General features: G+C 49.1%; 1 protein-coding gene across 1 annotated transcript; it reads left to right on the forward strand.

Moving 5' to 3' along the window:
- The first annotated feature begins 801 nt into the window (after positions 1-801).
- Hs1bp3 (HCLS1 binding protein 3) lies at positions 802-32,763 on the forward strand. Its single transcript, XM_021178846.2, has 7 exons — positions 802-882; positions 5,121-5,286; positions 8,785-8,992; positions 11,150-11,381; positions 25,030-25,187; positions 26,419-26,554; positions 30,735-32,763. Exons 1-7 carry the CDS (start codon positions 851-853, stop codon positions 30,988-30,990), a joined length of 1,188 nt encoding a protein of 395 aa, XP_021034505.1. The 5' UTR covers positions 802-850; the 3' UTR covers positions 30,991-32,763.
- Positions 32,764-71,314: the final 38,551 nt, after the last annotated feature.

Genomic DNA, 71,314 nt, shown 5'->3' on the forward strand with positions numbered 1-71,314 from the left:
TGCGCACGCGCACACACACACACACACACACACACACACACACACACTAAAACGGGAACATAATATGTCCCTTAAGTGCTTCTGGTGTGGCCCAGCATCTGCAGCTACTTATCACTGGAGAGAGCAAGGGACAGACAGCAGTTTGTACCTGTCACCTGGCCCTGGTTTCAGTCTCCTGAGCCACGGGCAGAAGACAGGAAACAGCAGGTATGGTCTCTCTCATTCTCCTGGGGTAGAGAGTTGAGTACATTCCCAGGGGATCCACTAAGCCAGAGACATACAGAATAAAATGTCCAAGACCTCCTCCTCAATGCAAAGCAAGCCAGGCCAAGACCAAGAGTACATGTTTGAGGGGAGGGAGAGAGGAGGGGGGGGGGCAGAGACAGAGACAGAGACTGAGACAGAAAGAAGAGGTGGAGGGGACAGGAAACCTTAGGAGAAGAGCCCGAAAGGAGGGTTGTATTCAATGACAGCCCACAAGCCTGAAGGGACAGAGTTGACTGAGTGATTGACTGCATAAGTGAAAATGACCCCAGGGAGAGAAGAGAGTGCTTTTGTAGCTAGCCTGGAGAGAAACCTGAAAACTAGCGGCTGGATTCCTGTACCGTTAGAGGTTAAGCCAATACTAGGATTAAATGGCATGAGGTGGCTATGGGGGACCTAGGGAGGGAGGAGCAGCAGGGATAACCTCTCTACTCCGAGGCCACAGACACTGCGATGTGCACAGCCGCTGCCACCAGGGGGCGGGCAAGGGCTGGGGAGATGGCGCTGCGCCGGAGCAGGGCGGGGCGGGGACGCAGCGACGCCCAGGACGCCAGATCCCGTGACCGTCCGCCAGCCCGCAGCCGACATGCAGTCCCCGGCGGTGCTCCGCACCTCCAGGTGAGCCAGACCCCCAACATGCACTATCCAGACGTCCCAGCAGCTGACGGTTTATCCCGCTGCACCGCACACTATCCTGCTGGCGTGTTGGCGCGCCGTCAAGAGTCCCCGTTTTACAGACAAGGAAACTGAGGCCCCCTAAAGGATCAAGCACTCACCCAAGTCTCCAGAAAAGCCTGGGATTAGCGAGATAGTGCTGGCTGGGACAGGGCCCAGCTTCCTGTCCCTGCGTGTGTGTGTGGGGGGGGGGGGCGGATTTCTTCCGGTCCCCCAAACCTTTCTGCGCTAGCTTTGTGAATAGCTCGATGCTAAGCACCAGGGACGAGGTGAATAAAACAAGGTGTCCCTGGAGGTGATACGCGCACCAAAATGACTGGTGCTGCGGGAGGGGGCGTATTACGTTCTGTTGGCAGGGCAACACACTGCTGCTGTTGAACCCCAACTACGCAGAACTAAGACCCTGGCAGTTATTGCTGGAGAGAGCGCAGGAGCTTCCTCAAAGGGGTCAGAGCAGTGTGCGACCACCCAAGGCCATACTCACAGCTAGGGTGAGGCTTGGAAAGGCTTGTGGGTAGGGTGGATGTCCTACTCCTTCCTCGATTTTTAGGTAACTCTGAAATGATGAACTTTAAGGATAATCGTATACTCTGCCTTTATTCCCCGTATACAAACTCTAGCCAAGATGGGCAAACGGGTGCTTACCCAACACAAGTTCAGTTGTAGTCCCAGCTCCCTGGTTAGAAAAGTATGGTCCCGTACATACGCCCTGATCTTGAAAGCTGCTTGCTCTCCTTGGTGTGGTGAGGCCGCAGGCCACATCCCCATAAAAGAGATGTTCCTATGACCCCGTGAGTTGTTCCCTTTCACAGAGCCTCAGTTTCCCTTCCTGTAGAGAAAGGTTCCATCTAGAGAGATAGGAGTACAGGAGCAGTAAATGTCCCTGTGGGCCACCAGACTGTGACTGTGAGTTTGGTGCTGCTGCCTAGGAAGGGTAGTGGTGGCTTCCCTTGGTGCTAGCATGCCCGCGGGTGTTAGCAGGCATAGTGTGCTGCTGATGGTGAGGGTGGAGGAGTCGTGCCCTGTCCACCATTCTGATAGTCACAGCAGACCCAAGGAGCTTGCCTTTGAGGAGCGCAGCCACCTAAGTAAGCACTGAAGTGGCCCTGCACCCAGAATCAGCTGGAGTTTCCAGCCTCCTCCTGCGCGGCATCTCTGGGCTTCATGCAGTATCCACCCAGCAGGTGTTTTCTCGGGATCCCTTCGATGCTAGACACCAGTCCAGGTTCTAGGATACAGTAGGGAGGCTTTGGAGGGAATGGCTGGGCAGCGAGAAAACATAAGCTATGTCGAGGGTAGTAAATGCTGAGAAGGAAGCTGAATGATGGGGAGGCAGGTCAGGTGACAGACATGAGTTTTATACTATGTGGTCAAGGGATATCTTTCGGAGAGATGGCAGGTGAACAAGCTCTTGAGAAGTCTCACAGTGGAAAGGACTATAGGAAGGAGAGCTTGCAGTGTGTGCTCAGCAGGAAAGACAGAAAATCCAAAGGCCAGTGTGCTGATGTAGAGGGAGCCTGGAGACTGTGAGGTGTCCTGCAATGGAGAAAGGCCATGAGGTTTCATTCTGAGTGCAGTGGGAAACATAGGCAGCCTGGCCATGGGAGCAAGGGGACAGAGAACCCGTGGCTGCTGCACCCATGTCCTTCAGGCACCGGCCGGAATCCACGTGGACAGTGGCGGAGTGGCTGCACGGAGGGGAGGGAGGAGGGGCTGCGGCCTGTTTAGGTTCTCTGTGTATTCTGAATGATGAACTTTGGGGTCTGGAGGATGGTAAGGTTGGCTGTCAGCTGATGGGCTATACTGTCCTGAGCGCACTGCTTCCTGGGATAGGGAGTGGGTAGAACCAGGGAACCAGCATTTGTTCAGATGGGTTTGTTTTAAAGCATGATTGACGATCAAATGGAGATGCTAGGTAAGTAAGAGGCGAGATGTTTGGAGGGAAGAGTCTGGACCATGGGTAGGAATTGGGCCGCCCTTGGCTCTGGATGCTATGGAAGGTCTTGAGTCTGGGTGAGGTCATTGGAGGGCAGTGTGAGCCAGATCAGGCTGAGCCTTGGGGATAAAGGATGCATAAGAGATCTGTAGCCACATCACAACTGAGCCGCTTGGTTTAGGACACAAGTGAGTATACTGTGCCTGTGAGTATATCCTACCAACCGCTTGCTTTTGTGATAAGATAGCATGCAACGCTTGAGATATTATGCTCCCAGGCTTCTGGTTGAGTGACCCAAGTGTATCTTTCTTGCGCGTTCCAGAGTGATGCTTATACTGTCTGGGGACCACTTCTTGCGAACTCTATGTCTGGATGAGGCGGTGTTCCCAGGCTTACTGCTCTTGCCTAAAACTCAGGAGTCAGGAGTCTTAGGGAAGGACGGGGGAGCATAATTGTGCCAATCCAGGAGGGATAAGGAAATATAATTGTGTCGGGGCACAGGAGCAAAGGAGCTGATGAACAGGGCATTTTAAAGGAAGCTGAGCCCTAGGCATGAAGACAAGGGAGCCAAGCTGGAGATGGAGAGATTCACTTAGATGGTAGAGCCGATACAGGGGCTCTAAGGACAGGGATAGGGTGTGAGTTCAGTTCCTGGTGTGGTTGTCTGTGGGAAACCTCCTTGGGAGGTTCCAAGTGGGGCTTGACAACCCTCTGCCATCTTCTACCATTCAGGGTGATCAGCCTGCATTCCCTGCCCAATCCCTCAGCTTCATTGCCCTGACAAGCCTGAAGAAAAAGTGCCTCATTTCCCTATCACAGCTAGCAAGGCTGCCTGGGATTGCTCCCTGAAACTCTGACAGCAAAGATAAGCTACTTCCTGTTGGAGCCTTTGTTCCTATCAGTTAGGTAGAACCACCTGCTGGGCGTGCCGGCTGCTTTCTCCACACCTTAGCCTCTGCTCCCATACCCCTTCTTGTCCTTGTGACAGTCTAGCACTTCAGACCCTGGATACTGAAAACTTCATTCAGCCTCAGAGAGCACTCTCATTTGGCCATTGGTTAAGAAGTGGCCTGGCTCGGGGGCTCAGGGATTAAGAGCACTGGCTGTTCTTCCAGAGGAGTTCAACTCCCAGTACCCACGGGGCAGCTCACTGCTGTCTGTAACTCCAGTTCCTGAGTTCCAATGCCCTCTTCTGGTCTCTGAGGAGACTACATTCATGCAGACAAAGCTCCTGTAGGCATAAAATAAAATGTACAAAAGAGAAGTGGCCTGGTGTAGTGTCTCTCATCTCACAGCATGTGTCTGCTGTGGATGCCTTTGTGATGCTTCGCCAGATGCAGCCAACTCAAGCCGGCAGAGGGATTCATGCTTGGAATGCGAGTATTCCTGTGTGTACAAGGCTGTACAGTCCCTGGACACACACACACACAGACACATTGCATATTTCATGCTTTTAGCATGCTGTCCCAGTGTGACAGCCTTGTTCTCAGGCCTGTGTGTGTGTTTGTATGTATGTTGTGTTGCATTAAAAACACTCCATGGGAAAAGGGGGATGGGGGGTGGGGGGGGGACTGGAGAGATGGCTCAGTGGTTAGGAGCACTGACTGCTCTTCCAGAAGTCCTGAGTTCAATTCCTAGCAACCACATGGTGGCTCACAAACCATCTGTAATGGGATCTGATGCCCTCTTCTGGTGTGAATGAAGAGATCAACACGTACTCACACATAAAATAAGTTTTTAAAAAAAACCAAAAAACAAAACCCTCCACTCACTCCATGGGCTCTGGTAGGTCCTCACTGCTCTCTGAGAGCAAAAGGATTGGCCAGCACATCCTTGCAGCCCAGAGAGCTTGCTCTGACTGTACTCAGGCAAGGCTCTCTGTCCCCTAAGGATATCCAGAGGAGGAAGCCACTGTTTCCCTGCAGCCTCTGACATCATTCCAAGCTGCCACTGAATGCTCTGGTTAAAGGCAGATGGAAGCATCTGGCCTTTTGAACCTTGCTGCCTTCAGAACTGAGGAAGTACGTCTGTCCAGATTCCCTAGAGGGCTTCAGTCCTGCTCTGTCTTCTCAGACTCAGGCTCCTCTCTTGGTCTACGTACCCCTAACCCCTCAGAATGTAAGGACAGACTGACAAGGACACAGCTGAATGACCCAGCACCTGGAGACTGGGCCCCACTGACCACCTCATTGGTGAAGCCTGCTAACTTGCATTTGATCCTGACCTGCCTTCCTTTGCTTTACAGACAAGTTCAGAATGCGCACACAGGCCTCGACCTGACTGTCCCACAGCACCAGGAGGTGCGGGGTAAGATGATGTCCGGCCATGTGGAGTACCAGATCCTGGTGGTGACGCGGTTAGCTGTGTTCAAGTCAGCCAAGCACCGGCCCGAAGATGTCGTCCAGTTCTTGGTGAGCAAGGGACCCTAGCCATGGTGCTCTGAGGGTGCCCAGGCAGGTATGTCTGCCTCTCCGAGGAATGACACTTCTCTATACCACATGGGTCCAAGGTCTGGAGTGCTAGACTGTGTGGGATGACAGGAACGCCAGAGTAGACCTGCGCCTAGAGTCCACAGCAAGGCAGACTTGCAAAGAGGCATAGAGGGTGACAGAGCCTGGGAAGGTGTAGAGGGACAGCCTAATGCACTTTGAAGAGAAGATGCTGGCAGCATCTTGGAAGAGGCGAAGGGAGGACGATGGTTTAAAGAGTGTATGTATGGTAGCACTGGATGGTGGTGGCGCACACCTTTAATTACAGCACTCAGGAGTCAGAGGGAGGTGGAGCTCTTGAGTTCAGGGCTAGCCTGGTCTACAGAGTTCCAGGAAAGCCAGGGCTACACAGAGAAACCCTGTCTCAAGAGCATAGATGGTGTTAAACAACAGGAGAGGTGGGAAGACTGTCCCAGAAACAGGACTCGGGTTGGGGTGGCATGGGAGGAGACAAGGGTAGATGACTTGCAGGGTTCAGGTTGAACCTGGACGTGTCTTGCGGCCATGTAGTTTTAAGCAGGGAAGTGACAGTCCTGCCTGCCTTTAACCAGAGCATCTAGTGACAGCAAAGCACTGGGGGCCAAGAGACACTTGGTTCTGAGGACACCATAGTAAGCCTCCATGCTGGGAGCCCGCAGAAACAGCAGGCTAAGAGACAAGGAGAGGAGATGCTTACAGTGTGCACAAGGCCGAGATCAGCCACACCGGCCAGGAGCACCTTAGAGGCTGTGGTGAGCGTGTAGTACTCACCCACTGGGCGGGCATGGGAAGCCCAGCATAGGAGTGGTACTTAGGTATCAGCTTTGAGGCCCTGTTAAGAGCTGGGAGTGGGTGAAGCTACCCAGAGAGCAGAGGTGGAGAGACGGGAGAAATGCTGAGATGATGTCCTGAAACACCAGCCAGGCCAATGACGACAGCTGGGGCAGCCATCAAGGCAGAAGGGAAGGCTGGCAGGCTGAAGGCAAGGAAGCTAAGGGAACAGAGAACTTCAACTAAACAGTGTAATGGGTTCATACATTTTTCTACCCTTTGGCCTCTTATGGAAGGGATCCAGACCTGGTGAGAATGAAAAACAGGCCTCAGGATCTTAGGCTAAGGTAAAATGAACCAAAGTCCTTTAGTACCACAGGGGAGTGGCTGCAATGGTTTGGTTGGGCACCTCCAGGCAGCTCAGAGAAAAGGAAAGGATAGAATATATATCATGAGTCACTCCCCCAGTGCTATTTTTTATCTGATTGCTCCTTAGACCAACTCTTGATTGAACCCAGGTGGACCGTAAGCCACGGTTCTGGGTCTGCTGCGTTCTAGTGTGGCTCTTCTGTGAGGGGCCAGTTGCAGCTCCTGGTGGTCGGAACGTGAGCTCAGGTACACCCAGTGATTCTGGGCTCTGAGGGAGAGAGGCAGCATCCTGGGAGCCCTTGGGGTCCAGCGCAGCCTGTTCTGTCCTGCACAAAAGGCTGGGTGAATGAAAGGTCACCTGTCACACTGCCACACGCCACATTAGTGCTGCATGGTCCTAAACAGCGATGCCCACGCCCTGTGGAAAGCATGTTGGGGCGTGTACAGAGTATGGGTGTGCACATACATGCAGGGGCCTCACAGACCTGAGAGGGCCAGGGAAACTCATTTGCTTACGCACACACACACAGTGGTATCTAAGGGTGTAGGCCAGAGTTATGCTTCCAGGTCTGTGGTCCCCCTAGAATTGGATGAGTTAGCTAAAAGAATTAGTGAGCCTTTTGTGTCTGTGCCTTAGGAGGATATATGCTTCTTAATAGAAGCAAGCATTTAGTTGCTAGCCATGAAATGAAGCCAGCCCCCAGGCAGGAGCACTGTGCCTGAGGTCTGGCAGACACCCTGCGTATCTCATTACACAGATGTGTGTGTATGTGTGTGTGTGCGCGTACGTGTACATGTACGTACATACGTACCTATTAGAGGACAGAGGCAGCGTCGTGCTGGCCCAGTGCTCTGCACTGCCTGCCACACAGAGCCATTCGATCCTTCTGTGTCCCCACTTAGCTCCCTGTTGTCCTTGCCGTGTTTGCTGTTGGCTGCCTGATGTTCTGCCTAGCACACAAGTGGATGAGAGCCCTGGATGGTGCCAGGAGCCTGGGCTTAAAGCTCCCTCTCTGCCCCTCACAGGGCCTGGCTTGTGGGTCTGTGGCCTGAGCCTGCATGGAGCAGTTAGGCCAGCAGGGGGTGCTCATCCCTCACTGTGGCCAGGCTGCAGCTGCCTGATCCTCAGATCAACTCAGGAACTCCAGCCTGAGCACCCAGCTGGTGCACCAAGAATCCTCCGTACCCTTTCCCTGGGAGTTCTTTCCAGGAAAGTTCCAGAACCAGGCTCTTGTGTTCAACTATGGACAGCAGCTACCTATCCCAGGGGACCCCCCCCCACTTGGAGGTTTCTGGGGTTCCACCCCCACTGCCACTATACAAATATCTCCTGGGTTCTAAGACCTTAACACTGGGTGGTGTGTTGGTTATTGAGATGTGGCCCACAAGGAAACCACCATGCCTTTCTGAGCCCCCAAATGATGGGGACATCCACAGTCTGCCACACACTAGCATACATACCCAAGGTGGTGCAGCCAGGCCTGGAGGAGTGGGCAGGCGGGCCATCCATGCCTTCATTCTTAACGTTGCCACATATTTCCTGGGGAGATGGGCCTGGCCTCCAGGGAACCACCAAGGAGTTCAGGACTGAGATAAATGGAGGGTGTTGGTGAAGGCTGTGGCATAAGGCAAGTGACTTTTGTCTGAGCTCATACGGATTGTACAGATCCCGGCAATGGCGGGGCTATGGCTGCTCACCACACGGCGTCCAGAGCCAGCTGGGGATTTCTGTGTCAACAAATGCATGCTCACGGAGCTGTGGGGAGGTAGAGGAGGCAGATTCGACCCATCGGAGCAGCTATCCTGTGATTTACAGTAAACCAAGTACCACCTTCAGAGATGCAAGGGACACCTGGGACCCCTTGGCGGCAGCAGCAGGAGCTGTGGTCTGCTTCACCCAGACCCCTATGCACCATTGACTCCTGCTAACCTTACTCAACCTCTGTCAGGAAAGGCCCCACCTGTCCTGTTCTGGGGAAAGGTCACACAGTGCTGTCACAAGATGGCCTGACATCGGCCAGGTGCCAAGCTCACTCTACTCAGGTTCAGAAAGCCCAGAATAGGCGGAGGCCAGGTTCAGGTCCCTGTGTCCTTTACATGAGCCTGCAGGGGTACCTTAAATCACTCCATTGTTGTGTCCTTCCTTTGGGACTCTGAGATGTCCCTGGGGAAGAGATTGGGGCTGGGAGGGGTATAGAGGGCCAGCAGGCAGGCCTGCTCCAGGCACATATCTGGTCAGGGTGAGGAAACTTCTCAGCCTTGGTTCTTCTCTCAGGAAACCCCATGCTCCTCTCATTCCAGGTCTCTAAAAAATACAGCGAGATCGAGGAGTTTTACCAGAAGCTGTACAGTTGTTACCCAGCAGCCAACCTGCCCCCGCTACCTAGGAAGGTCCTGTTTGTCGGGGAGTCTGACATCCGGGAGAGGCGAGCCATGTTTGATGAGATCCTACGCTGTGTCTCCAAGGATGCCCAGTTGGCAGGCAGCCCAGAGCTGCTAGAATTCTTAGGTACCCAAGGTTTTGTCCCATGTCCGTGAGGTCTCTGCATCCCAGAACCCACCTCACCACTGTGACTCAGTGGGAGGCCCGTTACCACCCTCCATGGCCTTCGAGCTTTAGCAAGGATATTTAGGGAGTTGGGCCTCGATAAGCCCCTGGGCTGAATGGTGAGCGGGAGACCCAGCCCACAGAGTGACCTCACCATGTCCTTCCTGGCCATCGTCGATGTATATCTCCCTTCGCGTTGACACTTGCTATGTGTCCATATGTCCCTCTGCCTCCTGCCACCCAGACCTGTCAGCCTGGGAATACTGTTCTGCTGGCCCCATCCCTCGTGGGCTATACGCTCAGCCCACGCCCCACACAGAGACTATGGGCGTGTCTGACACCCTTGTTCCCAGCACTAAGGACCTCACACTCTCGGTACAGCACCAGGGAGCTCCCCACCCCCGCTCTCCCTTACACCAGTGTTCTCTCTAAGAGAAGTCGTTTTCTGATGGAGACTGTGGCGATCGTATGAACTAACACGCGAAGTGCTTCAGACAGAGCGTATCATTGGGGGAAATGATCAAAAGACCCCCCCCTTCTGTCTACCGAAGTTCCCCTAGAGAAGAGAAGCGTCTGCCCTTCCTGCCCTGAATGGCAGGGCCAGGCCACAGCTATGGATGGAGCCTGGCTCCCTCCTCACCTTCTCGGTCTTCTGGTCAGTCATTTCACTTTGCTCTTTTCTAATCCTATGGATCTCCAGTTCTACGGCACAGAGCATAATTCCCATAAACCAAATGCCAAGGTTTTAACTACTGAGTGACATTTATTCACTCATTCATTCATGCATTCATTCATTCAAGACACGGTTTCTTATATAGCCCTGGCTATTTTGGAACTCACTACACAGACCATGCTGGCCTCGAACTCACAGAGATCTACCTGTCTCTGCCTCCCATGCAGGGATTAAAGGTGTGTGCCACCACACCTAGCTGGGTGATTTTTATTTTTTAAGTGACTGTTTGAAGGATAACTAGCTAGTCATTCCCAGCCTTTCACAGACAGATGCATTCACAATCCTGTGTGCTCAGAGGCTGTGGTGATGCCAAGCCCCTACAGACATTTCTGGGCCTTGCTTCCCCTTTCTGAACTTAACTTATCTTGAATACCTGTCTCTGAACCGTGCTTTGAGCAGCACTGATGTAAGCCCGGTTGTCCTGGGGTGATCGCGTCTGTCCTGGGATCTTCCACATGCTCACTGCACTCATCCGGTGGTAATCTGATACTGCAAGCTCTTGGCGTTGTCTGTCTATGTCAGCAGAGTTCATTGCTGGACTTACTACTGTAAAACATTCTGAAAGAAACAGCCCTGGTCCAGCCTGATTGGACGTTGGCTGTTGCACTTCACCACTGCGTTAGTGGGCAGTTATCTGTGGCATGGATAACTCTGGGTATTGTGGCACACTCTCCTCTGGCATGACATAGCCCTCTTGAATTCTTAGCATCTGTGACCACTTACCTGTATGTGAGCGATACAAGATTGGGTCCATTAACCTTCCCTCGTGGGGGTAGGAGGGGCTCACAAGGCCCTACACCTCCCCAGGGGACTGACAGGGCAGATGGAAGAACAGACAAATAGATTGATGGATAGATAGGTAGCTAGACAGGTGGATGGATGGATGGACAGGCAGATAATTAAGAGGTAGATGGGGGGTGGATAGACAGACAGACTGTTAACAGTGGTTAGGAGAGAGGCTTTTTTTACATAGTGTAACTGTTATAAGCATTCCATGCCCCTGTTAGTAGCTCCAGTTAAATTCAGCTCGTTAAGCTACACATGGGTGGAATTCTTCCTCTGTTCTGCAGATAGTACCCTATCAACATAGAATGTCTCCCTGGAAAAAGTTTATAAGACACTTTTGGGAACTCCTGCCTTAGGCTTGGTCTGACGTTGCCCATGGCCAGGCAGCAGCGGGTTCCCTTGAGCGTCATGTCACAGTGGGACAGCACAGCACTTGGCGCTCTCCAGACTCTCCACTCAGGTTAAAGCAGAGCTTGGTGTCAGGAGGTTAATGGAATCAATCCCTCAACCTCAGAACCTGGCTTAGGCTTAGGCAGGTGGGTGTGGTGATGTCACCTTGAAAGCAGACAGCAAGCTCTTGTTTTCCTTTTCTTCCACAGGCACCAGAGCCCCAGGGGCTACAGGCCTTGCCACCCGAGATCCCTCTGTGTTGGATGACACAGCCAGCCAGCCAGGGGACAGTGATGAGGCTTTTGACTTCTTTGAGCAGCAGGATGAAGTGCAGCCACCCACATTGGGCCTGAGCAGCAAGGATGTGGAGAAGTCCTTGGTGGAAGAGGAGGAGGAGGAAGAGGAGGAGGAAGAGGTGCTGGATCCCCTGGGAATCATGCGGTAGGTCTCCACTTCTTCCGATGTCATTTGTTCAAATGTCTGGGCCATGGGGCTTTAACCTGGTGTGCTCAAGAGAGTTGGCTCAGTTCCCCCTCAGTATCACTCATTATCACCCGTCTTTGTGGTGGCTGGGTGTCTTAGTCAGGGTTTCTATTCCTGCACAAACATCATGACCAAGAAGCAAGTTGGGGAGGAAAGGGTTTATTCGGCTTACACTTCCATGCTGCTGTTCATCACCAAAGGAAGTCAGGACTGGAACTCAGACAGGTCAGGGAGCAGGAGCTGATACAGAGGCCATGGAGGGATGTTCTTTACTGGCTTGCCTCCCCTGGCTTGCTCAGCCTGCTCTCTTATAGAACCCAAGACTACCAGCCCAGGTATGGTCCCACCCACAAGGGGCCTTTCCCCCTTGATCACTAATTGAGAAAATGCCTTACAGTTGGATCTCATGGAGGCATTTCCTCAACTGAAGCTCCTTTCTCTGTGATAACTCCAGCTGTGTCAAGTTGACACAAAAATAGCCAGTACAATTGACCCCTTGTCAACTTGACACACAAACACATCACTAGTAAGCCTCAACCCTTACATTCTTATTCATCCCCAAGATCTAAATAACTTTAAAAGTCCCACAGTCTTTACATATTCTTAAAATTTCAATCTCTTTAAAATATCCATCTCTTTTAAAATCCAAATTCTCTTTACAATTAAAAGTCTCTTAACTGTGGGCTCCACTAAAACAGTTTCTTCCTTCAAGAGGGAAAATATCAGGGCACAGTCACAATCAAAGCAAAAATCAATCTCCAACCGTCCAACGTCTGGGATCCAACTCACGATCTTCTGGGCTCCTCCAAGGGCTTGGGTCACTTCTCCAGCCATGCCCTTTGTAGCACATACGTCGTCCTCTGGGCTCCAGATGCCTGTACTCCACTGCTGCTGCTGCTCTTGGTGGTCATCTCGTGGTACTGGCATCTCCAAAACACTGCGTGACCCCTTCAGTCCTGGGCCTTCAATTACAACTGGGGCTGCACCTTCACCAATGGCCTTCCATGGCCTCTCACAGTGCCGAGCCTGAGCTGCTGTGTGACCCCTTCATGCCTTCAAAACCAGTACCACCTGGGTGACCCTTACACATTACCAAGTCCCACTGCAGAAGGAGTACAACCTTGCCTATCTCTGGAACACAGTCTCTTTGTGCTTTCAGAAAACACTTCCCAGAAGATGTCACCTCAACGATGCTGGTCTCTTCTTAATCACCGCTAATTTCTTAGCTCCAGCTAACCAGCATCAATAGTCCCAGTAATGCAAAGTTTTTGCTTTAGTAGTTCTGGTATCTTGTTAATCACAGCTGATTCTTCAGCCCCAGCTAACCAGAACTACAAAATCTTCACAATAAAAACAGTAATGGCCCTGAAGAGAGTCTTTAATTTTCCCTCTGAAATTTCACAAACCAGGCCTCCATCTTCTGCACTGTTCTCAGCATTATCTTCCAAGCTCCTACACAACATCTGACAGAGCTCTTAACAACGAATGGATCTTCAAGCCCAAAGTTCCAAAGTCCTTCCACAGTCCTCCCCAAAACATGGTCAGGTTGTCACAGGAATACCCCACTCTGCTGGTACCAATTTGTCTTAGTCAGGGTTTCTATTCCTGCACAAACATCATGACCAAGAAGCAAGTTGACACAAAAATAGCCAGTACACTGGGCTCAGAATCACCCGCCCCTCCCCAGTGATATCCCCCATCTGTGGCTAACCCCACAGAGTTAACCCTATGATAGCTCGGTAGTACAGACTGCTGGGCCCACTCTGCTGCCATTGGGACCCGGCTTCTCCTTGCAGAGTGGCAGTGTGACTTGTTGGCCCCCAGAGCATGCTTCGCCATCTGTAAGGCAGGACTTCCTTCAGCTCCTGCAGGACAATTGGAGACCTCCATGAACATGGGTGTAAGCACCAACAGGTGCTGGCTGCAGTGAGTGACGGGACAGTGTCCACTTCACACACTCGCCCCACTCCGGTAGACGATGAGGAGGCAGACCAGCTACTTCCTTGGCTTTACTCCTCTAGGAGGCATCCCGCCAATTAGACGGACACTCCTGAGTGTGGGTGGCATGGATCTCCCTATGCTGGCCATGGGGACAGGGCACAGGCTGGAGGAGGAGAGCCAGACATCTCCTGCCACAGCCCCTCCAGTGGAAACAATGAGCTGAGAACGCAATGGCTTCCCTATGGAAATCGGCCACTCAGTCATCCCAGAATACTTCTTTTCCTTCTTGACTCAAGCAAAGAGCAGCTAATATTTTCTGTGCTAGGCATGATATTGTACCCCCCATGCTGAGCCTCATCTGTTCCTTGCCTGTAAGCATCAGTTGGAGGTGGGAACGGTACTAGATTGGCACGGAGTTTGAGGGCTTACTGCTGGGACCTGAATTCTAGCTCCATCCTTTGGTAGCCAAGGCTCCTGGCTATCTGCAGCTTCAGTTTCCTTCAGTAAATGAACGGGCTCTTGGAAGTACCTGCTGCCTGGAGCAGTCCGGGGAAGATCATCTAATGTGCATACATGTTAGCATTAGCTGTCATCACAGACTACTTTCAGCAGAACCTGACCACCACGGGCCAGGGCACTGTCCTCAGCACCGTGACAAATGGGTCTTAGGAATTTACTGCTGTCCCCAGTATACAGACAGGGAAGGCCGGCCTGAAACTAGAGCCGCCAAAGAATCGGACAGAGTCGTGTTCAGTGCAATGACATACCAAATGAAGTCCCCCAAATCGGTGCCCGCTCAGCACTGGTCTTCCCCCAGTGTGATATGTGAGCCAGGGGCTGCAGAATCCTGAGATCACCACAGAGGCCTCACACTGGCCACAGCTGCCCAGGCAGGCACAGTGGCTGCCGCAGGCCCACGGGAATCCCTGGCCTCCCGGTACTCTCCAGCCAGTGGGGATCTGGTCCCCAAGCGACAGGCAGTAAGGATACCAGGGTGACATGGGGAGACACCTGTAATGCCACCCCTTATCGGCCTCGCCCATCCCTGGGGCCCTGCCATAAGGCCTTGTTTGAACTCATGCCATCTGTGGTTCTAAGTAACCATGAGTAGTGACAAACTGAAATGGACTTTTGAGGCTGCACCAGCCTTTGGCTGAACAACAGAGTTAGCCAAGTGGCTCCTTTTTTGGGTAGGAAACTGCTCCTGGGGCTGGCAAGTGCTGCCTTGAATTTCTTTCTCTAGTGGCAGAGTTGCGGGTGGGGGCGGGGCGGAGGTCTTAGGCGCCTGACAGCCAGCCTGGGACCACCTGCAGTGAGCTCTGTGCTCTTGGGGGGCCCCTGGCTCCTGGATTCTGGGAACACAGCACCAAGCAGACCCCCCTTCCTGCCAGATTTTTTTTTAAGGACCCATGTGACACCCAGTTGGTATTATCAGCTCTGTCAGGCATAATAAGTAATGTTTTTCCAGAGCTTTTTCAATGCCAGGAACTGAGCTAACTGGCGTTTGCTTGCGGGAGCTCATGTTACCTCTGAGACTTGCACTTCTGAAATTGGCTGTGACCCGCAGTAAGTGCGGTATGCGGCAGGACACACGTATGTGTGCTTCGTGTGGGACCAGGCGAGGTTCGAGAGCACAGGGAAGCCCGCTGAGTGCATTCCGTGCTCATGGCTCCTCTCGGGCCTCATTTGTGAAAAGATTCATAATGTGCCAAATGGCTTTCTGGGCCCATTGCCGGAGCCGCTTGGGAAAGGGAGCCCTGGAGGCTGACACCGGGCATTGCTTTTGTTTTCTGTGGTAGGACACTGGAGCCTCTGAGAGTCAGATGGCTTGAGCTCGTTCGTATAGCCCCAAGTGGCAGCACCAGGGCTTGAGGCCACTGCAGGCATCTTTCAGCAATGTGGCAAGAGGTAGGGTGGAGCCCTTACACATAGGGCCATCAAAAGATTCGCCTGGTGGCGACTCGGGGACTCGGCCAAAGCCTGCTGGTCTGGTTTACTCTCTACCACTGTGATAAAGGCCGTGGGCGAAAGCAACTCAGGGAAGAAAGGCTGTCTTTACTTGGCTTACGCTTCAGGTTCATCCCTGAGGGATGAGAGACAAGAACTAAAGCACAGAGCAGGGAGGAACGCTGCTCACTGGACTGCACCTCCTGGCTTGCTCGGTTTGCTTTCTTATACAACCCAGGCCCACCTACCTGAAGGTGGCACCGCCCCTGTGGCTGCGATCTCCCTCCTCAGTCATTAATCAAGAAAATGCCCCACAGACTTCATGAAGGCAATCTGAGGGAGGCTTTTTCTCAGCTGAGGTTCCCTTCTCAGGAAACTCTAGCTTGGGTCAAGTCAACATACATACATGAATGAATAAACAAACAAACAAACAAACAAATCCATCTGGTATGTGACAGAGCAGGTCATGTTTCCCACTCACAGACGCAAGGGCTGCCCACCTCACCCTTTGGGGCATTCTTCTTATTCTCGAGAGCTTTGTAGTCTGTATTTCCTCAGCAACTCTATACACACATCTCATATTCCCTGCTGTGGCCACAAGGGGGCGCTCGGGCTCCGTTTCAGGAGTGTCTGCAAGGGTGGGAGCAGTTGGCACAAAGCGGAGTCTGCCGGGCCGGCTTTCCTTTGTCTCTGCAACCTGCCTCTGACTAGGAAAAAGTCGGCTGTGTTTTACTGTTACGGGGCACAGAAAAGACCCCACTCTAGCCCATTGAAACAGCATCGCTTCTTATTTTCTGGTTCTTTTTGTTTTTTTGTTTTTGTTTTTGTTTTTTTGCTGACCCTGTCCCAGAGCCATCTGGACTCTAGACTTCACCATTCCAATTAATGTTCTGTCTCGGGCACCTTTCTCTGTCATACATACTTTCCGTATTTAGCTCTATTTTAGTGTCTGTGTGGCTTTGAGAAAATCGTGCCTTGCACTAGAAACATTTTCAATGCAACTCAAAACTACCGTGGTCCTAGGGCCTGATTGGCGAGAGTCCCTTCCCAGGAACAGGGATCTTTCCCGCAGCCTTCCCTTCTCCTACTTCTCCCTGAACAAAGGGATTGTTTCATGTCTGTGCCTCCACGGTTTGGAATGGTCTCTTTCCAGACCCTGAGCCAGTCCCTCAGCCCAGTCACTGCAAACTGCACTGTCGGCCCCGGCTTGTGCTACCTTTCATGGGCTTTTGCTGTGGTGGGCTGTAATGTGAGGAACTTCACGGGTCCGGAGTTATCATTCCATAGAACTTTTCATCTAAATAATAGCCTCAGAACAAGGCCCCTGAGGGTTCTGCAGGGGACAGTATGATAAAAGCTCTTTGGGGGCTACACATTTGCCCTGTTGAAGGTCCCTCTTCTTTTCCACCCCTCCTGCCACTTCTCCGGCCTGCTTGCTGGTGACAGAGGAAACAGCTGGCTCTTTTCCCTGCCTATCTGTGAGACTGGTTTCTCAGGCTCTCAAAGGGAGGGGAGAGCCTGGCACCCAAGTGGAGAAGGCCTTTCCTTGGATACTGTTTTATCATTAGTTTTATATAAATTTAGTTTCATTTTTTCCATGAAGCAGCCACTTCTGTTGAACCTAAAAATGGCTTTTTGTATTTAGATGAAATTTCTGCTCTGGGATGACCCTCCAGTTTTTGCCCGTAGACACCCACCCACCCACCCACCACCCGCTCGTCCTCCTGGATTTGCAAACCCGGCATCTAGAATCTCTGGGGATGGGATGGTTTGAGCCTTGCCCCCTCCTGCCTCCAATCAACTGTGGAATGCCTTCCTTGGGTGCCTCTTGCTAAGTAAATAACATTACCTCAGTCCTGTCCTGGGGATTCTGAGCCAGGAGAGGAAGGCTTTGCTGGATACTCCTTTGCAGCAGAGAGCAGTTAGGGGCTGTGTTTCAGCCTGGAACCAGGTGGGGATACAGATTTCCAGGCCCCCTTGGCCCTGCGTGGAACCATGGCCTCTCAGTGAGCCTGTGTGTGCGAGTCATGCAGATACTCCAGGCACTAAAGTATGCAGAAGTCTGAGAGATGCCCTACACAGTGCAGAGGGGAGGGGTGAACAGGGATCCCCTGCTCCCCTTGACTCTCTCTCTGCTGTCTGTCTTTCCTGAAGTGGTTCTCTGAGGACCTGACACCATAGTGGAGATCCCTAGGAGAGTCACCATGGTCCCATGTCATGGCTAGCCCCAAAGTAGGAAGAGAGACTGAGTCAAAACATTCAGCCACACTTAGCAAGGGGTACAGTTATCTCTGCTGTTTCCCATCCAGGTGCCTATTGCTCCTGGCCCAGCCTCAGTGAAGAGACTCTGGGGACTATGGTTAGCACAGTGATTTCTGTCCTTTTTATTTGATTAGCAAAGGCTTCAAGAGGTTCAAGAGGAAAGCCTCACACAGACCCCTAATGTAAAGACCATACCCAAGTAGAATTGTCTTCATTTGGATAGGCATGGAAACTAGATCTTTGTCTTCTAAAGTGGCCCTAGATAGCTTTAGAAGAGTCTGGGGCCTCTTGTAGCATCGCTTGAAAGCCATCGGGGAGGCTGGAGCTCCAGGATATATGGTCACCCCCTAAGGGACTCAAAGGGCTCGGCATTCCCATCCCAGCTCTGAAGCGGGCCCAGGGCAGTTTGCTGACTCCAAGCTGTGGCTTCTTCAGGTATGGAACAGTTAGGGTCTCAGAAGCAAAGGGACCTCCAGTGGGGTGGAGGAGTCGGGGCTCTCTAGTGTTTCCCACCAAAGCCCCCAAGGGTCTAGGCCAAGAGTCCAAAAGGAAGAACGCAGAGTTCTTGGTAAAATGCTGTAACTAGTTTGTACTCATCCTGAGGCCTCACACGTCTTTCACTTCTGATGAACTATAGAGGGCATTAGCTCCTATTGTTGAGCAAGTCCCAGCGCCAGGTCCTAGCTTCTGGGAGTCCCGGGATGGCACCTCCTGCCAAGTACAGTGGGGAGGCTGGCTTCCCTCCCACAGCACTGCCCCTAGAGGAGGCAGTTTGCTAGGCTGAGGCCTTAATGGATACTTATCTGACTCCTCAGTCATGGGAGGTCATGTCTACCACCCTCCTACTTGAGGCTGTCCCCAACATCAAGCGTGGCACTCCGTGTTCAGTAGGTCAGACTTGGTGTTCTGGGTACAGTTGGGGAACATTAGTAAGACAGCAGGCGCATGCAGAGAGTAGGTATTTCAGTGACCAGGCGGGTGGCTCAGACTCTTCATGCCCAGCTGAGACCTCTACCTACGTCAAGTCTGGACTTCTTCAGTGTTTTGTTTCTTGGCTTGCTTCTCAAGATAGGGTTCCACTGTGTAACCTTGACTGTCCTAGAACTCACTCTGTAGACCAGGCTAGCCTCGAACTCAGCGATCTTCCTGCCTCTGCTTCCCGAGCGCTGGGACTAATGATACATGTACAGCCACCACCCCCGACTTTCTGTTTTTATCCGCTTGCTCTCTGTTTGGATGCCGTGGGTGATGATGGGCAGCTCTTCCACAGTGGCAGCAATTAGAATACTGTGGGATCTTGATGGGGACCAGAGAAAAGACAATGCAAATAAGAGTGTACAAAGACTGCTCGCTCGGTCTGCGGTAGCCAGGGTGAAACTGGCCACCAGCAACCTTCATTGCCAGAGACTCCAAAGCAGACGGGCAGGAGTGAGAAGCCTCAGAGTGGACAAAGGGGAAGGCGAGGTTGCACTGTCACTGGGGGTCAGCGTGTCACCAAGAAGCAGGACTTCTGGGTCCTAGGGAATTGTTAAGGAGGTGTTTGGCCTCCTTTCTCTGATTGATCCCACTAAATTGGAAGTGAAGGTGACACTTAAGCATCCCAGCAGGTATTGATCACGCTTGGCCTTTGGGGACTAACAGCTGCATAGGGTGTAGTTTGCTGCAGGCTCTGGTCAGAGTGTCCATATAACCTGGCCCTTGTCCCCTTGTGCATGTTGTATCTCTCGGAATAATTGCAGCCTGAGCAAGGCTGGATATTCACCTCAGGCCAAAGGGTTGCCTTTGCAAATGAGACCCCTTGCTTTCCTGGTGGTATGTTGTAGGTAGGAGACAGAGAAAATGAAATGGTGTGACCCCGAATCTAAGAAGAGGGGGTCACTACTGAGGTCCTGGTTGCTGTAGTAGGCCTTGGCTGTGGAAAGCTTGGACAGGCTTAGGCTGTGGCCATTGGGATTCACAGCACTGAGGCCTGTCCAGGGTGGTTCCTCACACGGGGCCTGTTTTCTTGTTAAGCCCACAATCATAAGCCGGACATCATGAGATGACCTCAAGCCCCTGGTCTTGCCCACTGCCCTCTGTGTACAGGCTGCAGGGAGCTTTCATAGTTCCTCCCGCTGAGTCCCACTTACCAAATTAAGAGAAAGGACTCTGAGGCAATGTGGTGACCCAGGTGTGCCAAGCTGTGTTCTTGCCTGCGCTTCCACAGGGCATGGGTACTATACTCCAGCTCTTCTACCCAGTCTCTCCCTGAAGTCCCAGACTATTCCATGAGGCGGCCTGAGCCTCTCCTGACAGTTGCTGCCCCAGGTAAAGCTGTGCGGGGATAAAGTTCAGAGAGGATGGAGGAGATTGCCTAAACAAACTCAGAATCCACAGATAAAAAGCCAGAGGTGCTGGCATACACTTATACACTGGGACTGGAGCACCGGAGACAAGTGACCTCTGGACTGCACTGGCCAGGTGTCTTAGAGACCCTGGTTCAAAAACCCAAGTGGCACAGCCCCAGGGGAATGACAGCTGAGGTTGTCTTTGGGCTTGCACACACACATGCACAGGCATGCTCACACAAAAAAAGATTGCTTTGTGGCACCCTAAGAATTTTCTACAGTTGAAATAAACAGGTTGAGATGTGGGAAATGCTTCATTTTTAAAAGCAAGAAAGTTGTCTTGTCGGGAAAGAGATTTGTTGCCATATTTGGTGCAGCATGGCCCTGGCATCGAAGGTGGTCTGTGTGTGCTGTGGACGCCCAGCCTTCTGTCCAGACCTGGGCGGGCTGGCCGTGTCTGGAGACCCTCTCTGTTACTCCCTTGCTCTCAGGTCCAGGGCAGCTGGTGCCCGTCACTGGTTGCTACAGGAGGTGGATGAGTCTGGAATGACTCCACGAGGCCCCTGGGTGGCCAGAGGGAGGCTGCTCTCAGGTGTCAATCACTGTCACCAGAAGTGCCTGAGCCACAGGGAGTGAGACACTTCTTGGCCAGGCAGAGCTTTGGAACTGTCAGCAGCAGCTGCCACATCTCCCCGAGTTTGCTACACCCGGCTCTGAACGTGGCCCGGCTGTGCATCTGGCTCCTGTCAGACACACAGTAGGAGAACTGGAGTCTGTACACCAGCATGAACATGCTTACACATGCCTGCGGCCACACAGGGACCACTACCTATCTCACACAGCCTGTGCTGGGCAAGATGCCTCTTTAGGTAGCCCTCAGGATCTGTACAGGTTTGCCAGGAAGTCAGGGGCTGCAGACCCTGCTCTGTCCCTGGTGTCAGGACATGGCTTTCTCTCCTGTCAGCGCGGAGGGTGAGCTGCTTGTCTGTGGCCAGCTGGGTGGAGGCGTTGGCCTTGGGGAGTGTAGGAGGAAGCATGCTCAGAGCCCCAGTGACTCAAATCCAGATGAAGTGATTGACCCCATCCATCCAACACGTAGGTTACAGTTCTTGTAATGGCGCCGTAATGTCCCCTCCCGCCAGCATTAACCCTGACCTTCCCTGTCTTCCTGCTGCTTTGTTCTACAAGTCAGACTGTCTATGAGCAAAGCTCCATGAGGGGCGGCTTCCCCCTCCCTCATCACCTAGCGGGGTTTATGTTCCTTGTCATGCCACAGTTGGGCTCCTTCCATGTGTGGGGTGACTGGCAGCTGGTCTGCCAGAGACGTCCCTCTCCCCTCAGCCCACTAGGTAAGCTGCCATTACCTCCTCCAGGAGTCCCTCCCTGTGCCTTCCTTGAGTTCTCTGTGCTCCAGCTGTGACAGCCTGGCTCGCATCTCAGGCGGGTCTGTCTGCATCACCTAGAGCAGGCACCTCTACACAGGCACTGCGTGGGGAGTGCTGGTTGGAGGAAGGGGAGGAGGAGGAATGGACAGGCTGCTTGCTGCTGAAAGGCTGGCAGGGGTTATTGTTAAAGGAGCAGCGATGGAATAGAGATAGGGCTTTGTAAACATGAGCACTGACAACTGCTGCTCTGACCCCTCATTCCCTGTCTTATTACTCTGTCTGTCTGTCTGTCGGTCTGTATGTATGCCTGCCTGCCTGCCTGTCTGTCTCCCCTTCCTTCCAGTCAGCTAATCAGTTTCCTTCTATCTGATGACTATCCAGCTACACAGGACAGATGCCTATCTGTCGGTCTGTCTGTCGGTCTGTCTGCCTGCCTGCCTTCTTCCTTTTAGTATTTGCTGAACACCTCTCTGCAGTTTTAGGATCAATCAGACAAGACCCTGGGGGCTTCCAGGTCCCCTGATGTCCCTTGCGTTCTCTTGGGTGATCTGAGGGATTTGAGGACAGGACCACCAGGTAGCTGGGCAGGGCACAGTCAGTGCCTGACTGAACACTGTTGTGCTTAGCATCTGCTTCAGTTCAGTTCAGCAGAAATCACAGATGTCACCAAGGAGGACAAAGATGTGTGTCAAGCTTGTGAGGGAAGCTCGCCCAGAAGAACGGTCTAGCCTTATCTGTGTCCGTTCAGGAGAAGGACGGATGGTCTAGCCTTATCTGTGTCTGTCCTGGACAGACTGAGCAGAACTGGAGAAGTGGTTGGAACCTCCCTCACCTGGCTTCCCGCCTGTTCTCTCATGCGCTGTGCTTCCTGCTGTTCTTGATCCATAGGCAACTTTGCTCTCCTGCCCTCTGGGCCTTTTAAATGGGTAGCATGCGCATTGGGTCCCCAAAGAAAGTGGTTTCTGAGTCAGTAAGCACAGGACATGGAGGGCAAAGCTACCAGAATAGCTGAGGATCAGCCTCAAGCCCTGAAGCGACTGGGCCAGGCACTGCCAGTACAGGTGTCAATGTGGTTCTCTGCCAGTCACTGCTGCTGTGCCCACTGGATCCAGGGCCAGGGCCAAGCAAAGGACATTATGATGGGTGATCAAGAGACGGACATATTGGTGATGAAACAGAGCCTACAGTTCTCATAGGGCTGGTCCAAGGGGCCCCCCAAACCCAACTGATGGTCACATTCCACAGAGCCGTGCTCACAGCTTCCATCCAGGGCCCTCTAGGCATATTGACACAGGGAGTCCCGACTCTGGTCACCCTTGCTATGGCCATGGCCTGTTAGTCACCAGGACTGTTGATTCTGCCTGATAGATAAAACTATAGGGGAGCCCTCCCACAAGGAGCAGCTGAGTCCAGCCTGCAGGATCTGAGAGGAGCTAGAGTCTAGACTTTCTGAAGGGTGCTAACTAGCGGGCTAGCGATCCTTCACCCACCCCCAGTACCACAGGCAGGGCAGAGCTCTGTCGGCACTTCACCGTGGTGGCCCCTGTTGACGTGCACATACTGCAGTAGGGACACAGATGCCATCACTGTTGAAATGTACCACTTTCACCCCAGTGGACAGCACAGACAATCCTGTTCATGGGATATTGAGAGTAACAAGCAAAATCATAAGTATTGTCCTATTATGATCATAATTAGTTACTACCCTACTCCCAGGCCCAAAATGTCCGGCCTGCTAGGTAATCTCCACCAGACACTCTATGCCTCTGAACTAGGGTGGGAGGGGGGTTCTGCAGGAATAGTCACCTCAGAGTCCCTGGCCTTGCAGCACCCAGGGACCTGGTATTTTCATCTGAGACTGGATAGTCTGTGTTACAGCTTTTGGCAATGGCCAGCCTCTGTGCAGTTTGCCACTGTGTTGCCAACATGAGCTCAGAGGTGACCTCAGCACAGTGGAACCGGCCGCCAGGCACTTGGGAGAATGCAATCCTGGGTTCCAGTAAAAAGTAAAAAAACAAACAAAACAAAACAAAAAACTTTTGCCGTTTATAGGAATCTTAAAATGCCTAACGTGGGTGGTAGCCCCAGAGCTTGAGGTCAGCTTGTTAAAATAAAACCAAGTTTGTGATCTGGAGACAGTGTCACAAAGGCAGCCCAGATCATGTGATCCAGCAAACATGAAGCTTGCCTATCCACCTGGATCAAGAAATAAAACTGTGGCACACCCCAGGAAACCTCTCTGGTGACCCCCAGTTTCCCACCACAAGCATCTCAGGGCAGGAGCTCTTCAGTCAGTGAACAGGTGTGGCAGAGCCAAGCCCAGCTGACTCCAGAGGAACTTCAGAAAGGAGTAGGCTACCCTACCCAGGAGGAACCACAGCGTTGCTTAGAAGGGCAGCAGGTATACTACTTAGAGAAGACTGATATCCGGCGAAGCAGGGCTTAGGCTGTGTGATGGTTAATATTGCCCATCTAACAGGATCAAGGGTTAACTAGAACGCTAGCCTCTGAGCGTATCTGTGAAGGGTTTTTGGATTGGACTAGTTGAGGTTGGAAACCCCTCCCTATGGGCAGCACCCGGGTGTGGTCTGGAGTCCTGGACTTAATAAAGGGGTGAAGCAAACCAAGCACCAACATCAACCCCCACCCCGGGGGCCGCCGTGGTAGGCAAACCGTGAACCTATACAATCCCTGCCTTCTTGAAGTTGTCTGTTATTGTTGTTGTTGTTCATTGTTTTGTACCAACAAGAGAAGTCACTGACATAGGCATCCTCCTGCTCTCCTGGGCCCTATCCCTTGAACTTTGAGCCCCAGATCATATCAACCCCATGTCTAAGTGGCTGTGGGGTGCAGGCTTCTGACCCCAAGGTCTCTGTTAGGTAGCTCCACTGTCTTAGTTAGGGTTTCTTTCCATTGCTATGAAGAGACACCATGACTAAGGCAGCTCTCATAATGGACAACATTTAATTGGGACTGGCTTACAGGTTCAGAGGCTCAGTCCATTGTCATCATAGTGGGAAGCATGGCAGCATCCAGGCAGGCATGGTGGTGGAAGAGTTGAGAGTTCTACATCTTGTTCCAAAGGCAAACAGGAAAAAAAAAACTGTTGTCTACTGGGCAGCTAGGAGGAGGGCCTCAAAGCCACCCCTACAGTGGCACACTTCCTCCAACAAGGCCACACCTACTCCAGCAAGGCCATACCTGCTAATAGTGCTGCTCCCTGGGTCAAGCGTATTGAAACCACCACAGCCACCTTCAGAAGAAAAGCATGTTGTCAGGCCCATGGACATGTGGTGGCATGATACTCAAGAAGGTTAGCAGCTGTCTGGCCATCAGTCTGTAGTCCAGATAGCCCCTTGCTTCTCCTGCCTTTCCCAGTCCCCATCACACCTGAGCACAGTAGTGGGGGCTCATCACACCCTTCAGTAGCGGGTGGGGGGGGTCTCTTTGCTCTATGTCAGATGATAACAAAGCTCCTTCCTAGCACATGGCCAACCCTGCCTCCTCCCTTCTCCCTGCTCTTGCCTGTTTGACCCCCTTGGGTCAGGAGGACCTGTCAGCTGAAGATTTGATGACTACTAAGGTTGCTTCACCTGCCAAGATGGCTCTGGTTGGGCTACCCCTGACCTTCCTATGGTCCTCCGTTGAACTTCTTCTATGTTCTATGCTGAGCTGGGGACCTGGCAATGACCAGTAGGCCCCCAGTGTACTCATGAGAATCCTTACCTTGTGTTTTATCTCCAGCTCCAAGAAACCCAAGAAACGCCCAGAAGTGGCTGTGAGGCCCAAGCCTGCACCTCGGCTCACCATCTTTGATGAGGAGGTAGACCCTGACGCAGGGCTCTTCAGCTCAGACAAGAAGGTGTCTGAGACCCGGAGACCTCTGGAGACCACACAGGACTGTAAGTACTAGTGTTGTTCCTGGTACTGGCTTAGAGCTTGGTGAATGTCTATGTCCCTGAGAGAGTGGGTCTCATCCTTGTCCTGTTTAGAAAGAATACAGATTAGGTATGTAGAGACTTCCTGCTGGTGTCTCTCACACCTGGTGTTCCCACGGACTGCAACATTTGGGGATTACACACTTACTCTGAATGTCCTAGAGAGAAGAGAATGTCCGGCTTCTTAGTTGCCTAGGGACCTAGTTCCTTAATTACATCTGCAGCCACAGGGGCACAGGGATCCCTGGAACTATTTAATGGAACGTGGGCGTGCATGTGACTCTGTACAGTTTTTAATTTTAATGAGTGTATGCCACCCACATAGATTCTACTGCAAGGCGTGGTACAAGGTTCCGAGGGAATGCTTAGAGGCTTTGGGACTTTTCCACATGTCTCTGACCTTTCCTCATGCCTGCCCAGGTCCTCCTCCCCAGGGAAAGAATTGATGGTAATTTATTGATTCACCCAGTGCTTACTGAGCATCCACTGAGGGAAGATCCAGCTCAAATCCCCAGCCTTAGCATTTCAGAGCCCATGGAGGATAAAGATAGATAATATCACCCAAAAATTCAGCACAGCCCAAGTCTCTTTCAGGGCTGAGCAGAGAGATACCGGTTCCCATAGGACAGCAGGCATTCTGCGTTAGAGTGCAGTGGTGGATCCCAAAAGGCCAGGAGGCTTAACCGGGTCCACTGGGAAAAGACGCTTCAAGTAAACACATGGTTGACTCCCAAAGAGAGGCTCACGTGGGAGAGATTGGGAAGGCCCGGGCTTCCTGAAGACGGGTCCTGTGGGTAATTTGTGTCTGTTGCCTCTGCTTATCTTTCACAACCTTGACAAGATCTGTGGCTGGTGGCTGCCCCTCAGTACCTGCTCATTAGTACCTGTGGGCAAGCTCAGGGACCCTGTCCAGCCAGAGCTCTGGGGATCCTGGTGCAATGTCCTGAAGCCACTTCCGCCAGCAGTGAGAAGCCCTCAAGGACTGGAACAGAGCCAGGCCAAGGCGGACAGGCAGCTCAGACCCGTGTATTGCTGCTCTGTTCTTGCCTTCCTTCTGCCCGACTGTCTCCCTACACTCTGTCTTCCTTGCTCGCTCACTGGGATGCAATAGGAGGCTTAGCAGGCCTGCTCTCTCTCTCATCTGAGGATAGATAAGTACTTCCTTTCTCATCTGCTACGTCTTCTCTCCCCACAGCCCTGAAGCTGTTTGATGACCCTGACCTTGGCGGGGCTGTCTCCCTGGGTGACCCTCTACTGCTGCCTGCTGCCAGTGAAAGCAGAGGACCCACATCCCGCCCAGAACACGGGGATGCCTCCAAGGAGCTGTTCAGGTACTCCTGTTCCCTGGGAAGACTTCATTAGCTTGTAAGCCAAGTACAAGAGGATCATACCAGCTTCAGCCCACAAGGGAGGAGGGATCCAGGCCTGGCCAAGTCTAGCAGCCATGAGTAGCTAAAAGAGTGTGAGGATTTGTAGAGAGAAGGCTGTGGGTAACCAGGGCAGCCCCACTGTTTCCATGAACTACACTCATTTTCTTCTCACACTTCTGTTTTAATAGCTTCTTTAAAGGAATAAATTACATAATTTATGAGCAAGTATATTTGGCATAAGTGAGTTCGGGAACAAATAAAATTGACCCTAGATATACTATAGCATACTCAGAGAGAAAAAAGCACAGAGGTACTTAGCAACAATGGCCCAGTCTGCCAGGAGGGGCCTGTCAGAGGGAGAGTAAAGCCATGGTTAATCTGTTACGTAAAGGTTGATGTCAGATGTGGTTAAAAAAAAAAAAAGACTATTTCCTTAGAGTTTACTGTGTGCTTGTCATTGTAAGAAATTTGCTTCACTACAGGTAATTTTATCTTTCCAACCCCTACAATGGGTGCTGTTCTCTGCAATTACAGAAAATAGTTTAGAAAAGAACACTTGCCCAAGGCTACCACTCCTGGCTGCCTTTCTCGACACCTCTCTATCCCAGCAGGAGCCCCGAGCCCTTGGAGAAGAGGCTGAGAGACCTGTTTTGCTGTCTCTGGCTGCCTTTCTCCCTGACTTCTCCTTGTGCCAGAACCCAATTTCCGGTTGCTTCCAGTATGGTGTCTCTCTCTCCCTGGCCATGCTGCACGTGTTTGGTGCAGGAAGCTGAGCTGCCTCTTTCCAGGAATAGTTTAAATGGCACCGAGGCCTGGGTCCTTAGAGGCTGTCATGAGCACCCCTCATTAGCAGCCCCAAGCTATTACACAGCCCTCTAAGTGCCCGCCAAGCCTGAGTCACCTCGATGGCAGTCTTGTGTTTACATCTCCCAGAGGCCCCTGGCATCTGTTCACTCTCTCCTCCTGTGTCCTTGCTCTTGACATCCTGCTGGCTGGGAGGAGCCAGACCATGGTTATTCCATTAGGAGAGAAACTGAGGCACAGGGAAGTCTGAAAGCAGGGTATGTATGCCCATGGGACAGACATCACAGGGCCTCTCCTGCATGGCATATTATAAACCCTTCCCTTTCAATCCCACCTTCCACAGAGCACTGTTCTGTGGGTGTGTCGAGGCAATTTTCACAGGACTCCAAGGCCAGCTGACACCAGCTTTTAGCAGTCTTGTCATGCACACGCCAACACTGCCATGCTGCAATTCATGACCCTATTGGTCCCTGGGAACCTTCGTTTTCATTGCACCTCCCTATCTTGCACAGCCCCTGGGAGTCACAGCTCAGAGAGTGTGCGCTTCGCATCCCTGTCTCCATCAACAGACATCTGGTGGTGAAGAACTGGCTTCTTGAGAGCAGCAGCCAGAATTTGTTTTTCTTTATGCCTACCTTGTTCCTGTTTAGGCAGTGAGTGGCCTGCTTCTTGGTAGCAGGCTTTCGCTGTTAGCCACCGGTCTGAGGTGGCAGTGTCTGAGTTGTTGAGTAAACCAAGCGGACATTAAGAAGCCTTTGTCTCAGGCCTTAGGTGGATCTGTAGCTGAGTTCTGTCCTCTGTGGGGGCTTAGGAAGGAGGAGAATGTTATGGCTTCAGGACACAGAACTCTTCAGGATGACCACCTCAAGAAACAACGGCTGCCTGGAGAAAGCTCATACACACCAGGGCTGAGACCAGCGGGAACAGTCTTCCCATGGATGACACACCCAGCATCTCCCTATAGGGGCCAGTCTTTCTAGAAACTAGCCCACCCATTCCCTCCGTGTCTAGACTTTTTGCTGGCTTCTTTACCACCCAAGCAGGCTCTGAAAGCCCCAGTCAGCCCAGAAATCAGGCAGGACAATCCAGAGCTCCCAAGCAGCTGGGTCCTGGCGGGCAGTGCTCTGGGAAGCTCTGTGCTCACTCAGGCCTCTTTCAGGCTTTGTAGGAGCAGAGCATTGTTCAGACCAAAAGCAGCTCTGTTCATGCCTGGCTCCCTCCCCCACCGCAGTCCTGCTGGGGTAGTGATGTAAGGACACACTGTCCAGGGCAGAGAGCCTCCATCACAGGCCTGAATCCTTTTGGCTTTTCATTCCCACCGCCCTTTGCTCTCTGTCATTTCCCTCTCCAGGATCCTGCCCTTCTGTGGCAGGGCCATCTTTCTTCTCCCTTTCCTTAAGAACCTGTTCCAAAGCCGGGTGTGGTGGCGCACGCCTTTAATCTCAGCACTCGGGAGGCAGAGGCAGGCGGATTTCTGAGTTCGAGGCCAGCCTGGTCTACAGAGTGAGTTCAGGACAGCCAGGGCTATACAGAGAAACCCTGTCTCGAAAAACCAAAAAAAAAAAAAAAAAAAAAAAAAAAAGAACCTGTTCCAATCTTTTCTGGCCACACCCTTCCCCGGCCATCAATGACTGCTTCTTGGCCCCTGTCACTCTCAGATCCTCTCTGTCCAGCTGGGTTGGGTTCCCCGCTGGAGGAGCAAAGCATCAGCCCTGCAACAGCCGATGCCTGCTCTGTCTAACATCCCTCAGCTGTCGGTCCAAGTCAGCATGTGCAAGATCCCCTCAAACTTGAGAAGCACCTCTTGTGTGTTGCTTTCTTTGGTCCTTACAGGGATCCCTGTGAGGTTAGAGGAGCAAGAACACCCCTTCTTTACACATGGGCAGAGACTGAGAGAGCCAGAGAGGCGTTGTGGCCTGAGGCCACCCACTCAGGAGCTGACCGATCCGAAGTAGAAGTAGAAGCCAATCCTTCACACAGCTGCTGGACGGCACTTAAGGGCTCCCCTCCCCCTCCCCTTCCTGGAGATGGGGGAGTTGAGTGGTCCCCAGGTTGTCCGCTTTCTATGGCTGTGCTGTGTCTACCTGGCACGGCTGAAGGATGTCTGTGGAGATAACCGTCACCACAGGACGGCCCCATCCTGAAGCTGAGAAGGGGCCTCCATGTAGTGGTACCCAGGAAGGCGATGAGAGCCAGCCACCGATAGGTCAGGTGCTTCATCCTCATCCTAGCTATGGAGCCCAAGACAGGGCCCTTCATCTTGCCATAGCTCAGTTTGCACCTCTGTAAAATAAGGTTCATGTCTGCTCCCAGACAGTGTTTAAAGCCTCACATAAAACTAAAGAAGGCAGAAGCACCTGCCCTGTAGGTGTCGCCACAGTGTTGAGTAGGCAGAATGCGTTAATGGAGACTGTTTTGTCCATCTGGTTCTGAGATAGCTTCTCCGCTGGGGACTCCCAATATGAGCTCTCCCAGGCTAAAGACAGGTGAACTGTGGGCCCTTGGTCAGGCCCTTTGGTATCCAGACACGTTCTCCTCCTTGCCAATCACTACTAAAGCCTCATCCCGTCAGCCTGTGGGCAATCTAGGACTTGCTCTCACCTGGACATTTTTAATTTTTTTTTTATTTTGTTACTTTGTGTGTATGGGTGTATATGCACATGTATCTGTGCATTGTGTGTACAGTGCTCCCAGAGGCCAGAAGAGGGATTGCATTCCCTTGTACTGGAGTTGTTGCAGGTAGCTGTGAACCTGCATCCCCTGGAACAGCCTGTGCTCTTAACTGCTGAGTCATTGCTCCAAGCTCACACGACCCAATCTTGGTGAGCACTGGCTGAGTCCACGGCAGCTCAGAATCCAGTGTCTACCGTGTCTCCTAGGAGTTGATTTAGCTTCCTGTTGTGTCTCCTAGGTCAAGACTATGATCTAGGGCCCTCTCATTGAGCCACCCAGTCTCTTGGACTGTAGCTTCCTGTCTGCAAAATAAGAAACATATATGTCCTTTCCTGAAATAGGAATTTGAAAGACAGAGAAGATAATGATTCTGGGGTGCTCTGGCAAAGGCTGGGAGTCTGTACCAGGCAGCAGGCAGCTATTTCTAATGGGCTGGGAGGCAAGTCCCCTGAAGACACCAGCAGGTTTGAAGTGGTGTCACCACCAAGGGACTGGCGCTCCTCTGGCTGCTGTGGAGATGGAGAGTCAGAGAGCCCTGCCCTTGGATTTCTCCTCAGTGCTGGTAGGATACGGTAAGCTCAGTGCCCACATGGGGAATGGCTAGGCTCCAGCCCCTTGCTCCTTTGTGGATATAGTTATGCTAAGACTGCTCTTGCTTCTCTAGAGTTGAAGAGGACCTGGACCAGATTCTGAACCTGGGATCTGAACCAAAACCCAAGCCCCAGACTAAGCCCAAGCCTCTAGTCCCAGCTAAGCCAGCATTGCCCAGGAAACCCACTCTGCCCGCATCAGTGGGCCCATCAGAAACTGGGTCTGGACCACAGAAGCAGCAACAGATCCAAGCTATGGATGAAATGGACATCTTGCAGTATATCCGGGACCATGACACACTTGCCCAAGACTCCCCCAGCCTCTTCTGACTTCCCCACAAGCCTGCCCTTCACCCTGTGCTGGGCCTGGGCAGGAGGCCTGTATGTGACTGTGTGGGCTCTGCTTGCCAGGCAGAGACTCCCCAGCCCCAGCCCCACATCCTTCTTTTCTCTTGGGCTATGGGATGGACAAGGACTCTGCAGAATGTAGAGCTGGGAACACCACAGGAATCAAGCCGTATCATCTCCACCCAGCGGGCTATGGAAAAGAGGGTATTTGTGGGCATGTCTTGAGATCAGAGGACAGTGCCCCCGCCAAGGGAAAGGACATCTTCATACTTGTGCCCACTGGCTCTGCCAGCTCAGCATGGGAAGGAGAGCTTATCCTGAGCCTAGGCTGGGCTAAAGGAGAACATGGGGCAGGCCACTCTGAACTCTCTACTTAGCATGGCTGCTAGGGCCCCCAAGGTGTGTTCTGAGGAGAAAGCCCAGCTCTCCAGGCTGCCCTGACCCAAGTCCCTTCTCAGTCTCTTCTGGCTTCCAATGCTAAGAAGAAAACGTAGTCCCAGCCTTGCCTTTCTAGTGCACGGAGGGCTTCCAGGACCCCAAGCCTTCTACTCCCTTTCCCATGAGAGGGCCTGGCCAGCCCATGGCCCTTGGATGTGGCTTTCAACAAAGTAGGTCTTAGCATCTCCCAGAGTTTAGCCCATGGGGTTTGAGGCTCTGAGGCCTTGTCTTCCCTCAGATCTGAACTTGCTCATCAGCCTTTCTCCGGTGGAGCCACAGCCAAGCGAGAAGGAGCTGTGCCCCAGAGCAACCCTGTGCCTTCCAGTAGATGGTGTTTTGTGGAGCATAGAACGTTAGAATGTATTCTGTGTGTCAGGAACTTTTTTTTTTTAATGAAACACACTTTTTTTTTTTTTTAAACGAAATGCAGCCACTTTGTTCCTTGGGTGAGTTGTGCTTCACAGAGGCATTAGAAGGGCCCAGTTGGGCCCAAGAGTCACTTTCAGGAGCCCCTGAGTGGCACAGCTCAATTGTTTGTTGCCTTCAGTATCTTGGGTCCCCAGCTCCTACTCTGTAGTAAGACCTACAGGATCAGGCTAGGAGTATCAAGTCTGACCGGCCTTTCATCTCACTGTGTCCCTTGTCGCTTGCCTAGTTCTGAGCAGGCCCCTGTCCAGGCTGTTCTATGTAAGGACCAGATACTCTGCTTTCCTAGGTTAAGGGTGTCCCCAGAGCTGAGGACTGACTCTAGACAGCCTCCACCCCAACTCTACTTCCCTTTCACCAGCAGGCCTTCACCCCCTCCATCTCTTGGTGCCCAGAACTCAGCTCAGTGCCCAGAAGCCCCTTCCTGTCTGACTGCAGAGGAAGGTTCACATGGCCTAGTCTTGTGTAGAGCCACCCTACTGTGTTCCCTGGGCATCTTTGAACCCTAGTCCCTTTATATCCATTCCTGTGTGCCTTGGCTACCAGCTCTCTACCTCTTTCATACACACCTTGCACCTGCTTTGGGTGACAGATGACATAGGAGCCAATGGGTGTGTAGGAGCTTGGATGACCATGGACTGATCCCCACGTGGGGTCCCGAACAGTGTCTGACCTGACCTACCACTCTCTAGTGTGGCTTTGCCCACTAGTGGGGACTTGTCTGCTGTGGAGCTTTTGGGACACCCTGGCATGGTTGTTTGCCCCACAGATAGCATTTTTCCAATCATGACTTGTTTTGATCACTGGTCTGTGACCTCAGCCAGTCTGTCTCCCAGTTATCCAGTCTGTCTCCCAGTTATCCAGTAAAGTCTGTGTGTGATAAAGCCAGAATTTCAGTGTTGTTCTTTTCCATGCCTGGGCTGAGAGGAGACGTGGTGGTGGTGGTGGTGGTGGTGGTGGTGGTGGTGGTGGTGGTGGTGGTGGTGGTGTGTGTGTTGAGGGGATTGTCCTTTGTAGCCAGGGAAGATACTCTTATGTCTCTGACTCTTATGTTTTTCTCTGTGTGTGTGTCTGTCTGTCTCCATGTCTCTGTCTATTTCTATCCCCACCTCTCTATCTCTGTCTTTCTGTCTCTCTCTTCATTTCTCTCTTCCTTCCTCTCTTTGTGATGGAGGCTGGGATAGGGCCTTGTAACCAGGGAAGGTACTCTATGCCTCTGACTCTCTGTGTTTCTGTCTCTCTCTGTGTTTCTGTGTGTGTCTCTCTATGTGTGTCTGTCTCTGTTTCTGTCTCCCCCTCTCTATTGCCCTGTCTCTCTGTCTCTCTCTGTGTGTCTCTCAATGTCTCTCTGTCCATCTCTGTGTCTCTGTCTCTCTCTCTCTGTCTGTCTCTCTCTCTCTCTCTCTCTCTCTCTCTCTCTGTCTCTCTCTGTCTCTCTCTCTCTCTGGTGGGGGGCTGGAATAGTCCTTTGTAACCAGGGTAGGTGTTCTATGTCTGCTAACTCTGCCCCAGCCCTCCAGACTGTCTCTTAGCTGGAACTAAGAGAAAGGAAGGAAGGAAGGGATCTAGGAGGTCTAGTTTTTCCCACTGTGTAAACTGAGGCAGAGGGCCCAGAAGGAGTCTCTGGCCAGTAATCACTCAGCCAAGCCCTGTGTGGAATGAGAACCCCTTCCCTCCAGATTCTCATCTTGGGTTCTCCCCAGGGAACTGGAACTACCATGATTTCCCGCCTGATGGATAATACACAGGCCTAGCCTTGCACCTCAGCAGCCCAGCACGGCACTGCTGCATGTCCGGTTCTTCAGCATACAGCTCTGCAGGCTGCTACCCACCACAGAGCAAACAGCTTCTTAGGGATTCTCAGATGTGTGCAGTCTGAGCCACCCCACAGCCTCTCTTCCCAGCACTTAGGTTTAAATCTTAGGACTGAGTTGGAGTCTGTTCTTGAGGATGAACTAACAGCTGTTCTGTTCTGAGGACTGACTCTTCGGGAGCCTGCAGTTACAATATCTCCAAGCAAGAGAAAGTGAAGGCTGGGCAGCAGTGTGTGCTTCTTTGGGGCTATTATGGGCCCCGTGGGCAGGAAGTGTTGCCAGCGGCTGCATCCGCTGCTCCCTTCCTCCCATCGTTGTTCTTAGAACATTGTGAACTTGGGACAGTTCTGCAAAGTCCCAGTTCTAGGGCTAATTCTGGCCAGGCTGGCATCCTGTGTTCTGCTGCATAGAGGGGCCATTTCTGCATCTCTGTTCATGCCCATGTGCTCAAGGATCTGCTCTGAAACTAGAGTCCTTGCCGCAGAGGCTAATCACAGACAAGTCCTGCTGCTCTTTGTTCATAGCTATCACTAGGCTTGGTGTCTACAAACTGCCACCCAGAGCCAGGCTGATGTGAAAGGCTGTGTGTGCTTAGCTTTCGAGCTCGCTCACCACCCGGGCTATACGCATCCCCAGAAGAGAACCACAAAGCCACCAGTGTATCTCCTGCCTGGATGCCAGATACTTCCCAGTTCAGCTACCTCTCCATAGGCCAAGGACAGCCCAGAGCAGGCATGATGTGCAAAGCGCCTTGGAGTAGCTGAGCCCTCAGTTCCAGTCTTAGATGCCCCCATGGACTGCAGACTGTTGTTTTGAGCAATCATTACCCAACTCTATACCCTAAGGAGTCAGGAGAAAGGTGGCCAGGGACTGGTAGAGAAGTGACACAAACAGCTAGCAGTCCTCATGTGGCTCTCAGCACTTTGGTGAGAGGTAGTCAGGTTGGGATCATGGAAGCTTGCGGCTCTCCTAAAGGATCAAAGTCTGGGACCTACAACCCATGACAGGTTGGGTTTCTCACAGCCACCTGTAACTGCAGATGGAAGGAATATGCCGTCCTCTTCCCACTGCTGTGCGAGCCTGTTCACACCTACAGGCATCCTATCAAATGCTCACAATCGAATCTTTTTGGAAAAGATTATTGCAGGGGCTGGGGAGATGACTCAGTAGTTAAGAGCACTTAACTGTTCTTCTGGAGGTCCTGAGTTCGATTCCCAGAAAACCACATGGTGGCTCACAACCATTTGTAATGAGATCTGATGCTGTTTTCTGGTGTGTCTGAAGACAGCTACAGTGTACTCATATAAATAAAATAAATAAATCTTTTTAAAAAATATTAACTCAGCCAGGCGGTGGTGGCCCACACCTTTCATCCCAGCACTTGGGAGGCAGAGGCAGGTGGATTTCTGAATTCGAGGCCAGCCTGGTCTACAAAGTGAGTTCCAGGACAGCCAGGGCGACACAGAGAAACCCTGTCTCAAAAAACAAAAAACAAACAGATTAACTCTCTCAATTCCTAAAATAGGATGGACTTTAGCTGAGTTGTGTCTGTGCTTGAAGAAGCTTCGAGAGCTGGTCGTAGAGGGACTCTTACCAAGGCGAGCTGCCTACTAAGTGGCAGTGGCCAGGTGAAGTCATCAGAGGCCTTCACCTCAGTGAGCCTCTGTGCAGCACTGGCTGTTATACGTGCTGGGTGTTGTGCAGTGAATAACCATAATGTGCAGACCTCGGGGCCCGCTCTGCTTGCTGACTCCTGGCTCTTGTTTCCATGGCTCTGGCCACTGTGAGGGGCTAGAGATTGTACTCCTCGGGTCACGTCATGCTGAGAATAAAGCTTCAGCCACTGACACGGAGATCATGCGCTCCACATGGGTTCAGTGAGTTGGTTTTCCCTCTGCTGATAACGTTCAGAGGCCTGATGCTTCTCTGCCAACCCCACAAACACAGCCTCAGTCACTTCCTTCAGGAAAGCTTGATTAGCTGGATTCCTACAACCAAGCTGTCCAGTCATGTCCAATACCCCGTCGCCAGACAGTGTTCAGTGGGAGCCTACTGTGTGCAGAATTGCATCCTATGAACCACAGGGCATCAGGTGTCCCAGGGAAGCAGAAAAGATGTCAACAGAATAGGTCAGTCCTGTACAGAAAGGACCACATCGCGCTGGTGGCAGCAGGCCGGGAGAGTGAACATAAGCTATCAGGAACAAGACAGGGGCACAGAGCATTCGGTGTAAGCAGAGGAGAATGAGGCACAGGTGTGCTGTGTACAGCTCTGGGACTCAGAGGACACAAAAGAGAACAGACTGTGTAGACGGTGAACATTCCTGTTGACCTACTATCTGCAGAGTCTGCTCTAGTTGTGGAAATGGACCTGAAGATGGAAAATGAGTCACTACTGTTGGCCCTCCCAGAAGCCATCCAGCTTTACTCCTGTTCTTTAGGTTCTTGCCCAAACATCAGATAACTCCAAAATGGTCCCTTCTCTCAGCCACCTGCCAGTACCACCTGGCCCCAGTTGTTGATCCCTGCATGGGTATCTGAAATTCTCCCTAACAAAGTGCATCTTAAAAACAAACAAACAAATGAAAGCTTCCTGAACCGTTCAAGAAGCCAGATACATAATGCCTGGGAATTTATAGTCTCCAAGGTCACCTCCTATCACTCCGTGGCTCCTGGGGACTTCAGAGCAACCCTGGGCCTGCCCCAGCTTAGAGCTTCGTCACTCCAGTCTCTGCCTCCAGCTTTGATTGATGAGTGCCCCATGTGTCTCCATCTGCACACAGGGGTCTCTCCCACATCTCTGTATCCTAATTTCCCTTTTATAGGAGCTCTAGCTGAGGTTAGTGTTGCCTGATCTTGTACATAATACACTCCATTTTCTCTTAATCACATTTACAGCCTCCTTCCCCAAAAAGCCATCTTCACCGCCTCTAGGTAGTCTTAAACTTTGGGGAGACTCTCTTCAACTCATTGCATTCACCTCCAGTCCTGAGCATTTGGCCTTCACAATTAGCCCCAGGCAGACAGTACCCACTTCCCTTTTGGTTCATCCTGCATCCTGGGGCTGTGTCAGGTTCTGTGCTTGAGCCCCCCGGTTGGTGTCTATTCTTTGTGCCTCCTGCTCCAAAGAGCTCACAAAGATGTCTCTGCTAAGTGGCATGACTGCCTTCCTTCCTACAGGGCAGCACAGGCCGGGGAACACATTTATGGAGCATTGCCTGCCATCCAGAACATTGTCCTTGTGTGGCTCTGCGTGGCTCAGCTGTCCTTGGCAGCTGGTTCCTGAACATCCCTCCAACCTGCTTCCCATCATCTACTCTCAACCTCTGAGGAAGTCAGAAAAAGGCCCCAAAGAAGCCTGGAGGTTAGAGCCTAGGGCTTGCAGAGCGTGAGGGCTGCATGCGTTGTGCGCTACCGTCTGAGAACTGGCTGGCCACACTGGTTTCCTGCCTCTGGAGCGCAGGCTCTTAGCTTCCCCTGTGTTTGTTTCCCTTTTTGCTTTTGGTTTAATGGCCACTTTACTGACTTCCCCTGACAAGGCTTTAGGTCCCAGAGGGCCATGCTTTTAGATGAGGAAGAGGACAACAGGTTTCTTGTCCACCTGTTTCCCTAGCATCCAAGGCTGTAGAGAAGCTGAGCAGACACCCAACAGTGACCTCACTTCTGCCCCAGGCTGGTATACAACTCCAGTGAACTTCTCTCTGGTTGTCTGGGTGGCTAAGGATTCGAACCCAGGCCCGCTGGACTGTGAAATCCCTAAAAGGGAGGACCAAATATTAGATGGAAAGGGAAGCTGAGGTGGTGCTGTGGAGCACAGATGTGACTGAGAGAAGAAGCCCATCTCATTAGATGTCTCATTTCATAGCTGCCACTCAGCTCCCCTGAGATGGTCTGCAGGCCTGGGTAGTGACATGCTTCCGTTGTCTTACTATGGCTCAGGAACCTTAGAAGATGGCAGCACGGAATCATCTGACCCACTGAGGCCGGGATCATGCTGTTTGGTGTGGACCATGGAGCATGTGGAAGGAGGGTAGATGGGACATACTGGAAACCAGCCATACAGATGAGACTCAGTAATAACAGCAGGGCGGTGGGAGTGACGACCTCATCCCAGCTCACTCTACCAAGGAGACAAGGGAATTTTCCCAGCACCATGGAGATGAATAAACACATCTTCTTCTCTCTCCCAGGCCCTGACCTTTTGTTCAGAGCTGCAGGCTGGGTGCCACTGGAAGGAGCCTGTGGACAGAGGCAGCTGCATCCATGGATCCCCACCCTACCCCACCCCCCACCCCCACATTTCTCCTCTGTGGCTCGCTCCCACCAGGTAGCAGAGCTAGCATTCAATGTGTAGACTTTCCAGAGTCTACACACAAATACTTGGGCACGGATGGTCATGGCAGTGTTATTCTCAGCAGTTTCCTGTCCACAGGAAATGCCCGAGGGTTAATGGACAACTATACCGTGGTATATCCATATATGGTATAACGCCATTCGCATGGAGAAGAAGAACTTCCAGTGACGGTGGCAGCCTGGACCTCAAAACTTGTTAAGTCAAAGAAGCCAGACCCAAAATGCATTGCAAGATCCCATTTGTGTGGAAATCTGGAAAGGGTAAGAATGTGGTGTGGGCAGAAGGCAGATAGGAGGGGTTGGGGGGCTGAGAGGTGGGGGAGAGAACCAACTGCCAGCAGCCAGGAGGAAACATTTACATTTCAGAGCAGGGGAAATGGTGTAAATGTGAGCATGCCTCTAAGCATTCACTTGGATTCTCCCAGCTCCTCGCTTTCAATGGGGCAGCGTTTACTGCGTCTAAACCCTGACGATGTGAAGCTTTTCAAAGAGGAACCACGGTCCAAAGCCAACCCTGCCCCAGCGGATCCAGCAATGGTGCACGTTGGTATTTACCCAGAAGAGTTGAAAGATTTGGGTCTGCACACTAGCCTAGTGTTTACAGCTTCAGTTTTACTCCTAATTGCTCAAACATGGAAGCAATCAAACTGCCCTTCCCTGAATGAATGGATGAAGACTGGTACCCAGACAGTGGAATACATTAGTACTGTGGTGAGATGCACTAGGAGGCCTTGAAAGGTTAGGGAAGAGCATGCACATTGCAAAGTGAAAGAGACCACCTGAGAGACAGCACTGAGTCATGCCAGTTCAGTAGCACAGAGAGGGACACTACAGGGCCAATGAGGACATCACTGGTCGACAAAGGGTCAAGAGAAAGGAAGGGTGAGGGGCTCTTAGATCACTGGTCATTCTTTATAGCAGAGTATCCACAGTAGGGAGGCTATGCATTTGGGGGAGGGGAGGCCAGAAGACTATGGACAATGGGGACTCTGTGCTGTCTGTTGTTTTTCTGCAAACCTAAGAACGCTCTAAAATATAAAAATCTATCTAAAAACAAGGGCTGGAGAAATGACTCAGTTTGGCAAAGGGCTCAAGTTCAGATCCCCGGCACACATATAAAAAGTAGGTATGGTAGTGTGAACCTGTGGCAGTGTGGACCTATGGCAGTGTGAACCTATAGTCTCAGTCATTGGAGAGGCACAGACGGGACGGGCCCTGGAGCTCACAGGCCAGGGAACCTAGCCAAGTTGGTAAGCCTTAGGTTTAGTGACACTGTCTCAAGAAATAAGGTGGAGAGTGATTGCAGAAGACACCAAGTGTCGACATCTGACCTCTAAAGATGAGCTCCCAGTGAGTGCACACATACGCACCTGCATGTATACACACCTAAAAAGCACGCGTGTGCGCACATACACACACACAGACACACAATCTTTCTGAGAACGTAAATTTAGGAAGGAAACACCAGGAGAAGGTCTTTTAACTCAGAAGACAGCTGCCAGTCCTAGAGGTTAGCCCTGCCTCCCTATACCCTGACCCTTCTCTGTGCTGTCCCTCATCTGGGATTTAGGTAAGACTCAGCAAACATCTTCCTGGTGGTGGTCAGGAATTTTGTCCCAGAGATAACCACATCGAAGGAAGGAGCTGTGGACATCTATGGAAGAACAGAAGTCTCTAAAAATCCCCTGGAGAAATTCAGGGACAAAATCTCCAGCAGGCAGGCCTGGAAGCCCTGGACACCAGCTCTCTGCTGCGTCCTCAAGTTGTCCCGTGTTATCCTAAACAGTCAAGGGTCGCTGGTGAGGAAGACATGTCCAAGGTTCTCCCTGAAGCCTTCAGTAAATCCCAGGAGCCTAGGCCACTGTGGCTGTTGAGAAGATAGGCCATCCTGGGCCTGAGTCCCTCATCACTACCCACCACCCATCCCGGACCCCTGAAGTAAGCTATGAAGTTACAGTGCTGCCGATGCTCTCCGGGAAGCCCTTTGGATTCAGTGTTGGGCCTTGGCTTGTTAACATCCAGGAAGTACTGCTGTATGACCTGACCTGTAGGAAGCTAACTGCATTATCTCAGACTGCTCACTGCTGTGTGTGTGTGTGTGTCTGCCTGGTGTGTGTGTCTGCCTGGTGAGGTGGGGACCTCTCCCTTCCAAGCAGTACTCACTCAGCTGCTGACAGTGACCCAAAAGAAGTGGGTGCTTCACTGTTCTTTGTTTTGTTCCGTCTCATGGTTACAAGGGACAAGCTAAGCAAGTCATTTCCTGTCCCCGACTTTCAGCCTGAGACGTTGTTGTTGCTAATAAATAAGAGGCAGGCTCCTGCTGTTGCTCTTGCCTGAAGTCATCCTGATCCCACCCCCTGCCGTGGCATCGGAGCTGGTCCTGAGGACACTCCTTGGATCTATGGCTCAAGGGTCCTAAGTATAAGGAGCAAGTTTGAGAGCCTGAATTCAAGAATAGGGTGCCCAGGCTCATGTGGGGATCAGGATAGCAGAGTGAGCTTTGCAGGAAATACCAAGCTGTCTGGGGCTCCCCCATACCCCCCCTCAGCTCATCAATATTTACCTGTTTCTTCAATGGATGTTAATGTCATGTCTTCTAATGCTTTTCTAGTTAGCTTTTAACCTTTATATTTTTCTAGAAAAGCACCCACTTCTTTAGATTTCAAAAGTTTGCATTCTTCTCCTATAACTTTAAAATTGATTTTGTGCTATCAATAGTTTTCAATCTAGGAGGTTTTTAAAATCTTTTAGCACTTATATCTACGAAAAATGACAGTCACCATTCTTTCTGTTTTAAATGTATGTGAAGGGGTGTGTGTATGTGTGTTTGTGTGTATTTGTTATATGATTATGGTACATGGACTTGTTAGTGTGTGTGTGTGTGTGTGTACATGCTTTTAGAGGTCAGAGGTTAACACTGTATGTCAGTCCTCAATCATTTTCTACCTTTATTTTTTGAGTCAGGGTCTCCCACAGAGCCTAAACTCATCAGTTCAACAAAGCTGGCCAGCCAATGAGCTCCGACTTAAGTCCTTGCATGGCGAAAAGTTCGCAAGCCCTTCTATCTGTCATTTATCGTGTCTTTAATCCCAGCACTCAGGAAACAGAGGCAGGTGGATTATTCAAGTTCAAGGCCAGCCTGGTCTACAGGGAGACTTCCAGGACAGATAAGGCTGTTACACAGAGAAGCCCTGTCTCAAAAAAACAAAACAAAAATAAGTAATAGATATAACAATAAAAAGCCTGGTCTATCTGATGAGTGTCAGAACAGCCAGAGCTAAATAGTGAGACCCTGTCTCTGACAGATCGATAGATAGATAGATAAATAGATAGATAGATAGATGAATAATTTTTAAACTGATAGTTTGTGTTTTAAATGTATATGTTAGTATACTTCCTACTTTTATTAGATGTCGTTATTTGGATGTGGGTCTTTACCTATGAAGCACCTCATCAGCATCCAATATTTTCTATCCATCAAAACACAGTCTGGGTCCCTCCTATTTATTTTATCATTTATCATTCTCATTTTTGTTGATTTTTCAACAAGTATAAATTTAAAATTTTTATTTCTTATTTTAAATATAATAAATTATTTTAAATACTGGTAATGTTTATGTGTTTATATTTGTTTCCCAGGTCCTCTCCTTAGTTTTGCTATCCCTTTGTAATTCATTTTAAATTTCATTGAATTATACCTTGTTTGGAGGGAATATATACTTTCAAATTTATTGATTATATTTCCTAGGGTTTCTGTATTTTTATTTATTTCGGATTACTTGGCCCATCATTTATGAGAGAGGATATTAATACATCTCACTGTAGTGATTTTTGTCAAGTGCTTCTGGGTACCATTTTGTGCCAGTTCTAACTAAGGATCTGCAAGGTAGACTCTGGCCTCATGCAAAGCAGGGCCGGGGACTTCCCTGGGCTCCTTCTGGCTTTGTATTCTAACCAGCACACAGTCAATGCTCTGACAGCACAATGGTCTCCAGCCATTGCCTTCACAGAGGTACTTGGCTCAGGGGCTGGGCACATCTGGCCTCCTCTAGCTGAAAGAGACAGGGTTTCAGTTTTGTTTTGTTTGCTTCTACAGATTGTCAGCAGGTGCCACCTGCCATGGGTCAGAGCACCTGTGAGTCAGTGATCGCCTTCGGTTCTTCTGCCAATCAGGCTGGAGAGTTTGGAGATTATTTGTCCTGTCCCAGCAGGTTAAGACATCCTTCGTCAAGGCAAACCTGACCTCTAAAACACTGTCTAAAGGCTTCCAGCATGCTCCCCAGCACTCACGATGAATCCCTGGGGCTGCATGTTCTGAACCGTGAGGAAAAGCTCAGAACTCATGCTAACTAACCCGATGGAGCCACGTAAACTAGGCCCAGAAGTCCCTCAGAGCAGTCTTAGTTGTAAACATGGGGTGTTTTCTGAGGAAATGGTGCGCAGAAATGGGACTAGTGGCCAAAGGTAGGAGAGTGAGGGGAGGGGTGGGAGCCACCCTGAAGGCCACAGAGGGATTACAAGAAGCAGGAGAATATTGATGGCAACCTGATCTCTCTCTCTCTCTCTCTCTCTCTCTCTCTCTCTCTCTCTCTCTCTCTCTCTCTCTCTCTCTCTCTCTCTCTCTCTCTCTCTCACACACACACACACACACACACACACACACACACTGTACTGGTTGGGTTTGTGTGTCAACTTGACACAAACTAGAATTATCAAACCTTAATTGAGAAAACACCTCCATAAGGTCCAGCTGCAGGCATTTTCATAATTAGCAATTGATTGGGGAGAGCCCAGCCCACTGTGGGTGGTGTCATCCCTGGGCTGGTGGTCCTGGGTTCTATAAGAAAACAGGATGAGCAAGCCATGAGGAGCAAGGCGGTAAATAACACCCTCTATGGCCTCTGCATCAGCTCCTGCCTCTAGGTGACAGCCCTCCTTGAGGTCCTGTCCTGACCTCCTCCAATGAGAGATGATGATCTGAAAGCCAAGTAAGTCCCTTTCTCTCCAACGTGCTTTTGGGTCATGATATTTTCTTTGCAGCAATAGAAATCCTAACAAACACACACACCCCAGGTACACACACACACACACACACACACACACACCAGGTCAGCAACAAGACCAGAAGTTCTAGCCAGAGTGATTAGGCAAGAAGAGATCAAAGGCACCCACAATGCTAAAGAAGCAGTAAAAGTGGTCTTTTGGCAGATGATGTGATCTTACATGTAGACAGACACTCATAAAAAATACTCATTCAGACAGAGAAAATTATGATAGCTAATAAATGAATTCTATGGAGCCAAAGGGTATAATAAAAACATACAAATCTCTCATATGTGGAAAGCAAGTTAAGAAAGCAATCCCATGCTTTCCTTCTGTAATATCCACCAAATAAAATACTCAGAAATGAATTAACCAAGAAAGTTAAAGGCTTGTCCACTGAAGACCATTAAACATCATTGATGGGACTGGGAACATGATGAGTCAACAGCGAAGGCCAGAGTTAAGATCCCAAACACCCACTAAGTGCTCTGTGGGCATGGTGACCCACCCGCAATTCTGGCCTTGGAAGGCAGAGACAAGGCATCCCCAGGTGAGCTGGCCAGGGACAATAGCTTTATTGACACGCTCTGGATTCAATTGTGATACTCTGCTTCAAAAAAAAAAAAAAAATAAGATAGAGGACAAGTAAGGAAGATTCCCTACATAAGCCTTGGGCTTCCATGTCTCACACGCACCACACACACACACACGCACACACACACACGCACACACACAAGAATACACATGTGCAGCATATATACATACACATAAAAGAAAATGAGAGAACGCTGCTAAAAGAAACTAAAGACCCGGGGAAATAAAAAGACACGTGTCATGGGTTGAAAGTCTTAATTAACACTGGTGCTAGAGAGTTGCCCAATAAGTAAATCTAAATTTTGTAAGTCTTAATATTGTTAGAAGGCAGTAACCTTCAGTTTGATATCTAGGACAATGTCATCCTTATCTAAATCCCAGTGACAAAGAAAGAAAGAAAGAAAGAAAGAAAGAAAGAAAGAAAGAAAGAAAGAAAGAAAGAAAGAAAGAGACAAGCCAATCTTAAGCTGTGCATGGAGCCAGGCACGACGCTTCACACCTAATGCCACCATTTTGGAGGTTGGAGCATGAGGCTCTCCATGAGTTCCAGGCCAGTTTGGGATACAGAGTGGAACCTTGTCTCAGAGGACTGCAATAAAGAGAATTGCAAGGGACTCTGAACAGCCAACACAGTCCTGAAAAAGGACAGAGTTGAAGGCCTCATACGTCCTGATTTCAAAACTTACCACGAAATTAGACTAATGAAATCAGTAGGTACTGGCACATGGCTAGACATGGAGATCTGAGAATTCAGATATAAACTTGGACACCTATGGAACTTGATTCTTTTTTTTTTTTTTTTTTTTTTGAGGCAGGCCCTCATATAGCTCAGGCTGGCCTCAACCTTGCTATGTGGTCAAGCATGACCTTGAACGTCAGATCCTCTTGCTTCTAAGTTCTGGGTTACGGGTGTGGACCATCATGCATGTCTATGCAGTCCTGGGAATGAACTTAGGACCTCATGCATACTGGACACAATCAGCTCAAAGGAGAAAAAATATAAAACTTGATCAAATCAAGAACTCTTCCGCATCAAACTTCGTCAGTAAGAGCATGGAAGATGACCCTGAAACGGAAAGGAGACAGTTTGATGAATGCTTTTTCCCCTGAGACAGGGTTTCTGTGCATAGCCCTGACTGTCCTGGAACTTGCTCTGTAAACCAAGCTGGGCTTGAACTAAGGGATCCACCTGTCTTTGCCTCCTGAGTTCAGGGATTAAGCCTAGCTTGGTTTGGTTGTTGTTGTTGTTGTTGTTGTTGTTGTTGTTGTTGTTCTTCTTCTTCTTCTTCTTCTTCTTTTAAGATTTACTTATTTTATGTATATGAGTACACTGTAGCTGTACAGATGGTTATGAGCCTTCATGTGGCTGTTGGGAATTGAATTTTTAGGACCTCTGCTCACTCAGGTCAACCCTGCCTGCTCTGGTCGGTCCTGCTCACTCAGTCCCTGCTCGCTCCAGCCCAAAGCTTTATTTATTATTATATGTAAGTACACTGTAGCTGACTTCAGACACACCAGAAGAGAGCATCAGATCTCATTACGGTGGTTATGAGCCACCATGTGGTGGCTGAGATTTGAACTCAGGGCATTTGGAAGAGAGAGCAGTCAGTGCTCTTACCAGCTGAGCCATCTCGCCAGCCCCCTTGGTGGTTCTTAAAACACTCATCAGAACTTCTAAATAGAAATGATATGATATGCCCCAGCGATCCAACGACTAAATAGAAATGATATGCCCCAGCAATCCAACGACTAAATAGAAATGATATGCCCCAGCAATCCAACGACTAAGTTATACAGGCAAGATCGTTCAAGACAGGATTTGAATAAATGAAACATACAAAAAATGTATAACGCTGTTTATAATAAACTATAAGTAGAAACAACCGAAATGTCCACTAACTGATGGGTGAATATACAATGTGGTATATCCATACAATAGAATATTATTCAGCCATAAAATACATCAAGTATAGTAGCTAAAGTATGAATGAATTTTGGGAACTCTAAGCAGAGTGAATGAAGCCATGCTATAGAATACTATTTATATGAATTACATAAACCATGGAAAAGTTGGAGACAGAGATGAGAGGCCACTTACCAGAGGCTAGAGGAGGGAGGAGTGAGAAGAAATTTCTTGTTGAGTGTGAGCAGCTTCCTGCAGTGGCAAATGGTCTGGAAATGGATGGTGGTGATGGTTGCACCATATGGTGAACGCACTAAATACCACCGAATTGGACACTTGGGAATGATTAGAATGCTAAATGTTATGCTCTGTGTATTTTATCAATCCCCTAAAAAATTTAAAAGATAAACCTAGAGTGTCACATAGAACTTCCCTGCCAGGTCTCCTTCCCTGTCAAACCAGGACACCATGGAGCAAAGCATGATGGGAAAGATGGGATGACCTAGGAAGTCTATCAGTTGTGTGAGGGTTGAGGCTGAACCCTTGAAGCCTGTCACAGCCTAGCCAAGCAACTTCTGTACTCGGTGTTGGAATCCTGCTGAAGAGAGGCTGACCGCCAGGAGCTGCGGGCCTCCCAGGTTTGAGATGCTCTCTCTCTCCTTGTGTGTGCGAGCATTTCCTGTGACTAATGTGGGCCGGGGCTTGTCTCTCTTGGCTGCAGCTAGACTGAAGACAAGCTCTCCCCTGGTTTGGCAGGAAGTGTTTGAAGCTACTGCCAAGACATCTGCTTCATCTCTCTTGGCAACAACAGGCATCCTGAGAGACAGACTCGGCTTGGAAGTCACAGCAGCCAGCAATGCTTCTCTCTCCTTTTCTCCTGTGGGACATTAAACGGAAGCTCCAGCCTCAGCTTCAGATGGATCATATGCAGGGAGTCTGAGTTACAGAGAAGCCAGTATTGGGGTACAGAAATGAGGAGGGTGGGGAGACATGGAGACTTCTGGCTTAGACATATTGGGTTTGATTCCCAGCTTGCCATTGTCTTAACGTCATATGTGAAGTTTCTGTGTGGAAAGGAGAACATCTTCCTCCGGAGTTGAGCAGTGGGGTTCTGAGGGAGAACACCCTGAAAATACAAAATGCGAGCACATTCAGGCATGCTGGAAGAGTTTGAGAAAAGCTCCCTGGGGCTTCCAGGGAAGTGGCCTCCAGAGACCTGAAAGGACCAGTTCAAAACACCCTAAGACCAAATCTCAGCACAAAGGAGATTTATTTGTCCCAGAGGGATGAAGGGCAAGGGATAAAAGACAAAGACAGGAGATAGAGGAAGGACAAGGGAGAGGTGGGAATTTTTCTCCTGGAGGGGGACAAAGGACTGCCTCTGGATAGAGAGGAGGCAGGCATGGCCCACAGGCAAATGGTGGTTTATAAAGGTAAATTTCTTGTTGAGTGTAAGCAGGGAAAGACCTGTGTTAGAATGAGGTGTTTGATTTTAATTGGGCATGTTAATTAGGTGAGCCAAGGAGAGCTTTTGATTGCTGGACTTCAGTACTTTGATAGCTGGACCTTAGAAGTCAGCCTCAGGAGGAAGTGACCAAATAAGGGACTAGACCTTGGGGGCTAGCTTTAGGAATGCAATCAACAGTTTTTAGCAAGGCAGAGGGGATGGAGGAGAAGAGCAAGGCCTGCCAGAGCCCTGCTTGCTAAGCTCGAGCTGGCCAGAGTCCCTTCAAGATCACCATATCAGGCACCCTGGCCTTGTGTCCTCTGCCTTCTAATCTCCAGTCACCAGGGCCCTGGCATTGACTCACTAAGGCTATAACCAAGGCCTCCAGACTCAGGGCTAACCCTGGTCAGGCTTTAAATATAGTTGCTGATTCAGAACCCCAGAGCAGTGGGACACAAGAGTGTAGACAAAAAGCCTACTGCCACTCCATCTAAGCACTGACATGTGGATAGCCATCTCTCATACCATTTCTGGGCTTTCTGTGGAATAGGGCAGGGTAGCTTCCCACAGCCACCCCGCAGCTCCTGTCTCCCTCTCGGAGACTGTCATTCCCATAAACTTTGCTATTTGATTTTTAAACATTTTTTGGAGGAGTACGTGTCCAGTGGTGTCTGTGAAGGTCAGAGGACAGCTTGCTAGAATCTGCTCTCTCCTTCTAGTGTGTGGATTCTGGGAATTGAGGTCAGGCTTGGCAGCAAGCTCTAAGCCATCTCTCAGGGCTCCAGCATTGTTATTTAAACATTAGCAGGACCAACATTCCTATAAAGGGAATCTATGAGGGCCATGTATTTGTAACACCTACTGAGGACGGGGGACTTATAGAGATGTGCCTTTGACTGTTTTCTGTTGCTATAACAAAGTACTTGAAACCAAGTAGATTATAAAGAATAGATGTTTATTCACTCAGTGGTTCTGGAGGCTGGGAAATAAAAGAGCTCATGGTGTGTCATCTGCTAGGCCCTGCGGTCAGAGGGCATCACATGGTGAGACAGCATGCCAGCATGCCAGCTCCAGTTTCCTTCCTCTCTTCATAAAGCCACTAAGATTATCATAGTGGCCACACCCTAGTCTTAACTAACTCCCAAAGGGGCTCCAGCCCTCCAAATATCTCGTGTGTGTGTGTGTGTGTGTGTGTGTGTGTGTGTGTGTGTGTGTGTTGGGGAATTAGATTTCCTTTGTGTGTGTGTGTGTGTGTTGTGTGTGCGCGTGCACGCGCGTACCAGAGGCCAACCTTGGGTGTCATTCAAGAACCATCCCTCTTGTTTTGGTTTGGTTTTGGTTTTGGTTTTGAGACAAAACCAGTGTCTTTCACTCTCCTGGAACTTACTGAGTGGCCAACAAGCCCCAGGGATTCTCCAGTCTCTGCCTCTCGGGGCTGGAATTACAAGATTATAGCAGCCCATCCAGCCTTTCTTGAAGTTCTAGGGACTTATGCAGGAAGCATTTTACAAACTGTGCTATCTTCTAAGCCCCTTCATGTGAACTCAAACCGTAGCAGCCCCTTCAGGACATAGCGTGTACAGCTCCTCTGGTGCTCACACCTCCAGATCCACACAAGCATACTGTGCCTCAGGTGTCACTATCTCCCAAGTAAAGGCATACAGCGATTGTCTGAGAATGTTGCACTGTGGGCTTGTGCACCTTGGACAAGTGGTTGAGCCAGAGTTCAAACCAGCTCAGGATCACACCTGAGTTCCCATCTGTGTCCCTAGACTTCTAGGTGGGCCAAGTAAACTAAATACCACATGCTTGCTTCCTTCTGCCTTCTTCCGTCCCTCCCTCCCTCCCTCCCTCCCTCCCTCCCTCCCTCCCTCCCTCTTGCCTCCCTCCTCCCTCCCTTCCTTTCACTTCTCTTCTCTTCTCTTCTCTTCTCTTCTCTTCTCTTCTCTTCTCTTCTCTTCTCTTCTCTTCTCTTCTCTTCTCTTCTCTCTTCTTTCCTTCTTTCCTTTTGTTGTTTTTTTTTGTTGTTGTTATGTTTTGGTTCAGATTTTCTCTGTGTAGCCCTGGCTGTCCTGGAACTCACTCTATAGACCAGGCTGACCTCTAACTCAGAGATCTACCTGCCTCTGCCTCTCAAAAGCATGTGTCACCACACCCAGCTACCAGGTGCTTTTCAATGGCTTTATTAGGATATAATTGGCATGCCATAGAGCACACCCATATGAACTGTACAATTCGGTGGGTTTTACTACGTTCACAGAGTATACAATCACCACAACCAATTTTAGAAGATGAATATCGCTCTTCCGGTCAGAAAAGCACCGGGGTAGCGAGGGCGCAGATTCGGCTGACACTCGCCAGCTACCCACAACACCCGCCACAGGATCTTAAGACTTCTGGTGAGTGGAACACAGCTTCTGCTCCAATCCAATTGCGCGCAGGACCTGAGACTGCATTAGTTAGGGAAGCAGAAACCGGCCTGAGTAGGGCCACAGGCCTCATCCGGCCGGATCAGCACCGGGGTAGCTAGAGCGCAGGGTCGGCTGACACCCGCCAGCTACCCACGACCCCCGCCACAGGATTTTGAGACTGCTGGTGAGTGGAACACAGCTTCTGCTCCAGTCCAATCACGCGGGACCTGAGACTGCTCTGGTTGGGGAGAGAGAAATCCGGCCTACATAGGGCCACAAGCCTCTTCCGGTCAGAAAAGCACCAGAAGGGCGCAGGGTCGGCTGACACTCGCCAGCTACCCACAACACCCGCCACAGGATCTTAAGACTTCTGGTGAGTGGAACACAGCTTCTGCTCCAATCCAATTGCGCGCGGGACCTGAGACTGCATTAGTTAGGGAAGCAGAAACCGGCCTGAGTAGGGCCACAGGCCTCATCCGGCCGGATCAGCACCGGGGTAGCTAGGGCGCAGGGTCGGCTGACACTCGCCAGCTACCCACAACACCCGCCACAGGATCTTAAGATTTCTGGAGAGTGGAACACAGCTTCTGCTCCAATCCAATTGCGCGCGGGACCTGAGACTGCATTAGTTAGGGAAGCAGAAAACCGGCCTGAGTAGGACCACAGGCCTCTTCCGGCTGGAACAGCACCGGGGCACTGCCAGCTACCCACGACCCCCGCCACAGGACTTTGAGACTGCTGGTGAGTGGAACACAGCTTCTGCTCCAATCTTTAAATAGTGACAACGACAACAACTAACCCCAGAGATTACCAGATGGCGAAAGGTAAACGTAATAATCTTACTAACAGAAACCAAGACCACTCACCATCATCAGAACCCAGCACTCCCACTTCGCCCAGTCCAGGGCACCCCAACACACCGGAAAAGCTAGACACGGATCTAAAAGCATATCTCCTGATGATAGTAGAGGACTTCAAGAAGGACTTTAATAACACACTTAAAGAAATACAAAGGAACACTGGTAAACAGGCAGAAGACACTAAAGAGGAAGCACAAAAATCCCTTAAAGAATTGCAGGAGAACACTGCTAAAGAGTTACAAATCCTTAAAGAAAAACAGGATAACATAATCAAACAGGTAGAAGTCCTTACAGAAAAACAGGAAAACACATCCAAACAGATGATGGAAATGAACAAAACCATACTAGACCTAAAAAGGGAAGTAGACACAATAAAGAAAACCCAAAATGAGGCAACACTGGAGATAGAAACCCTAGGAAAGAAATCTGGAACCATAGATACGAGCATCAGCAACAGAATACAAGAGATGGAAGAGAGAATCTCAGGTGCAGAAGATTCCATAGAGAACATCGGCACAACAATCAAGGAAAATGTAAAATTCAAAAAGATCCTAACTCAAAACATCTAAGAAATACAGGACACAATGAGAAGACCAAACCTACGGATAATAGGAGTGGATGAGAATGAAGATTTTCAACTCAAAGGACCAGCAAACATCTTCAACAAAATTATAGAAGAAAACTTCCCAAATCTAAAGAAAGAGATGCCCATGAACATACAAGAAGCCTACAGAACTCCAAATAGACTGGACCAGAAAAGAAATACCTCCCGACACATAATAATCAGAACAACAAATGCTCTAAATAAAGATAGAATACTAAAAGCAGTAAGAGAAAAAGGCCAAGTAACATATAAAGGCAAGCCTATCAGAATTACACCAGATTTTTCATCAGAGACTATGAAAGCCAGAAGATCCTGGACGGATGTTATACAGACACTAAAAGAACACAAATTCCAGCCCAGGCTACTATACCCAGCCAAACTCTCAATTAACATAGATGGAGAAACCAAAGTATTCCACGACAAAACCAAATTCACACATTATCTCTCCATGAATCCAGCCCTTCAAAGGATAATAACAGAAAAAAACCAATACAAGGACAGGAACCACGCCCTAGAAACAACAAGAAGGTAATCCCTCAACAAACCTAAAAGAAGACAGCCACAAGAACAGAATGCCAACTTTAACAACAAAAATAACAGGAAACAATAATTACTTTTCCTTAATATCTCTTAATATCAATGGACTCAACTCCCTGATAAAAAGACATAGACTAACAAACTGGCTACACAAATAAGACCCAACATTTTGCTGCTTACAGGAAACTCATCTCAGAGAAAAAGATAGACACTACCTCAGAATGAAAGGCTGGAAAACAATTTTCCAAGCAAATGGTATGAAGAAACAAGCTGGAGTAGCCATTCTAATATCTGATAAGATTGACTTCCAACCCAAAGTCATTAAAAAAGACAGGGAGGGACACTTCATACTCATCAAAGGTAAAATCCTCCAAGAGGAACTATCAATCCTGAATATCTATGCTCCAAATACAAAGGCAGCCACATTCATTAAAGAAACTTTAGTAAATCTCAAAGCACACATTGCACCTCATACAATAATAGTGGGAGACTTCAACACACCACTTTCACCAATGGACAGATCATGGAAACAGAAACTAAACAGGGACACAGAGAAACTAAGAGAAATTATGAATCAAATGGATCTGGCAGATATCTACAGAACATTCTATCCTAAAACAAAAGGATATACCTTCTTCTCAGCACCTCATGGTACCTTCTCCAAAATTGACCACATAATTGGTCACAAAACAGGCCTCAACAGATACAAAAATATTAAAATTGTCCCATGCATCCTATCAGATCACCATGGACTAAGGCTGATCTTCAATAACAAAATAAATAATAGAGAGCCAACCTTCACGTGGAAACTGAACAACACTCTTCTCAATGATACCTTGGTCAAGGAAGGAATAAAGAAAGAAATTAAGGACTTTTTAGAGTTCAATGAAAATGAAGCCACAACATACCCAAACTTATGGGACACAATGAAAGCATTTCTAAGAGGAAAACTCATAGCTCTGAGTGCCTCCAAAAGGAAACTAGAGAGAGCACACATTAGCAGCTTGACAACATACCTAAAAGCACTAGAACAAAAGGAAGCAAATTCACCCAAGAGGAGTAGACGGCAGGAAATAATCAAACTCAGAGGCGAAATCAACCAAGTGGAAACAAGAAGAACTATTCAAAGAATCAACCAATCAAGGAGCTGGTTCTTTGAGAAAATCAACAAGATAGATAAACCCTTAGCCAGACTAACTAGAGGGCACAGGGAAAGCATCCTAATTAACAAAATCAGAAATGAAAAAGGAGACATAACAACAGATCCTGAAGACATCCAAAACACCATCAGATCCTTCTACCAAAGGCTATACTCAACAAAACTGGAGAACCTGGATGAAATGGAGAAGTTCCTAGACAGATACCAGGTACCAAAGTTGAATCAAGATCAGGTTAATGATCTAAACAGCCCTATATCCCCCAAAGAAATAGAAGCAGTCATTAATAGTCTCCCAGTCAAAAAAAGCCCAGGACCAGATGGGTTTAGTGCAGAGTTCTATCAGACCTTCAAAGAAGATCTAATCCCAGTTCTTCACAAACTATTCCACAAAATAGAAACAGAAGGTACTCTACCCAACTCATTCTATGAAGCCACAATTACTCTGATACCTAAACCATAAAAAGACCCAACAAAGATAGAAAACTTCAGACCAATATCCCTTATGAATATTGATGCAAAAATCCTCAATAAAGTTCTTGCTAACCGAATCCAAGAACACATCAAAACAATCATCCATCCTGACCAAGTAGGTTTCATCCCAGGGATGCAGGGATGGTTCAATATACGGAAATCCATCAACGTAATCCAGTATATAAACACACTCAAAGACAAAAACCACATGGTCATCTCGTTAGATGCGGAAAAGGCATTTGACAAGATCCAACACCCATTCATGATAAAAGTCTTGGAAAGATCAGGAATTCAAGGCCCATACCTAAACATGATAAAAGCAATCTACAGCAAACCAGTAGCCAACATCAAAGTAAAAGGTGAGAAGCTTGAAGCAATCCCTCTAAAATCAGGGACTAGACAAGGCTGTCCACTTTCTCCATACCTATTCAACATTGTACTTGAAGTCCTAGCCAGAGCAATTCGACAACAAAAGGAGATCAAAGGGATACAAATTGGAAAAGATGAAGTCAAAATATCACTCTTTGCAGATGATATGATAGTATATATAAGTGACCCTAAAAATTCCACCAGAGAACTCCTAAGCCTGATAAACAGCTTCGGTGAAGTAGCTGGATATAAAATTAACTCAAACAAATCAATGGCCTTTCTCTACACAAAGAATAAACAGGCTGAGAAAGAAATTAGGGAAACAACACCCTTCTCAATAGTCACAAATAATATTAAATATCTTGGCGTGACTCTAACTAAGGAAGTGAAAGATCTGTATAATAAAAACTTCACGTCTCTGAAGAAAGAAATTATAGAAGATCTCAGAAGATGGAAAGATCTCCCATGCTCATGGATTGGCAGGATCAACATTGTAAAAATGGCTATCTTGCCAAAAGCAATCTACAGATTCAATGCAATCCCCATCAAAATTCCAAATCAATTCTTCAACGAATTAGAAAGTGCAATCTGCAAATTCATCTGGAATAACAAAAAACCTAGGATAGCAAAAACTCTTCTCAAGGATAAAAGAACCTCTGGTGGAATCACCATGCCGGACCTAAAGCTCTACTACAGAGCAATTGTGATAAAAACTGCATGGTACTGGTATAGTGACAGACAAATAGACCAATGGAATAGAATTGAAGACCCAGAAATGAACCCACACACCTATGGTCACTTGATCTTCGACAAGGGAGCTAAAAACATCCAGTGGAAGAAAGACAGCATTTTCAACAAATGGTGCTGGCACAACTGGTTGTTAACATGTAGAAGAATGCGAATCGATCCATTCCTATCTCCTTGTACTAAGGTCAAGTCTAAGTGGATCAAGGAACTTCACATAAAACCAGAGACACTGAAACTTATAGAGGAGAAAGTGGGGAAAAGCCTTGAAGATATGGGCACAGGGGAAAAATTCCTGAATAGAACAGTAATGGCTTGTGCTGTAAGATCGAGAATTGACAAGTGGGACCTCATGAAACTACAAAGCTTCTGCAAGGCTAAAGACACCATCAATAAGACAAAAAAACCACCAACAGATTGGGAAAGGATCTTCACCTATCCTAAATCAGATAAGGGACTAATATCCAATATATATAAAGAACTCAAGAAGGTGGACTCCAGAAAGTCAAATAACCCCATTAAAAAATGGGGCTCAGAACTGAACAAAGAATTCTCACCTGAGGAATACCGAATGGCAGAGAAGCACCTGAAAAAATGTTCAACATCCTTAATCATCAGGGAAATGCAAATCAAAACAACCCTGAGATTCCACCTCACACCAGTCAGAATGGCTAAGATCAAAAATTCAGGTGACAGCAGATGCTGGCGAGGATGTGGAGAAAGAGGAACACTCCTCCATTGTTGGTGGGATTGCAAGCTTGTACAACCACTCTGGAAATCAGTCTGGCGGTTCCTCAGAAAATTGGACATAGTACTACCGGAGGATCCAGCAATACCTCTCCTGGGCATATATCCAGAAGATGTCCCAACCCGTAAGAAGGACACATGCTCCACTATGTTCATAGCAGCCCTATTTATAATAGCCAGAAGCTGGAAAGAACCCAGATGTCCCTCAACAGAGGAATGGATACAGAAATTATGGTACATTTACACAATGGAGTACTACTCAGCTATTAAAAAGAATGAATTTATGAAATTCCTAGCCAAATGGATGGACCTGGAGGGCATCATCTTGAGTGAAGTAACACAATCACAAAAGAACTCACACAATATGTATTCACTGATAAGTGGATATTAGCCCAAAAAGGATACCCAAGATATAAGATACAATTTGCTAAACGCATGAAACTCAAGAAGAATGAAGAACAAAGTGTGGACACTGTGCCCCTTCTTAGAATTGGGAACAAAACACCCAGGGAAGGAGTTACAGAGACAAAGTTCGTAGCTGTGATGAAAGGATGGACCATTTAGAGACTGCCGTATCCAGGGATCCATCCCATAAGCAGCTTCTAAACGCTGACACCATTGCATACACTAGCAAGATTTTGCTGAAAGGACCCAAATATAGCTGTCTCTTGTGAGACGATGCCGGGGCCTAGCAAACACAGGAGTGGATGTTCACAGTCAGCTATTGGATGTATCACAGGGCTCCCAATGGAGAAGCTAGAGAAAGTACCCAAGGAGCTAAAGGAATCTGCAACCCTATTGTTGGAACAACATGATGTACTAACCAGAACCCCGGAGCTCTTGTCTCTAGCTGCATATGTATCGAAAGATGACCTAGTCGGCCATCAATGGAAAGAGAGGCCCATTGGACTTGCAAACTTTATATGCCCCAATATAGGGGAATGCCAGGGCCAAAAGAATGGGAATGGGTGGGTAGGGAAGTGGGGGGCGCTATGGGGGACTTTTGGGATAGCATTGGAAATGTAATTGAGGAAAATATGTAATAAAAATCTTAAAAATTAAAAAAACAAAAAAAAAAACAAAAAACAAAAAAAAAAGAAGATGAATATCTATCACCTCAGAAAGAAACTCCAAGTCAGGTGTGGTAACACATACCTCTGATACCAATTAATACTCAGGAGCAGAGGCAAGAGGTACATGAACTTGAGGCCAGCCTCAGCTACATGCTGAAAACTTGTCTTGAAATGAAAGTACTAGAGAGACCTGGGAGAGAGAAAAGGAGAGAAATTGATTCCACACTACGTAGCACTACACACACACACAGACACAGACACACACACACACACACATCTTCAAAGCTCTTAGATGGACAGTTTCTGGTTTTATTCCCCTCTGGACATTTTCTGCAAGCAGAATTATGTTTACACATGACCTATTGGTCATCCCGACTTCTTTCAGGTAGCACACATATCTCAAGGTTCGTTCATGTTGCCGCATGACCTGTGAGTGCTTTATTTCTTTCTATGGATGTCGTATGCTTTTGGCCATGTCTTTTTCAGTTATTGTTTGTTTCACCAATCAGATGTTAGAAGTGATGCTGTTGATGGTCCTGTGTAAGCATTCACTTTTGCACGCATTCAAAAGTATGCTTTCATCTCACATGTGCCCAGAAGACGGGTTGCTGAGGCAAGAGAGAACTCCATGTTGAATGTTTGAAGCATCCGACACAATATTTCCTAAGATGCACAGTTTTACATTCCCACCAGAGGAGCCTGAAGTTTCCTAGCTGTCTCCTCCTGGCACTGTCTGTGTTTTGATCTTAGCTACCGCACTGAGATGCACCACTCTGTGGCTTCGGTTGACATCTCCCCAGAGCTGTGATGTAGCCTTTCTTCTCACATGCTGTTGTGAGATGCACAATGTCTTCAGAGAGACACCTGTTTACACTTTTGCCCTGTTTTGAACTGGATCGCGTGTCGCTTTAGCATTGAATGGTGATGATCCTTACATATGTTTGCTCTAAATCTTCCATCAAGATTTGCAAAAGTTCCTACTGTGTGGGCAACCTTTTTACTTTCTTCATGGTATCCTTTGAAAACCAAAAAGCTTAACTTTTTTATTATTTTTGTGTGTGCACACATAATTTTTCAGTATTCTTTGGCAACTTCATGCATGTATATATTTTAGTCATTCTCACCCTGAGTTAGCCTCAGCCACCCATCTTCTTCCCACTGAAATTATTTTTTCCCAACCAGTGACCATTCATGTCCTGTTCTGTGTGTGTGGTGTGTGTGTGTGTGTGTGTGTGTGTGTGTGTGTGTGTGTGTCTGTATGTGTCTGTGTATCTCATCAAGTTTAACTAGGTTTATTTGAATTGTCATGTATGGGACTTACTTAAGCAAAGGTAATTTAGCAATGACTACAGCACCAAGGAAAGTTACTCCTAACAATGAGACCGGGCTGTATGTCGTTTCCCCCACCCCTAACCGAATGCTGATGGCTCAGTCTTGTGTAGGGAACGACAGCTGCTTCTGCTCTTGGCTGTGATGCATGAGTCACATCTAGATGACAGCGTTCCACAGAGCTCTTTCCCGTCCTCTGGCTTTTTGCCCCCTTTTGCAATGGTCCTTGAGTTCCTGGAGGGGGTGATGTTGGTGTCCTGTTTAGGGCTGGGCACTCAATAGTCACTTATGCTCAGTCCAATATGTTTAATTTTGATACATTTATCTCATTTTTCTTTAAAAGCCTGTGCTTTTAGAATCATGGAGGTTCCAGGGTATTGTCTGTTTGTTTGTTTGTTTGTTTTTAAGTAATATTTGATATAAAGAAATAAGTTCAGCCTGAAACAACCATTGGATCAAAAAGAAAAAAGTCCTGCAGAATGAGAAGTCGGAAGGATCTGAGAGCCTAGACAAGAACCAAGCTTTTGCAAGCGCAGGCATTTAGAACATCCCTCCATTATAGTCTACTTCATTCCAGAGATAATTTGATGCCACTTTCAAAACATCACACCTGTAATCCCTCCCACTCACAACGCTGAAGCAGGAGGCTTGTGAGCCAGCCTTGGCTATACACCAGGCCATACCTCAACAACAAAGAATTCTAGGCTAACTGAAGGTGTGCGACTAAGCTACTCTGGAGCAGGAAGTAAAATTCTATACACAGAGATTCCACAAGACCACAGCCTAGGAAGACCCGAGACTGAGAGGAGCTGTCCCTTTCTCCGGCACAAAGGCCACTGACACATCATCTTCTCCCTGCCTCTGCTTAAAGAGAAGACACATTTAGCCAAATTTACCAACTAAAAAGAGTGTGCTGGCCAGTCTTTTAACAACTTGACACAGAAACTAGCATTATCTGAGAGGAGGGATCCTCAATTGAGAAAATGCCTCCACAATATCCAGCTGTGGGGCATTTTTTTTTTTAAATTAGTGACTGATGGGGTAGGGCCTAGCCCATTGTGGGTGGTGGCATCCCTGGCTGGTGGTCCTGGGTGCTATAGGGAAGTACTCTGAGCAAACCATGGGGAGCAAGCCAGTAAGTAGTACCCTTCCATGGTTCTGCATCAGCTCCTGCCTCCAGGTTCCTGCCCTGGTTAAGTTACCTCCCTAGTGCCATGTTTAAGTGTGGGCGTGTGCCACCACTGCAGAGCATGTGTGCTTTCTAAGCTGGTAAATGAAACCCAGCAGCCTAGAAAAAGGAGAAAAGAATAGCAGTGGGTGGAATGTTAAGACTCAGAGGCAGCTTGCATGAGACTGAAACACTTTTAAAATTAATTTATTGGGGTTTTGTTTTTGTTTTTTATTGTTTTGTGTATGGGTGTTTTACTTGTACGTCTGTGTACCACATGTGTGCCTGATGCCTGCTGAGGCCAGAAGAGGCTGTTAGAGCCCCCTGGGAGTTCTAAACAGGTGTGAGACACTGTGTAAACGCAGGAATTGAACTCTGATCCTCTAGGAGAACCGCCAGTACTTCAAAATAAACAAATAAATAAACAAATACATTCACACATATGTATACATATTTACACATATACATATGTAATCAATAAACAAAGAATAAATACAAGAGAAGGATTAAAGAGATGGCTCAGTCAGTAAATGCTTATAAAGCAAGCATGAAAATCCAAGTTCGATTCCCAGAACACTCGTGAAAAAGGCCAGACACTCCTGTGATCCCAGGTACTGCAGAGACAGGAATAAGAAGATCTTGTTGACCCAGGCTCTCTAGCCCAGTGCTGAGCTTCCTGGGAGACTCTGACTTAAAAACTAAGGTCGGCTGGGCCTGGAAACCAAAACTGAGTTCTCAGCACCATCAGGCAGCTCACAACTGCTGTAATGCCAGCCTCATGGTAATCTACAACCGCAGATCTCAGGCACCTGTGTGCACATGCGCACGCGCACACAAATGCACAGAATTAAAAGTAAAATAAATCTGACAAACGAGGTAGGGAGTAATTAAGGAAGATTCCCCACTATCAACCTGGCTTCCACATGAATACACACATGCACAAAAGGAAGCCAAGAGAAGTACCCGTTCATTATTGAAAACACAGACAAAGAACAATGTTATTCGTTATCTCAGTTTTCAGACTCAGCTGCTAGCAAATTTGAAGCGTTTTTAGAAATATCATCACATGGTAGACAGACTTGATTCCCTGCATCATGAAGAGTTTAATGAAAACAACGGGCACTGTCATTTGAAGCCTGCGCTTTGACGGCTGCGCCAGGCCTTAGAAGATGGCCGCTCATTTGGTATTTGGGTTATTTCTATTTGTTTTTGTCCCTCTGTGATTCTAGGTACCATGGTGACTTTGGGGACCATTCTGGGAACGTTCTCTTTAGTTTGCCAGGTTCTCTGTGACTTGAAAGCACGATACATCTCCTGGTAGAGCCCTTGTAGCTTGTCATAATGGCACTTTGTGGCTTAATGAGAACAGGGCTCTATTAATCCCTCTTTGTCTGACCTCAGCCAACCTTGCCCTCTGTGCAAGTGGGATTCCTAAGCCCTTGGGGCCCATTCGGAGCTGTTGTCATAGTGATTGGTGCAGGATGGGGGCAGGGTCACTAGGCCAACATCCCTAACCAGACCAACTCTGTCTTAATGACATGCTCAGGCTCAGGCTGCTCAGCAGCTGGGTGACAAACCAGGCAGTCAGGGCATCATGGGGTCTGACAGCACTTAGGCTGGGACACCCGGAAGCCCTCTGGGGCCTGGTTAAACTTGCCCCATAAAAAAGAAGCTTGGCTGACTTGTCTGGGGAGTACAAAAGGGTGTGAAGTCACCATTGCTCACAGCCCTGGAGCTACACCCATACCCGACACTGGCAGTCCAATATCCTGCAAGCATCTGAGAGGACACTGTATCTGAAATGCTCTTTCATGCCCACAGTGGATATTCACAAGGAGCCTGGGCAGGCAGGCTACTCATTACTCTATCCATCTCCCAGTGAGATACATCAATGGTAAAACTGAGCCCCATGAAACTAACTGATTCCAAACCAACCAGCAGATAAAAAGCATAGTCTGAATGCACAGCACCCTTCCCTCCCTCCCTCACACACACACACACACACACACACACACACACACACACACTACAGTGTACTCATATACATAAAATAAATAAATAAATCTTTTTAAAAAATTTCCAGTAAAAAAACTTGACTGGTTTTAAGCAGATTCCAAACGAAGTCCTTTCCAGAAGTGTGTGTGTATGTGTGTGTGTGTGTTGTTGTTGCTGTTGCACAAGTTTTTTATTTTTCTTTGGGGAAGGAGAAAGAGAGGGAGAGGGAGAGGGAGAGGGAGAGGGAGAGGGAGAGGGAGAGGGAGAGGGAGAGGGAGAGGGAGAGGGAGAGGGAGAGGGAGAGGGAGAGGGAGAGGGAGAGGGAGAGGGAGAGGGAGAGGGAGAGGGAGAGGGAGAGGGAGAGGGAGAGGGAGAGGGAGAGGGAGAGGGAGAGGGGACAAGGCTAAACTTGTTGGCCTCTTTTGACAATCCCAGCACCCTCCCTCTCCAGACAGAATCTTGGCTTGGAATGTGTGCAAATCTTATTTTAAATTGTCTAAATCTCTTTTGGTTGATTCTAAGTGGTATGGATGATTGGGGTGATGCAAATCTGTGTTCTCAGCTGGGCCTGAACCCAGACAGTTCACCAGGCTGTGGGCGTCCCTTTGGCTGCCTGAGGTCAGTAGCACTACCAGCAAGGGATGTCCTTCCCTGCCCCCCCGCGGGGGGGAGGTTGGCCACAAGAGAGGGACATGCAGAACTGCACTGTGTTCTCGCTCAGCCCGGAGCCTTGACAGGCCTTCCATCTTCTTGCCCTACTTGTGGTTTCAGAATCCCAATAACGTCTGCCTGGACCGGATGCCAGGAATTTGGACAGATGAACAGAGAAAGCTTCACTGGGTGTAGCAGTCTCCTTAGCAAGTCTTAGAAACTTGCCCTGGGAGAGTGGTGAGACTTTTGGCTCCAGACTCAATATATGGTTCCATACCAGCCGTGCCGTTCTCCCCACTGTCTCCCCTCCTGTTTCCTAGCATCTGACTCTTCCATCCTGGTCCCTCTGTCTCCTCCACCAGAGAAAAATTCAGAGGAACGTTCCCACATTTCCAAGGAGAAGTTAAAGAGCACCGTGATCAGAGAAATGAAGCCAGATGATATTAATGCTGACTTTAAAGGCCATAGAGGGAGGTTCCCCTGGCACCCCACCCACAACTCAGAGCCGATTAACTTCCTGGCTAGGTCACTGCACTGCTCCCAGGCTGGGCCTGGCACTAGGCATTAAGCTACCTGCAGACACAGCCTGCTCCCAACCCAGCCCTCTGGCCAGAGTAGAGTCATAGAAAGTCCAGGGGAATTCTGAAGATAATGATTTGCCTTCTAGGAAAGGGAAAGCCTTCAAATAACCCCTAACTCCGAATCGCAGTACACTGCTGTCCCAGTACTTCTAGATTCCTGAACCAGAGAAATAACATCCAACAGGTTCAGGGTGGTTGTTTGTTTTGTTTAATCAATGTTTGTCTCTCCTGCTTCTGTTGTTACCCATGTTCCTCACACCTGTGACCTATAAAATCATTAAGAGATGGTCCCTAACTAACAGACCTTCTTTGCAGTTCACTCATGTTCCATGGGGTCCCTAAGGTTCCCCTGCTGCTCAGCTTCAAACCTCTCTCTTTAAAATTCTCTTCCATCTTTTGCAGCCTCGAGAAGAGGTTAGCAGAATAGAGATGCCCAGGCAAGCCTACAGTGCATCTGGGTCACTTGGAAATCCATCCAGGACACTAAACCTATACAAGACCTTCCTTAGCCCACCCATCCCCCCAAACAAACTGAGCTGCTGAGGACATGTTACTTGTGTGCTAGGACTAGGCCACAGTGACCTTTTGTGGTAAATATTATTTTGAAGGGTTCTACCATACCTTAGATCATAAAGTTCCCAAATAAAAGACATGAAACCTTTATATTTATAATAAACCTTAAAGCACTAGAGCTGGGTAGATATCAACCCTCTGTGTTACTTTGTCTATTTCCTTGTCAATAACCCTGATCGCTTGCCATGTTCAGCCTGGGCCACTCCTACTCCAATAGGCCGGCTCTCATGGTGGTCTTGAAAGGCCCCTGAAGCTGGGCCTCCGCTCAAGTTCCGGGATGAGCTGGCCAGCACCCCAATGACCTGAGAGAAAACCACACCTGATGCAAACTGCAAGAGGTTTTATTATCAGCTAGCTGAGGACTAACTCCTCATGCCTAGCAGGGCAGGGGAGTTTGACCCCAAGTGGTAACAGTAGGGGGCTTATAACAGCTAGCTGAGGAATTGGGAGGAGTTGGGAGGAGTTGGGAGGAATTGGGAGGAGTTGGGAGGAGTTGGCAGGAGAGTTGGCTACAGCTCTTTTCTGGCGAGGGGGAAGTGAGCTGCAGCCTCTTCTCCGGCATCTATCTCTATGTCCTTGTAGGTCTTCCTACAATTATAGCATCTCTGGCTGTAAGGCACAGAAACAAAAAGGCTTTTTGCTGGCTATAGAGAACAAAGAGCTTCTTTCTGGCTGTATTTTTAGAGATCAGGGAAAAACAGGCTTGGGGACCATCTAGGGGCTTTACCTTCTAGGGAGAAACGCTCTAAGTCGGGATCTCACAGTCTCATGATCTACCTAGCCTATGGTGCCTCCTTCTTTCTTCTCCCTCTCTCTTCCCTAGGGTCTCTGCCTCAGACCCCTAGCCTGGGAATCAAAGCCCCGCCTACCTCTCTTCTGATCTAAGCTGTAAGCATCTTTATAATCACGGATAACTGGAGGCAGGGGTGGGGGAGGCAAGGTTTATATAACAAAAGCTAGTATACGTGAGGATCTCCTCAACTTAAGGTGGTTAGACATTGGGATACAGAATTTAACAGTACATAATATTAACATAGCATAGCAACAGACTAAGTCTCAACAATGACCCAGGAAGTGACCTTTGGCTCCAGAGTCATAGCACAGATGTTATGTTTTGCTGGGCAGTAGCCAATAACCTCACCCTGCTCCTGACTGTAAACTCCATATTCAAGGACTAGTGATAAACGTGAGGGAGCCTATAGTAACAGTCTAGGGTAATGATGAGCACCTTCAGTCTCACTGCCCCAGTCTGATATGAGCCTCCAGAGAGTTTACAGGTGACTCCAGCTCAAGCCTCTATGTGAGGCCTTCAAGAAAGCCCTGAGCTGGGTCCTAAACACACCCATGTGATCCAATTTCCACCAAAGGTCCCAAGAGGAGAAGCTATGATGACCCAGCTCAGGGACTGTAAAATAAAGGACACTGGGACCCAAAACAAGACCAAAGTTGTATAATAGTAAGGTGGGAGAGGTAAGATTATAGGAGGGGGAATAAATGACCATTCTGCCACCACCACCCCATGGGGACAAATATCTGAGTCCTTTCAGACTGCAATAAAAAATATTCTATAGACCATATGACTTGTGTGGAGCAGAAATCTGTTCTGCCCAGTTCTGCTGGAAGCCGGGGTCCAAAATCAAGGCAGCACTGCCTGGAACTGCCTGGAACTGCCTGGAACTGAAATCTTTTCATAGATGGAGCCTCCTTCTCCTCTTCTTTTTTAAAGATTTTTTTTTATATGAGTACATTACAGCTATCTTCAGACACACCTAAAGACGGCATCAGATCCCATTACAGAGAATTGTGAGCTACCATGTGGTTGCTGAAAATCGAACTCAGGACATCTGGAAGAGCTATCTCTCCAGCTCAAATGGAGTCTTCTTACTGGGTCCTTTCACTGTTAAGGGGAAAAGGGGTCTCTAGGTCCTCTTTATAAAGACATGAGTCGCCTTCCAGAGGCCCCCAAATTCTGATATATAAATTTGAGGAACACAAAGATTTAGGCCATTGTAGAAGCTCCCCAGAGGAAGTAAGAGTTTATGTAGAATCTTAGAAGACCACTAGGAGTTTTGCAGGAAAAAAAAATGAGAGGGGGCTATTCCAGAATGACAGAGCAGACAGTATCAAAGATAAGAGATCCAGGCAGTACGGGGGGTATATGTGTGCTGATGCTGATGATGGTGATAGGGGTGGTGGTGGTGGTGGTGGTCGTGTGTGTGTGTGTATGTGTGTGTGTGTGATGGTGGTGGTGGTAGTGGTGGTGGTGGTGTGTGTGTGTGTGTGTGTGATGGTGGTGGTGGTGGTGGTGGTGGTGTGTGTGTGTGTGTGTATGTGTGTGTGTGATGGTGGTGGTGGTAGTGGTGGTGGTGGTGGTGTGTGTGTGCATGCTGGTGGTGGTGGTTGTGTGTGTGCATGTGTGTATGAGAGAGATGGTGGTATAGGGCATGTGTGTGTGCGATGGTGGTGATGGTAGAGGTGGTGGTGGTGGTGATGGTGTGTGTGTGTGTAAGAATGGTGGTGTTGGTAGTGGTGTGTGTGTGTGTGTGTGTGTGATGGTGGTGGTGGTGTGTGTGTGCTGGCAGGTGGTGGTGGTGGTGTGTGTGTATGTGTATGTGTGTGTGATGGTGGTGGTGGTGTGTGCGTGTGTGATGGTGGTGTTTGTGTGTGTGCATGCTGGTGGTGGTGTTTGTGTGTGTTTGTTTGTATGTGTGAGAGATAGTGGTGGTAGGGAGTGTGTGTGTGATGGTGGTGGTAGTAGAGGTGGTGGTGGTGATGGTGGTGGTAGTGTGTGTGTGTGTGTGTGTGTGTGTAAGGATGGTGGTGTTGGTAGTGGTGTGTGTGTGTGATGGTGGTGGTGGTGTGTGTGTGTGTGTGCTGGCAGGTGGTGGTGGTGTGTGTGTGTATGTGTGTGTGTGTGTGCTGGCAGGTGGTGGTGGTGTGTGTGTGTATGTGTGTGTGTATGTGTGTGTGTGTGATGGTGGTGATGGTGGTGGTGGTGTGTGTGTGTGTGTGCTTGTGTGTGTGATGGTGGTGGTGGTGGTGTGTGTGTGTGTGTATGTGATGGTGGTGGTGTGTGTGATGGTGGTGGTGTGTGTGTGTGATGGTGGTGGTGGTGTGTGTGCTTGTGTGTGTGATGGTGGTGGTGGTGGTGGTGTGTGTGTGTGTCTGATGGTGGTGGTTGTAGTGGAGGTGGAGGTCAGAGGACAACATGCAGGAGTCAGTTCTCTGCTTCCTTCCTATAGACTCCAGGTTGAACTGAACTTAGGCTATGGCTTACGGTGCCATTACCAGCTGAACTAATTCAGGAACTCATCAACTTTAATGGCAAGAAGGCTCAAGAAGTCTGGGACTGGTAGACAAGCTTCAAGACCCCAAAGGGAAGAAAGGGAATGCTGGGCTTCATGTTCCAGCCCCCTCACAGGAAGTCTCCAGAGCATGGAATTAAGTTCCTCTGGGAAAACAGCTGTAAGTGCACCACTGTTCGTGGCGATTGTCTAAGCCTTAGCCAGGCAATGGCATCTCCTGGCCACTCGGAAGCATCTGGGCCACAGGTTTCCTCATCTGGTCAAGCCTGCAAGGATCACCATGGTTTATAGATAAAGTCACCCCTCTGCCCAGCAGGGAACCTCAAGGACAATCTGGCTAGAAGTTTCTTTGGATTTGAAGTTCGAGTATTGTCTCATCTGCATGTATGTCACAGAGCAGTCAGAGATTCTAAGGCACAGGTTCAGGAAGGACTATAACCTTACTGGGAACGACCACATGTCCTCAGGGAAGAAAACCCAGCAAGCAACAAGGCGAGGACCTGGGATAGAGCCATGGCTGGTGTGGGCTCAGCTCAAACCTTCCTTCTCCCTCTTTGTTCCTTCTGTGCTTAACTGACTCTCCAGTGACCATGGAAGGAGAAGGAGCAGGGGAAAGATAGGGGATGATGGCTTTGGACGGTAGCTGGTATGGAGCCAGAGATAGCTCTAATACGTGGGGTGTTTCTGTGTGAATTAGACAGAGGTACCAAAGCAGGAGAAAAAGACAGAGGATATTACAAGGGCATGGGAAAAGAAAGGGGTCCCTCGCCAGGCAGTGGTGGCACACACCTTTAATCCCAGCACCCGTGTGGCAGAGGCAGGGAATCTCCTGTGAGTTTGAAGCCAGCCTGATTTACAGAGCTAGTTCCAGAACAGCCCATGGCTATACAGAGAAATCCTGTGTTGAAAAACCAAACTAGACCAAAAGAAGCCCAAACCCAGAGAGAGAGAGAGAGAGAGAGACAGAGACAGAGACAGAGACAGAGACAGAGACAGAGACAGAGACAGAGACAGAGACAGAGAGAGAGAGAGACAGAAGGAAAGAAAGACAAGGGTCCCTAACACTGAATGTGGCTAAAACCCTTGCTGGCTGGTGATCCAGTCACAATTAACATTTGCTTTCTCCTTTCCTCCTCCTCCTCCTCCTCCTCCTCCTCCTCCTCCTCCTCCTTCTTCTTCTTCTTTTTTCTTTTTCCTTTTTCTAGACAGGGTTTCTCTGTGTAGCCCTGGCTGTCCTGGAACTCACTTTGTAGGCCAGGCAGGCCTTGAACTCAGAAATCCGCCTGCCTCTGCCTCCCAAGTGCTGGGATTAAAGGCATGCGCCACCATGCCCGGCATGCTTTCTCCTTTCCTGCAATTTTCTAGGAATCTCACCAGGTGAAAGGACACTCCCTAAACACCTGGCCCAGCCTTGGTGGCTCCTGGTTTTACCTGATGGGATTCCAATCCCACCCAACAAGGCTCTTGAACCACCCTGTAATCTCCTTTTTCCGAGAGCCAGAGGGAGGTTTTTTTTTTTAGCAACCTTTTCAGATGTACCTTGAAGGTCACCAAAAATGGTATGTATGTCTCCTGCTAAGACAGTTTAGTGTGACTCCCCTTGGGAAGAACATACCCACACTAGGGTGTGTCTTAGTCTTTCCCTGGGCTCCTCTCTTTCTTTCCACCTCTGTGTTTAAAAATCTATATTGACAATATCTGCACAACGTGTGACTCTAAGAGAAGCCCATACCCATGTTTCCAAGTGTGCCTTGCTGTCTGTCTCTAGACACCTCTCTTTGTCCTAGGCCCCGTGCTTACACTCTACTTAAAATGCCTTTACACACACACACACGCACACACACACACTGCTTTCTGCTCTGTTTCATACCACCTAGTAGTGAAATTCATTCTTACATTTGAAACATTACGTTTAAAATCTTGGTTTACCTGAGTGGAAGTCCCTGTAAGGTAGAGCTAACTCATCAGGATGTTGTGGGTGACATCTGACCTGTCTGTGTGACGTCTCTGCTACTGGTGACAGATCTTGGCTATGTGCTGTATCAGAAGCTTCATTCTGGGATCTGGGAGAGAATAAGTGGACAGATACAGAAGCACCTGTCCTCTGGGCAGACACAGCCCTGGGATCGTGGTCTCTCTGTAGACCTCTGCTACCACCTGACGAGTAGAACATAGCAGCCTACTGTGACCTGAAACTCCAGGTGGGAAAGCAGGTCTAGTAGTATTGGGGTCTCCTGCCCAGGAGACCAAGTCACTAATCCATGAATATCTCCTCCATTTGTGAGAGAGGTGTGGTGGGCCCTGTGTCTGACCGGGAGAGGTCCTCTGTCCCAATACTTGTACCCTACTCCCACTCATGTGTTACAATTTGTATCCTAAGGTAAGGATATTAGTAAGGAGGGCCTATAAGAAGAGATCATGTCCTCATGGTACAGCCCTGATAATGACTGTGACAAGTGTGCTTAGACACGAGGACAGAGAGACCTTCTAGCCTCTTGTAGTTACAGCTATGACCTAGAGACTAGGCCCTCCATCAAATCTGATCCAACCGTACCTCGATCTTGGATTTCCCTGACTTCAGAACAATGGGAAATAATTTCCATTGTTGATAGCCCTCCATGTACAGTGCTTGATTATGGAAACCTGAGAGGATTAAGACAGGAGACATCAGTCCTAGCCGGCTTCAGCAGATCCCGGGTCAGACTCAGCTAGCATGCCCTTTTTGATCCAAGCCCAAGGCTCTGTCATTAAGCACCACAATCACATAGGAAACAAAATTTAAGGCAAGACTATTACCTGTCCTGTGAGCTCAGCACAGGTCTACAGGAAAAGCAGGCTCCCACTAGGTCACGAAGGTCTTCCTGGACAACAGGCTACACTCAAGACCTCAGAGTCTCCTAAACTTACTGAGGATTGTTGATGCTGGCAGATACTCATTTGGGGCCTGGTCACTTCCTCTATAATCTCCCTTTTCTGTCATTAATCATTCCCTAGACTGCCACAGTCTTTTCCCAGAGTGACTTCACATGTCACTCACCTTTTAGCACCCTTTAGCATGGAGTCCTCACCTTCCTGCCTGAACCCATAGCAGACATCACTAATGGACTTCCTTACTGTTAAAACTGGATTGAACCTTGATCAGAATCCTTATCTACTCGGTACTCTAGGTGGCTACAATAGAGCTAGCAGAGTCATATCTAAGATGTGACTCATTTTAGCTAGCCCTGGTGTAATGGGTTGCCCAGTTTTAGAAACAAGGAACATGGAAAACAGCATAGAAAAAGGTTTATAAGTGGATGGTCAGCAGCAGCGTTTCATCTCTCTCCAGGCCCAGGATGTTGTAATAACTGTGATCTTCTATCTTCTAAAATTAGTTTCCTTTAAGCAGGGGAGAGGAGGGGCTTCTCCTCACAGTGCTACAGGGTCCCTGGCCTGTGTGCATTCCTCCAGTGCCTGCCCTAGAGACGCACTGTAGGCTGGAGTTCAGCAGAACGACTCCCTGAGAACCCTAAGGAATGGAGAGATCTGCTGGACTGTCTTTGTAAGAGCAGGGTTATACTGAAACAGTACAGGCTCCCCTGCAAACCTGTTCACCGACTAGGAAAAGGGAAGCCAGCTTCCTCCATGGTCAAGTTCTGATCTCTGTGCCCTTTGATCATACGCGTACATGATGGGAAATGTGTTCCCTGTAACCTGCTAGCTGGGATAGATTTACAGCTTCCCCCACCCAGCTGCCTGTAACTATATTTGCTGCTCAGAAATGATTTTACAAGGATCCAAAGAGACAAGTGACGGGCAGCACGTAGTATGGGCAGAGTTTTGACAACAGATGTGTCAGCTGTATATCATGGCAGCTTCTAACTCCTAAGATCCCAGATTCTGGGTGACGGTGGCTGCTGGGCTGGATGGGAGAAGGCAAGCTCACTCTAAGGCTTGTTGTAGCTTGGTGGTACTTGATGATGAGTGGTACCAAGAAAAATCTGTGCTTGTCTCAGAAGGGAGGAGCTTGAAGTGTGTGGTTCGAGTGTTGCTCTTCCCCGGGGAGATGACAAAGCTCTCTTCACTTGGCAGCTCCTAAGAGGGAAAGCACTGGTGGCATCAAGGCACTGGATACTGATGTAGATTCCCTCTTCGGTGGCTGGGATGGGCTTTAATTCTGATGCCTGTATTGTGTGGGCAGCTGCAAACTGTTGAAGCACCTGGCTGCTGGCTCATGTGTAAGTGTCCCGTAGCTCATGTTTAAAGATCAGCGGATAGTCAGGGATCAGTCTTCTTCAGTTCACGTCACTTTACTTGTTTGAGACAGGGTCTTGTTTGAAGTGTGTACACCAGGCTAGCTGGCCTATGAGCTCCCAGGAATTCTCCCATCTTCTTAGAAGAGTGCAGGGATTAAAGATGCCAGCTACCACATCCAGCTTCTATGTGGATGCTGAGGCTCTATACTCAGCACTTCATGCTTGCTTGACAAATTTCTGGTCTCCAAGAAAGTCACAGGACAACCCATGGACAGTCTGGTTTCTCTCCATGGAGAGACCAGATGCATCAACTGCATAGCATACCTGGGGTGGTTTGAATAGGAATGCCCCCCCATAGGCTTGTATATTTGAATGGTTGGTCATTAGGGGTGACACATTTCCCACCATGTGAGTACACTGTTGCTGTCTTCAGACACGCCAGAAGAGAGCATCAGGTCTCATTATAGATGGTTGTGAGCCACCTTGTGGTTGCTGGGAATTGAACTCAGGACCTCTGGAAGAGCAGTCAGTGCTTTTAACTGCTGAGCCATCTCTCCAGCCCTAAACTTCCCACCATGATGACTGTGGATTAAACCTCTAAAAGCAAGAAAAGCCCTGAAGCTTGGCACTGGGTGTCTAGAAAGAGTGCCATTGAAGTTAGAGGGCTCATCGGCAAGCAAACCCTCTTAAATGACCTTTGCCCTCACCCTGAGTCTGTCGGTCAGCTAGCTTCCAGGGTTTGTGCTGGCCAGCCAGAAAGAGGAGTAGACTGTGGGCTCCCATGCTGAGCTGTAGTACTCTGCCAAGATGGAGCTGGGACGCTCAGCCCTGTCAGTTCCTAGAGGAGAAAAGCTAGTTTAGAATCATTCAGAAGACTTTTGAGCTGTAAGAAATAGTGTTGGGGGCTCATTGGGTAGGAGTGGTAATTGTTCTTGCAGAAGATTTGATTTGGGTTCTCAGCACTCATCAGGCTTATAGCCATCTTTAACTCCAGTTCCAGCCGATCCAGTCTCTGGCCTCTGAGGGCACCAGCACTCGTATATTCTCTCTCTCTCTCTCTCTCTCTCTCTCTCTCTCTCTCTCTCTCTCTCTCTCTCTCTCGTCTCTCTCTCTGTCTCTCTCTCTCTCACACACACACACACACACAAATCATTAAGAAAGAACAAAGGGAGAGCATCATTTGGGGGACAAAAATTGCCGAAGAGGGAGGTAGAAAGGATGCAAGGCCCAGAGAGAGGATGGACAAGAGTGCTATGGAATGCAGTCTCCTGGACATGACATGGCCATTCATTTACTCATGAGCTCACAGCATCGGTGGCTGCCTGCGTAAGACTTGCACAGGATCAAAGCAATCAGCATCCCATCATGGACCAGAGAGACACATGCAGCTTCATCTCTAGCTAGGGAGCTGTTGGCAGTTGATGGCTGCTGGGAAGGAGGAGCCTTTCTTTGGATTGTTTCTGCTGGTGACTTGCCT

The sequence above is a fragment of the Mus caroli genome, unplaced genomic scaffold (assembly GCF_978045245.1).
Source record: "Mus caroli unplaced genomic scaffold, Mus_caroli_1 scaffold_14, whole genome shotgun sequence".
Classification (NCBI taxonomy): domain Eukaryota; kingdom Metazoa; phylum Chordata; class Mammalia; order Rodentia; family Muridae; genus Mus; species Mus caroli.

Bases quoted from the DNA above. Each gene is read 5' to 3' on its own strand.
- Hs1bp3 (XM_021178846.2), top strand. From the start codon at position 851: ATGCAGTCCCCGGCGGTGCTCCGCACCTCCAG. The intron at 11,382-25,029 runs GTAGGTCTCCAC...TTTTATCTCCAG, and splicing joins GATCCCCTGGGAATCATGCG to CTCCAAGAAACCCAAGAAAC. The intron at 25,188-26,418 runs GTAAGTACTAGT...CTCTCCCCACAG, and splicing joins TCTGGAGACCACACAGGACT to CCCTGAAGCTGTTTGATGAC.